At 42.5% G+C, this 72,089-nt stretch overlaps 1 protein-coding gene across 1 annotated transcript; it reads right to left on the bottom strand.

Moving 5' to 3' along the window:
• Positions 1-12,807: 12,807 nt before the first annotated feature.
• LOC124141426 lies at positions 12,808-54,373 on the bottom strand. The gene is made up of 9 exons (XM_046509434.2): positions 53,259-54,373; positions 37,084-37,167; positions 29,905-30,063; positions 26,656-26,776; positions 21,962-22,082; positions 21,585-21,767; positions 20,215-20,338; positions 15,588-16,013; positions 12,808-13,936 (listed from the first exon to the last, which is right to left on the bottom strand). The coding sequence occupies exons 1-9, from the start codon at positions 53,422-53,424 to the stop codon at positions 13,371-13,373; spliced, it is 1,950 nt and encodes a 649-aa protein (XP_046365390.2). The 5' UTR covers positions 53,425-54,373; the 3' UTR covers positions 12,808-13,370.
• Positions 54,374-72,089: the final 17,716 nt, after the last annotated feature.

Below are 72,089 nucleotides of genomic sequence, written 5' to 3'. Positions count from 1 at the left end.
TAGCCACGGGTCAGGGTAGTCCTGTGGGTACCCGGGTCTCTCAGTACCCACCCAACCCGAGTACCCGAGTTACCCGTACCAGCCCTAGATTCTACCCACAAAAGTACTAGAATGTGTACTATGAAAGTGTTATCCCACATATAACATTAGTTACATTTTACCACTTTCTAAAAGTCATTGTGAACAGTATTCACAAACATATAATAAATCATTTGGTGACATACCTTCAACCACAGGAACATGTAACTAATAATAATAACAAACAATCTCGCAGGTGGGGCCGACCTCGTCGGCGATTTTGTCTGTTTTTATATTAATTACTATTTGTTACATGGTCCTGTGTTTCAAGAAATATAGATTTAACAATTAATTGACTATATATGTCAAATATTTATTGAAAAAAAGCTGTGCATACCCACTTAAAAAAAGTACTGTGCAAAGTGACCCTAGAGCCCGTAGGCCAGCAGCATGCGACGACGAAAATATCGACGCCAACTCACTCATACACCCAAATCCCAAAGCGAAGACGAAGTATGTCAAGAGTTATGTCCCTTGGTCATCATGGCTTCCAGACTTGGCAATACAGTCTCATTTAAACGGGTGTGTAAGTTGATATTGCTGTTCAAGCAAAGGGTCCAGTATGCATTCTTAGGACATCAAGTTTAGTTTCAGTAAGTATTTGTCTCTTCTGACAAATGCCCTGGAATATTTGATAGAAAAATAATAATTCAGTTCTCATTGTCCAGTTTTCGATCATTGTATATCTCGTAGGGTGAATATGGAAAGCCATGCATTCAGAGTGTGACAGCCCCGTGCAACACGCCACCTACCGGCCTGTGTTACTAGAACGTGGAGGCAACTCTGTTATTTATAATAACTGTATAATGTTAATGAATCTGAAATCTACCGGTCGCTGATATATCTACTACTACTAGGGTTGGGCAGGGCTGGGTAACTTGGGTACTCGGGTCAAGTGGGTCCTGATTATGACCAGGGTACACACACATGATTTCCCGGACCCATGGTTAGTCATGTAAAATAATGTTTCCGGATATTATCCTAGGACCACCTCCATATTTCCGGATATTATCCTAGTACCACCTCCATATTTCCGGATATTATCCTAGGACCACCTCCATATTTCCGGATATTATCCTAGGACCACCTCCATATTTCCGGATATTATCCTAGGACCACCTCCATATTTCCGGATATTATCCTAGGGTCACCTCCGTATTTCCTGATATTATCCTAGGGTCACCTCCGTATTTCCTGATATTATCCTTGGGTCACCTCCGTATTTCCTGATATTATCCAAGGGTTAGTCATGTAAAAAAATGTTTAATGATGATAACAGTCAAAAGCCATGGTTACACAGCAAGTCGCTTTATGTTTGCATTTCTTTCTGTTCATGCACACATTCCTTCTGTTTGAGGAAAGATATAGCTTCTGTCAACTTCATTGTCTGCATGATCAGATTGTTTTGTGCGTGTATCTAAGCAGCTTTCACCAGGACTCCAGTAAAATGTCATACCTACAGCGGATACCCGGGTGGGGTAGGGTAATAGAGGGTCGCGTAGTAAATTTGGACTCGTCCCAGCCCTAATATCTACCAGTCCTGATCCTTTATACACAAACCTACACCATGTACACTGCAGTAATTGGGTTGAATAATGTTCGAGTCGGGTGCTGATTTTGCCTTGACCATCTCCGCCAGTCTTCATTAAACAATGCCATAGGCATTCTCATACACCCAAGTACACCAACTATTTCGCTTTTTAAAGTTATGAACACGTAAACACAAACAAGTAAATTTTATTCAGTACACTGCCTTGCCTGCTGTAAATATTTGTGGAACACAGAGAGATTGGAAACTCAACCCGTTTATGCCTACACAAACTAGTGAACACCTTATAGGAAATGCAGGCTCTTAGCCAAACACACTTTGATATAGTAACATGCAATGTAATCACCATGTGCTAGATATGGCCGCCTTCGTGGTCTAGAGGTAGAGCGTCCGCCTGGGGAGTGGAAGGTCCAGGGTTCAATCCCCGGCCTTGTCATACCAAAAGACATTGAAAGATGGTACTTGCTGTTACCCTGTCTGACGCTCGGCATTAAGGGGCTCAGAGGACTGGTCGGCTCGGAGTCAGTATTAATGTTAAACCCCATTTCACGTCACCTCACCATGTGCTATAGTCGCGATATCGGTCACTTATACAAAGCAATAACAAATAGATTACACCTTTATGTCATGTATAACAAGTAAAGATTTTGTATGATCACATATTTTTCAGTTTATGCTACGAACGGAGGTGCTGAAACTGTACCGTGACATCTTGAGAGCTATTCGGCAGGTGCCCGACCCAGACCACAAGCGTGAACTGAAGGAATGGGCCAGACATGACTTCAAGCAGAATAAACACCACCAAGATGAGGTTAGTTGGCACTCAGTAGTAGTGTGTGTAATACAGTTGACTGTCGATAGGGAGTACAAACCAAGCTGCTGCATGAGGTGCTGTAAGGTTTAGTCACATTACAATCTCATTCTACACACTCCCAGGGTACGGGGTGGTCGGGTAGCCTAGTGGTTAAAGCGTTCGCTCGTCACGCCGAAGACCCGGTTTCGATTCCCGACATGGGTACAATGTGTGAAGCCCATTTCTGGTGTCCCCCGCCGTGATATTGCTGGAATATTGCTAAAAGCGGCGTAAAACCAATCTCATTCACTCACTCACTCCCAGGGTACCCAATCACTGCTGGGTAAACAGAGGCATATTTCGAAGAAAGTCTCTTGCTTTAAAGGGCCAGTAGGTCGACCGCTCTGATGCTTTGTTTGTAAACATAAGCCTTAACCCTTGAGCTTGCTCGGCTCGGCTCACCTTATTCTGCATGGGTGTTTCTGCTCCAGTGACCACACTCACCACACCGGGGGTGTAGGCTTGTCATGGCTTATCACATGACCGGACTTTTCTCTTGTTTGTAAACAGACACACTTATTCTGAAAAAAGAACAGACAGACCCGGGGCAAGCCTTTTGGTGCGATTACATACTGTTTTGTATAATTATGTAGATATGCTACTACTTGTACAACTGTGACAGTGACAATATAGCTTTACACAGCAAAGTGACCATATTGCTAACTCTCCGGAGGGCAATACTTTCTTGAATGGACTATGTAAGATGTCATGATGTGGCAGATGTACTCGGCTGGCCGCAAGGAACTCTGGGTAGGTGAGTGATACCATGGCTTCACGAGGCATTTATTTTGTAATCTGATAAACACTGGCTTCTAATCCCAAAAAGCTGGCAATTGATATTTTGTTACTTTTGTAAAATCAGGAATCTCTCTCTTCAATTTGCCCCTAACGAAGACAAGACAGAAGCAAAATATGCTGCACGGCACTTGCTTGTTGGCTTCACACTGTGGAAATCTATTGTTTTGGTTTGAGAATTGAATTGTACATGAACTAAAGGTGTGACGTCACACTCGGAAGTTAGTTCCTGCATGATATAAGAACACACAGAACCATTGACATACTTCTGTTAACACCACATATCACCTGACCCGTGAAGATCCGGGGTAGAATAGGTCTTCAGCAACCCATGCTTGCCGTAAAAGGAGACTATGCTTGATGTAAAAGGCGACTAACGGGATCGGGTGGTCAGACTCGGTTGATGCATGTCATCGAACCCAATTGCGTGGATCGATGCTCATGATATTGATCACTGGGTTGTCTGGTCCAGACTCCATAATTTTATTCATTATTAATTAATATTGATGTTTCTTTTAATACGACTTATGACTATCGTTGAATCGCATCATTATTTACGCATAAAAAATTCCCTCTGTAGTGGTGGTATAGGTATATAAATCTGGCTCCAGTGGAAGTGGTCCAGAACCCCTATTACCTATACTACTCTATCCTTAAAATAAGCAGCTCCAGATACATGGACTTAGGAGGCCAGTCTTTAATGGGAACAAAATGTTCTTGCAGTCTATGTAATCTAGGAATAAGGATCAGAACTACTAACTATTGCCTTGGAGACTTGTGCAAGTCATGATTTGTCACCCATTTATCTCCTCTCTGTGACAAACGTTGCTTGTGTAAATATGATGTGAATATGTAGTATATATATATATGTGATATAGGTGTTTTATATAACTGAGCAGGTTAACTCTTTTTATGGCATTCTGTTACAAAACAACATTATTTCTTTCAATTTCATCATTGTTGATCTGAATAAACTGTACTCATGTGACCTTTTGATGACGACTTGTAGAACTCGTGTAGAAGTTTGCGTTCATCTGCTGCAGAGTTCATCAAATATGCTGCAGAATGATTCATGATCAGTCATTGATGGCTTTCTTCACTAAAGTCCCAAGAGAAGTGTTTTGCAGTGTGAATCCTATTGCTTTGTGACTGATGTAAGGGAGATAACTCTATAATTATTGTCAAGATGGGACATGTGTAGATCATACAATGTAATTAAAATCAGAGTTTTTGCTCGATATGATACCTCTCAGCATGAAGATCTGACAGTACCTCCATGGAAGGTCGCATCAGGTCAACCCTGAGTGAACTTTGATGGTACAATCTAAACGCAGGATTCATGGATTCTTTAGCCAATCAAATGTCAGCTTCCTAAAATGATTTGGCTTCATTTCTGTTCTTCCTCGATTTTGAAATTTTGAACCAAGCAAGGGAAATCTGACACAGAACACAAATATACACTCTTGGGTGTAGTTGCCATAGTGTTCAGAAATCCACAACAAAATAATAGTGCAGCCTTATTGTTTTTTGCAATCAGAACTCCCTTAATATGTTTGTTTTTCAAGATACAGGGTTTCACTGAAGTGGTAAACGTCTGAGACCTGCATCACTTCGGGCTTTCCTCCCACATTAAGCTGACACGCCGTGATATAACTGGAATACTGTTAAAAGCGGCGTTAAACCCAACTTACTCACTCACTCTGAATGCTTCACTCACTTCTGCCACCCAGCAGTGAATGGGTACCCGGTTGGATGAGATGGCAATGTGGTTGTCAACCTTCTAGCACCTCACAGGCAGCTTGGGTTGTATACTCCCCAGGAAGTTGAGCATGATTGTTGAGTGCATACTGATCCAGTGACCGGGGTAATAAAAGGGATTTGAGCATGCCCCTGAGTTGTTTGGAAATATGCGCAAGATAAATGGTCTATTATTATTACTATCCAGTGATTGATGTCATGAGCATCGATCCACACATTTGGATACGATGACATGAGATTGTATGGGATTAGTAATGTACAGGTACAGACTGTCTTTCTTCATTATCATTCCGGGGGCACGGGTGGCCCAGTCGTCTAAGGCGCCGCGATTCGCTGTGCAGAGTTGCGTCCCTTGGGCACGCCAGAAACCTATGGTTGTGGGTTCGAATCCCGGTTCGCCCCAATTATGTTTCTAGGTTTGTCAGCACCATACCCGTGCTTGTGGGTTTCACCGAAGTGGTAAACGTCTGAGACCTGCATCACTTCGGGCTTTCCTCCCACATTAAGCTGACACGCCGCGATATAACTGTAATACTGTTAAAAGCGGCGTTAAACCCAACTCACTCACTCACTCACTCACTCACTCACTCATTATCATTCCAGGAAACCATCAAGATGATGTTGACTAAAGGAAGAATGTCCCTGAAAGAACTAGAAAGTGCCATCCATTTAGCAAGGTGACAGCTAGGAGCTGCCAGTATCCATTTTGTGACCGGACAAGATGATCAATGGCTCGGGACTGGTGTCCATAGAGATCCTTGGATGAGTGGGAGACCTCTATGTTGTGAGGAAATCCTGGAGCACAAGGCTGATCAGCCTTCGGAATTCCTGCCAGTCCGCTGGCCCGATTCTTTTTTGTGTTGCTAAGGACTAGTAAACATCAAATGATGGAAATCCTCATGAAGTAGTAACATCTGAGGTCTATCATTCTGAACCAGTTCTCAGTGCTACAAAATGGAACTGAAAAAAACTGACAGAACATGTAAACACTGTGAACACAGCAGATACTTTTTTTCATTCAGGAGTAGGGTGGTGGGGTAGCATTTCCGTTAAAGTGTTCGCTTGTCATGCAGAAGACCCGTGTTTGATTCCCCACATGGGTACTATGTGTGAAGCCCATTTTCTGGTGTCTACTTCCGTGATGTTGCTGGAATATTGCTTAAAGTGGCGTTAAACCATACTCACTCACTCCTTCAGGACTAGCTAGAAACTCTTGAGGACTGGTGAAATATGGTCCAATCCTCTGGACAAATCATGAAAAAACTAGTGTGTTTGGCTGCAGGATGTGTTGGATTCCCCAGGAAGGTTCCTGAGTTTGATGTTTAAGATCGGTGGATCCATAAACCAACCTGTGAAAGACACAGCATTGTCAAAAGACCTCACGGCCCATGTGCACAAAGCGATCTTAGCACTAAGATGATTGTAACTTCCATTCTTTAACATTGGCTTACAATAATCGTATCGCTAAGATCGCTTTGTGCAAGTGGGCCATGAGGTCATTTAACGATGCTGTGTCTTTCATAGGGTGGTTTATGGATCCACCGAACTTAAACATCAAACATCGAACTACCTTCCTGGGGTATCCAACACATCCTGCCCTGATCTTAGTGTTCATCCTATTGTGTATCAACAGTGCAGGGAAGTGTATAGATTGCAATGTTATATGGTATTTGTATTTGGTCAGGCATCAACTGCAATTCACTGGCCAGGGATGACAGACAAAGACTGAGACCATGTATACTTTTTCACATGTCAATTTGCGTACACTGCCAAAGTATGTTTCTAATTATGTCTGGAGAGAAAATACTTTTATAAAGATGAGTATTTGGACTCCTGTAAGCTGGGCATGGTTATTATGTGATGTTGTGTCATCATGCCCCAACAGCGTGGATCGTGGCTCATGCTATCAACCACAGGTGTGCCTAGCCCACATCATTTCTTGTCATGACGTCACCTGTCACGACTATGCTGTCATATTATTATGATGTCACACTGTAACAGTTATTTGCTGACGAACTCCCGGAAGAAGAGAAAGTACTTTGCATATGAGTATTTTGACATCATAGTTACTTTGTTGGTGTTTTTATTTATGAGATACACGCCAAGGAATATCATATACAGTGTATATAGACAGGGAAAAACACAGTGATAGGGTGTGTGCGTGTTTAGCCCAGTGGTTAAAGTTTTCGCTCATCATGTTGAAGGCCAGGGTTTGATTCTCCACATGTGTACAATGTGTGAAGCCTGTTTCTGATGTGGCATTGCTGGAATGTAGGTAAAATCAGCCTTAAACCTTGCTCCCTCCCTCCCTCCCTCACTCACTCACTCACTCACTGATTTGAAGTTTGAAATATTTTCAAGACAGTCTACTCGTCAGTTTACAAAACGCTGTAGACTGACCCAAGGGAGTAAAACTAGTGAACACAAATAATATGATATGATATAATATATAAAACAAATAGTGAGTGAGTGAGTGAGTATGGTTTTACCCCACTTTTAGCAATATTCCAGCAATATCACGGCGGGGGACACCAGAAATGGGCTTCACACAATGTACCCGTGTCGGGAATCGAACCCTGGTCTTCGGTGTAACGAGTGAACGCTTTTACCATTAAGCTACCCGACCGCCCCTATAAAACAAATAAGAATAACAGAAACGATGATGAGAATGATAACATTATGTGTAAAAACTATTATGTGGCCCCCTATCACTAGTATGTAGGCAATGTGAGGAGGTTTGACATTTTTACATCGATTGTGCCCCAACAACCTGGAGCGTTGCTAATATTATCAATCACTGGTCTGGTCCAGACTCGATTTTTTACAGGCATCCACCATGTAGCTAGTATGTTGCTGAATGCCGCGTTGAGCAACACACAAATAAACGAATCTGAAATCTTCTTAAGACTTGGCGGTAGGGGAAATAACCGAATAATACTTGATGATCACGTTTCCTGCTTTCGAAGCGCAAGTAAAATTCAACACACACCCGTCCACAATAAGCTCCTCGGTCGCCAGCAACTTGACGTTACAAACGTTATCGCGTGCAGCGTACACATGCTGCATTTGAGCGTTGGAGGGCTGGTGACCATGTGCTGATAGCAACTGCAACTAAATTACTTCCTGTATGAAAACAATACTATAGTGTGACCTACGCGTAAGTGAATGACAAGGTAGACAAAAGGACAACGATGTAAGACCTGTACCGAAACGTCGCTATAACAGGTATAATAAAGACGTTGTTATAAATACAGTTTTTGTCTACTTTCCAATTCTAAGAAATACCTATCAAACAATTTATCCGTGAGTGAACGTTGTTATGCGCCAGTCAGAAACATTCCAGCTATATCAAGGCGGCGTGTGCATTATCGAGTTTCGGCTCGACATACCTGTGGTTGATGGCATAAACTACGCTGTCGGGGCATGAAGACACAGCATGACATTATGGCCATGTCCTACTTATAGGAGACGAACCTTTCTAATCTGCCAATGGGAATGGAAGCTTTAAATTTTCGTTACGAGTGAATCGTTTGACTCCGCATACTAACAGGGAAACATACGAAATCTACACACACTCCCTGATACTAGTATCTGCTTTCTGTTTCTCGAAGACGAACGTAAATGGGCAGTTCCGAATGAATAATAATAAAGGCCGCGATACATATGTTATGTGTATTTTCTTCACTCTGTTGTTGATATCTAGACCCAAGATGGTTTAGTATCTAAGGATGATTTGTTTTGTTTGGGTATTGTTTTGTTGAGATTGACATTTCCGAAGCGAGGTGGAAAAGAAATGAAACCGAATCATTAAAGAAAGCTAACACCTGATTGGTACAACAATCCTCTCGGTTCGCTCAGCGTTTACCTTGAGTAATCCTGTGTGAAGGGTTTGTCAGATCTTGAAGTATAGATATATCGAATCGGAGTAAGCTATCTGACCAGTATCCTGTTGGTGAGGACCGTTTCTCAGTCATGTGTTTGCCTATCTGGACAGACCGCCCCGTGGTCTAATGTTAGAGCGTCTGCCAGGCGACCGGAAGGTCGGGGGTTTGATCCCCGGCCCCGTCATACCAGAAAACGTTAAAAGATGGTACGTTTTGTTACCCTGCTTTGCGCTCAGCATTACGTGTACTGAGCAGTTCGGAGTCAGTATACTGTGTCTGAGTGGGGTATTCATGTTAAACTGGTATGGTGTGTCAGTGGGTTAGCACTGTAAAATCGGCATTAGTCCGGACTACTACAAGCAGCCGCACACAGGTGCATACCCTTCGTTATATCAGTGGAATAATCTTGTACTCGACGTTAAACCCGTTTCACCTCCCCTTAGACTAAAATCTAGTCTCTGAAATGAACATATCGTACATAAAAAAACAGTTGTTCAGTTATCATAATAAAACTATAATAAAAAGGAGCCCAGTGACTCTCTTCATTTTCAGATACTGCAGTGATCTAGATTTGCCAAACATTATAGACTTGCATGGGCTGTATTTGATATATATTTGTATCAGGGTCTGTAAGACAGACTAACCTCCCCTCAACTGACCTATTTACAGGCTGCGGTGCTACAGTTGGAATAAAGCCGAATGTGGCGCAAAACAACATTCACTCACTCACTCATAACCGGGTTAGAACTGGTCTACAGCAACCCATGTTTGTCTTTAGAGGCGACCATGCTTGTCGTAAGAGGCGACAAACAGGATCGGGTGGTCAGGCTCGCTGACTTAGTTGATGCATGTCACCGTATCCCAAGTACGTAGATCGATGCTCATGATGTCAATCACTGGATTGTCTGGCCCAGACTCAATTATTTACAGACCGCTGTCATAAAGCTGGACTATTGCTAAGTGCGGCGTTAAACAACATTCACTCTCTCATACTACTGTCACACAGACAGACACGAACACTTACATATAATGCATAATATTTATTCCAAGGACGATATTGTTAATAAACACATATTCTTCATACATCTCATAGAGATGGATGTCAATGCACAATGGGTTCCCAAAAGAGCAACTACGAAACACGATGGGACTAAAATGAGACTCAATATGATCTTTGACAATATTTGTAAAGTTACTTCGATCATGGATAGATGAAGACAAGACATGTAAATAATCAATAAAACGCCGAACGTCTGACGATATTAGTATGTATCTGTATTTCCATGATTTATGTATATGAAATGACCCGATCATTGAAGTATTTACTCGACTACATGGCAGTGTCGGGGGTCGGTCCCCGCTGGTTTGTCCCCTCCAGACTCGACCAGACACACTGAACGCCACAGTAATGTAATTCGATATTATTTACAACACTCATCCTCAATTACTGTGATCGTTACCCTATCGTTAGCCATTCGCCACCATCGCTTCGTTTTTTGAAGTGACGTCACAAACTTCGCTTGCGTGATTGAATTTAAAACCAATGAAAATGCCTCTTCTAAACTCGAGTTCGGCATAGATCTGTACCCAAAGTGTATGAACTTTCAGCTGAGTACTAGTATATAGACAGTCCTTATGCTACAAGACATCCTGCCTGTATTTGAGTTGGCACCCGTGAAGATCCGGGTTCGCATTGGTCTTAAGAGTGAGTTGGTGAGTTTAATTTTACACCGTTTTTAGCAATATTCCAGCAATATCACGGAGGGGGACACCAGAAATGGGCTTCACACATTGTGCCCATGTCGGGAAGCGAACACAGGTCTTCGGGGTGACGAGCGAACGCTTTAACCATTAGGCTTCCCGACCATCCCATGTCTTCAGAGACACATGCTTGTCGTAAGAGGCGATTTACGGGATCGGGTCGTCAGGCCCGCTGACATGGTTGATGCATGTCTTCGTATCCCAACTGCGATGGTTATGCTCATGATGTCAATCAGTGGATTGTCTGGTCCAGACTCTGTTATTTACAGACTACCGTTAACAAGTGCGGCGTTAAACAACAAGCAAACAAAATAATAATCGTTTCTTGTTTCAATCCCGATAAAACAGTGTAATTTGGTTGAACGGCATTTTATGGCGTCATGGCAATCGAACCGGACTCAACCTAAAATAACATTGTGTTTGTTTGTTTGTTGTTTAACGCACCACTCAGTAATATTCCAGCTACATGACGGCGGTATATAAATAATCGAGTATGGACTCTCATGATGTCAATCACTGGATTGTCTGGTCAAGACTCGATTATTTACAGACCGCCGTTATATAGCGGGAATATTGCTAAGTGCGGCGTTAAGTAACAAACAAACAAGCATTGGATCGAGGAAATAACAAACAAACAAGCATTGGATCGAGTAACAAACGTACACCAAACTCGTTAATATATCTGCGGTTATTTCAATGTTCGCATGATTACAGCAGTGTTGAGTCTTTGATAGACATAAAGAAGTTGGAAGAACATGAATACATGGCACTTTTTGGAGATAGCAACTTCTTTTATTCTTTGTCACGACGTTTCAGAGCTACTTCCTGATCCTTAGCACTCAACATTCACCCGACCAAGGAGCAAGAAGTAGCCCTGAACGTCGCGACAAAGTCAAGTTGCTATCCATAAAAAGTGTCATGTATTTATACGGCAGTGTTGAAATGTACATTGAATACTGGAGTAGCTGTTGCTAGGGATAATGCAGCAGAGCGTGCGCCCAGGAATGACCAGGATTCGCGGACGATGCTGGTTGAGATTATGACAGTTGTGAGTTTTAGTAATGTGTAGACTTGCACAGGTCCCTAAGGCAATAATTCTTAGTTTAAATCATAATTTCTTGATTATGAAAAAAAAGAACAAGTTGTCCCTATAAGAGACTGGAGTCCTTACTGTCCACATATCTAGACTTGCCTATAAGGAGGATAGAATTACTACACATCCATGGACTTTTCCTTCAGTACAGACTTGGAGCAAGGCTCCACGACGGAACACAGCATTCACCTATTCAGTTTGGGGAAGCTTATGTGGGTGGACGTGAAAGTCCAGTACGGGCAGAGACATGAAGTGTGAAGCCCATTCTCAATACCCCGCTCTATCCCCCGGCGACTGGGAGATCCTACACGCCCACCGCGTCAGTTTGTAAACGATAGCTGACAAGTTAAGTCAGATGTGGTGTTTTGTGTACCAAGCTTGAAATGTTAACTATTTTTTGTGTTTTTGTACAAATATTCGCGCCATAAAAAATCATCCCCATATACTAATGTCACTATCTCCATATGATTTAATATGTCCACCCACATAATGAGTCAAGAGTGCCACCTTGTAGGACCTTGTAGGAGGTGAAACAGCACCAATCAGACTTACTGTCACCCATTCTCTGCAGAATACTTCCCCTGTACCGTCACAATACACTGGCAGTTAGTATCTTTAGTAAAACATAGTTAATTCCTTAAAGAGTTTCTGGTAAGATACTTAATGCTTGTGTTTTTCATAAACTCTATATCTCCATCTTGTCTCTACCCTGTTTTCCCCACTTTTGGGGTCCACCTCCGTGGTTATTGATTAGAGCGTTTGTCCCTTAGATCGGAAGATCAGGGGATTCGATCCCCGGCCGCATGAAACCGTTAAAAGTACTTATTATTACCCTGCCTGCATAAAAGGGATCAAGCATGGACTGTTCGATTCGGAGCCAGTATATACCCCGGCCGCGTCATACCAAAATACGTTAAGAGATGGGATTTGTTGTTACCCCGTCTGGCGCTCGGCATTAAGGGGCTAAAACAAGGACTTGTAGGCTAGAGTCAGTATACTGTGTCTGATTGGAGTATTCGTGTTAAACTATGGCATGGTATCCCAGTGGGCTGGTACTATAAAGCCAGCATTAGTCCGGACACGCATAGGTACACGCACACACGCATGCTCATATAAATGCTATATAAAAATATATAGCGACGTTAAACCCCATTTCACTCCACGGGACATAACCTCACCTCCATCATTATGCCTAAGTAGGGGTTGGTGACTCTATTAATTTCACTATCGAAACAATCAGTTACGTAAATCACAAGACTCTTCTTTTAAATGTAGTACTTAGTACCCACAGACATCAGATCCGAAGATTCTTTCGACCTATTGTTGGATACTTTCCAATGAGCTGATGTAGAAGTTCTCAATAAATCCTGTACAATGAATCTCACACAACATATCACACGGTTGTTGAGCAGAATGCTTAACATCGCATCAGTCGCTCTTAACACAGTCTTCACAAACACCTTGAGATCGGTCTTAAATGCATGTGTTCCTGAGACGTTTAAAAGCACATCAGTCTCACGGAAGCACCGAAGAATGTCGACGACGTAATGCTGAAGTGTGAGGCTCAACCACATAACAGAGTTTAATTCAAGCTCGGGCTCATTTTCCCGGGCGTTGATTCCTCCTATTTGAATTCCGATCACTTTTAGGTTTGCTGTTCCGACCAGGTTTATTTGGATTAACCCCTCCCTCCCTTTTCGCTTTGGGTTGAACTCTTTGAGTAGGTCTAGACACAGTTCTCTGACTTGAACCCTGTCGTCTGCTTTCTGGGCGGCGACGCTGGTTCGTCCTTGACCTTTGCCTTGGCCTTTGAGTCGGTCGACGTCGTTGAGCAGGTTTCCTGGTAGGTTTGGGTTTATTTCTGGGATTAACTTCATTTTTCTCCTTTTTCTTTGAACATATAGTGACATCACAGTATTGCCATTGTTTCCTGGACTTCGTGGTGAAGCACCATGGCTTCTTCCGCCTCATGCCGCTAGGGTTCCGGCAGTGGTTGTGGTCTCCCAGCCCGTCACTGTCCTCCTGTCCCCCTGATGTCTTAGGCTTGAGTTTGTGGCTGTGGGGGTACTGCTCAGACCATTTCTGACACGTGATGCCGTCCAGGGTGTGGTCAAGTTTGCCTCTGTAGTCGCGACCGTCCTTGTTTCGACCCTTCACGCACTTTCCTGAAACCATAGCAACATAATTTGTAGGACGATGCTCGATGCTACTAGACATCATCATCGAGTATCACATACAAAATAAAATCCATTAACATAATACCATGACAGTGGTACAACACACGTGCGTCCTGCTATTATCGACCGCCTCCGTGGTCTAGTGGTAGAGGACCACCTCCGTGGTCTAGTGGTAGAGGGTCCGCCCGGAGAGCGGAAGGTCCGGGGTTCGATCCCCGACCGCGTCATACCAAAAGACGTTAAAAGATGGTACTTGTTGTTACCCTGTCTGGCGCTCGGCATTAAGGGGCTAAAACAAGGACTGGTCGGCTCGGAGTCAGTATACTGTGTCTGAGTGGGGTATTCATGGTAAACTGCGGCATGGTATCTCAGTGGGCTAGCACTATAAATCGGCATCAGTCCGGACTAGTACAAGCAGCCACACAGACACACACACACGTACATGCACGTCGCTATATAAGTGCAATAATCTTGGACGCGACGTTAAACCCCATTTCACCTCACCTCTAGTGGTAGAGCATCCGCCCGGAGAGCGGAAGGCCCGGGGTTCGATCCCCGACCGCGTCATACCAAAAGACGTTAAAAGATGGTACTTGTTGTTACCCTGTCTGGCGCTCGGCATTAAGGGGCTAAAACAAGGACTGGTCGGCTCGGAGTCAGTATACTGTGTCTGAGTGGGGTATTCATGGTAAACTGCGGCATGGTATCTCAGTGGGCTAGCACTATAAATCGGCATCAGTCCGGACTAGTACAAGCAGCCACACAGACACACACACACGTACATGCACGTCGCTATATAAGTGCAATAATCTTGGACGCGACGTTAAACCCCATTTCACCTCACCTCTAGTGGTAGAGCATCCGCCCGGAGAGCGGAAGGCCCGGGGTTCGAACCCCGGCCGCGTCATACCAAAAGACGTTCGAGAACGCCACTTGTGCTAATCCATGTGTTATTACCAGAGTGCTAAAGGTGAACAAACACCAGCCCCTGCCCCCATCTATAGACGACCCTCCCCAGGGTGGGAACTGACCAGATGCTGGTGACAGTGTCGGATGTAATGGCTGTCTAAATGTTGAGTTAGAGATACTCCGTTTTCTCGTGGATTTGATCGATAACGATCCATTTCCATGACGTCAATGACAGGGGTAATCCACGGGGGGTTGCAAGGGTTTAGAAGCTGGTTCAGCATTTGGTGAGTGAGTGAATATGGTTTTACGACGCTTTTAGGAATATTCCAGTAAGATCCCAGCGGTGGACACAAGAAATGGGCCTCACACATTGCACCCATGTGGGGAATCGAACCCAGGCCTATGGCGAGGCGAGCGAACGCTTTAACCACAAGACTACCTCAACGCCCCTTAAGCACCCACTATCACAGGTATGGTGCTGACAGACACTGAAAACCCTGCCCGTCCTTACGGGTAGAAACACTGATTATCATAAATTACCCTGAAAGTATTATACCACGGTAACAGACCGAGGTATGGTTCTGCAGAACAAGGGTCAGGAATTCGAACCCATAATCCCACAGCTAAAGGATGCGCCAAAGACGACTTTGTATATCAATCACGTCACATAGTACATGCTTTTTTAAAATAGTTGACATTTTTTAAGTATAAATAAATCTCTTGAACTTACTTCTGGCCCGTTTTTCGCAAATAAAGGGGTATATGTACTTGGGAAGCTGTAAAACCGAGCCGGTCCACACTCCCTGCCAGAGGAACTTCTTGGTGTTCCTGTCCTTCACTAACGCCATGGAGGTGTAGGTGCTCGGCATGCCTTTGCCCCAGTTCGTGTACGTCATCTTCTTCGGCTTCGCCTTGTCGCCCTTGTACCACACCATCGACCCGTTGACCGTCTTACCACCGGTTCTCCAGATGAAGACCCTGGGGAACTTCTTGTTGACGAGCTTCTCCAGGAACCGCTCTTCCCCTTTGGTTTCTATGCTTGTCAGATAGGCATTGTCAGTCTGGCACTCCTTATACGCGGCAGAGAACTGGTGTCTGGGCCTGTCGTGAAGCTTGTAGCAGCTTGTCTTGAACTTCGCCCAATTCTTTGGACAAACTGGAAGGAGAGGTCATGAGTGAGTGAGTGAATATGGTTTTACGCGCTATTAGCAATGTTCCAGCAATATCAAGTCGGGGAACACCAGAAATGGGCTTCACATATTGTACCCATGTGGGGAATCGAACACGGGTCTTCGGCGTGTCGAGCCGCTTTGACCACTAGGCTACCCCACCGCCCCGAGAGGTCATGAAGTATGGATGTATAGAGCCTGAAGATGAAAACTAGTTCTGACTATTGGTTAATCAGTATTTCGAGCGATATCAAGAGCTTGGGTTAAGTTTTGGTTGGTTCCAAATCAGCCAATCAGCGTCACGGCTTCTATTTCCTTAACAGGCGTGAGCAACAATTCGTTTGTTTGTTTGTAAGATTGGTAGATCTTGTGGAATGAAAGTGATTATGATTGTTTGTTTGTTTGTTGTTTAACGCCGCACTCCGCAATATTCCAGCTATATGACGGCGGTCTGTAAATAATCGTGTCTGGACCAGACAATCCAGTGATTAATATCATGAGCATCGATCCACACAATTGGGTTAAGTAGTCCAGCAAATGGTCTGTATTTGTATGTAAGGAAATGATCATTCCTAATTCTTGCGTCATACAATGACCTCAGTTTAACGGATCATGCAATAAAATGGCTTTAGGACAAAAAGGTAAAGCAGCCTTGAGTTACACCTTTCCAAATAATGAATTCGTCGAATGAAACAGGCCGCGCATGACGTGCGTGTGTGAAATATAACCTAGACGGATCATTAATATCTACAAATGTTAAAAAATACTGATAAAATCATTAATATCTACAAATGTTAAAAATATACTGATAAAAAAAATAATATCTACAAATGTTGGAAAAATACGGATAAAATAATTAATATCTACAACTGTTAAAAAAATACTGATGAAATCATTGATATCTACAAATGTTTGGAAAAATACTGATAAAAATCATTAATATCTACAAATGTTGGAAAAATACTGATAAAATAATTAATATCTACAAATGTTGGAAAAATACTGATAAAATCATTAAAATCTACAAATGTTGAAAATATCCTGATAAAATCATTAAGATCTACGATTGTTAAAAATACTGATAAAATCATTAAGATCTACAAATGTTGAAGAAATACCGATAAAAGCGTATACCTCACTTTCAAACATTTCAAAATTTATGCCAAAGACCTAAATAACGGTTCTACTTTAACTTCCATGAAACTACAACAATGCATCACGACAAGAAGGGGTCGCTCTGTAACAGGATGTTATTCCAGCTAAGTGAAATATTATTGTAGACATTAATGTTCCATATTCAGTGCAACGTTGCATACACTGATTGATATAGAAAGTTGTTTGTTTCCATTCGTTTTTCTCAGCAAAATTCCCGTGTTCCTATTAGAGTATATAACTAGATTTGTTTAGCAAAAAAGAATGATACATCCATAGAAAGATCAACAAAAAATAGTTGTCAAGGGCAGCTTAATGGATTTGGAGAAAAGAATATTATTTATATCCGTAAATTCACTTTTGTCTCAATTAAGAGTAGAACTTAAGATGTAGGTATGTTTGTTGTTTTACGCCGCATATGATGGCGGACTGTAAATTATCTAGCATGGACCAGGCAATCCAGTGGTTAATATTATGAGCAACGATCCACGTCATCACGTGTACCAAGTCACCGAGTCTGACCACCCACGACAAGCATAGGATTCACTTCTAACCCAGAATTTCCAAGAAGAGAACTTGATAATATCAAGCGTGATACACATTAGAACATATACACACGCATGCGTACTGAGTATCAATGTAGGAAACACGAATGTAACTATGGGTTGGTTGTGCCGATAAAGATTTATAGCCATGACATTTTCAATGATGCCATCTTGAATCTGTTGAAAAGGTCTGCCAGAGAGAAGTAAATAAATACCACACATTTGTATCAATACACGCTCGCATATTAACAAGTTTTCAAATACTGCCGTTTTGTACGACGACTTTAATATTGCTTACGTTGCGATATATGTGAGTACAACACAGTTCAATCTGCTGTGAGCAGGACACTGGTCTAGACGGGCTAATAAACATGTTGCCGTCATGTGGACATCATTACGTCGGCCCTGGCCCTGTATAGGTAATTAGGACAATATCCTGACATATCCCAGGCGTTCATTGTTCAACGTGGAGGAATGCACTGAGAAAATAAATCCGAACAAATATATTTGAATTATTGTTCACGCTTTTTAACACTCGACTATTCACGTGTGTTTTTTAAAAGCTCCGTGTTAGATTTGCCCAGTTTTGTGTACGCGGGAGCAACGGACTAGAAGTCGATGTTGGCTTTGTATCGTCTGCGACCTTTGTCAAAATACTCGGATCTGATTGGTCAGTCTGAGGTTTCAAATCACAGTAACCGTCTCTGATTTGAATAGCCCATTTGACGACCGCATTTCCGCGGAAACTGATATATAAAGCCAGCCGGCTCTTTTTTAGTCATTGTCTGTAGGCATATCGGAATGTTGTCATTAAAACATTTATTTATGCAGAGCTTTGTTAAAGATTCAAGTTAGGGCCTTCAACTCTGAAGGTAATAGCCAGCTCTACCTTGAAAACACTGAATGTTTATCTCCATATTGCCCACATCTCCTCCCCGGCTACAAAATACTCCCATGATAATATATACATACATATATGTAGCTTCTTCAGTAGGTGACCCGTGAAGATCCGATGTAGAACAGGTCTTCAGCAACCCATGCTTGTCGTGAAAAGCGACTATGCTTGTCGTAAGAGGCGACTAACGTAATCGGGTGGTCAGGCTCGCTGACTTGGTTGATGTATGTCATCGATCTCAATTGCGTTGATCGATGCTCATGATATCAATCACTGGATTGTCTGGTCCAGACTCGATTATTTACAGACCGCAGCCATAAAGCTGGAATATTGCTGAATGCGGCGTTAAACAACAAACCAACCAACTTCAGTAGGTCTTAATTAGTCTCTCTATGCATCAGGGGCGGTCGGGTAGCCTAGTGGTTCAAGCGTTCGCTTGTCACGCCGAAGACCCGGGTCCGATTCCCGACATGGGTTCATTGTGTGAAGCCCATTTCTGGTGTCCCCCTGCCGTGATATTGCTGGAATATTGCTAAAAGCGGCGTAAAACCATACTCACTCACTCACTCACTCTATGCATCAACACGACGGCACGGAACGTTGTTATGATATCAACCACTGGTTTGTCTGGGTCAGACTCGATTATTTACAGACCGCTGTGACACAGCTGGAATGTTGCTGATTACGGCATAAAATCTAGGGTCTTCAAATCTGAGGGTAACAGTCAGCTCTACCTTGAAAACACTGAAAGTTTATCACCTCTCCGCTCCGACTACAAAACACTCCCGTTTGTACCACGTGGTAGTAAGGCTGGTCGTACTCAGGACGTACTGCTGCATGTGGTTTCAGTTTTGAATGTTCCATTAGTTCCGGGTTAATAATTCTCCATCTGGGGGAGTTTGTTGAAGCTGGAATATGTGACCCTACTGACCACTGAGGCAGGGACCACGTGACATGTACTGTCAGTGATACAGGACACTTTCCCGAAGCATGAGGTTATGCACGCAGCAAATACCCCAGGTAGTTCCGCAGCAAATACCCCAGGTAGTCCCGCACCAAATACCCCAGGTAGTTCTGCAGCAAATACCCTAGGTAGTTCCGCAGCAAATACTCCAGGTTGTTCGCAGCAAATACCCCAGGTAGTTCCGCAGCAAATACTCCAGGTAGTTCCGCAGCAAATACCCCAGGTATTTCCGCAGCAAATACTCCAGGTTGTTCCGCACCAAATACCCCAGGTAGTTCCTGCTGAATATATACTCCAGCGGTACAAGACGGCAATCTGATGATGCATAAAGACAGGACCGCCTCCGTGGTCTAGTGGTAGAGAGTCTGCCCGGAGAGCGGAACGTCTGGAGTTCGATCCCCGGCCGCGTCATACCAAAAGAGACGTTAAAAGACGGTACTTGTTGTTACCCAGTCTGGCGCTCGGCATTAAGGGATAAAATCCTGAGGATAAAACAAGGACTGGTCAGCTCCGAGTCAGAATACTGTGTCTGAGTGGGGTATCCATGTTAAACTGATTTATGGTATCTCAGTGAGCTAGAACTATATCGCATCAATCCGGACGAGTACTTATAACATCCCAGTGATACTCACACGTGACAGCGCTGTCCTCCTTGTCGTTACAGTGGTACATGGCCCTCAGCTGTGCTATGTCGATGGTACTCAGGCCTCGTCTCTGACCAATCTTCAGGTTCATCTTCTTCCCGATACCTATCACCTGCAGCAGGAAAGATTCTTGTTGTGATGCACGCTTACAGTTATAGGTAGTTCCTGGGTGTAAGACCTCACCGTGGAACGTCTGACTCCGTGTATGGCGAATGAAGAACTTGGTTTTATTTAATTAATGATGGAATAGAACGTAACAAACTCATCTGACTTACCCCAGTGCTAGACCCATCAGGGTTTATATTTCGATAGCAGGGTTGATTACTTTCGTTGTCTTTAAAGGCCCATCATGATTGATTACTTTAGTTGCGTTTAAAGGCGCATCAGGATAGATACTTCAGTAACAGGCCCTCCAGGGTTGATTACTTTAGTAATGTTTAAACGCCCATCAGGGTTGATACTTCAGTAACAGGCCCTCCAGGATTGATTACTTTAGTTGCGTTTAAAGGACCATCAGGATAGATACTTCTGTAACAGGCCCTCCAGGGTTGATTACTTTAGTTACGTTTAAAGGACCATCAGGATAGATATTTCTGTAACAGGCCCTCCTGGGTTGATTACTTTAGTTGCGTTTAAAGGACCATCAGGATAGGTACTCTTGTAACAGGCCCTCCAGGGTTGATTACTTTAGTTACGTTTAAACGCCCATCAGGGTTGATACTTCAGTAACAGGCCCCCGAGAGCTGACTACTTTAGTTACGTTTAAAGGCGCAATAGGATTGATATTTCAGTAGCAGGCCCTCCATAGTTGATTACTTTAGTTATGTTTAAAGAAGCATCAGGATAGATATTTCAGTAACAGTTTCTTCAGGGTTGATTACTATAATTACGTCTAAAGGCCAATCAGGATAGATACTTCAGTAACAGGCCCTTAAGGGTTGATTACTTTAGCTACGTCCAAATGCCAATCAGGATAGATACTCTATTAACAGGCCCTCCAGGGTTGATTAGTTTAGTTATGTTTAAAGGCCCATCAGGATAGATACTTTATTAACAGACCTCCTAGTGTTGAGTACTTTAGTTACGTTTAAAGGTGCATCAGGATAGATATTTTAGTAACAGAACTTTCAGGGTTGATTACTTTAGTTATAGATATTTCAGAAACAGAACCTTCAGGGTTGATTACTTTAGTTACGTCTAAAGGCCAATCAGGACAGATATTTCAGTAACAGGCCCCCCAGGGTTTATTACTTTAGATACGTGTACAGGCCCACCAGGATGGATGTAGCTCCAGTAACATGCCCTTCAGTATATTCTGTTTACACATACAGTGTATCATTGTTGACTTGATGACATACCTTGATTGTGGGTTCCCCCATCCGCGTGAAGGCCCACTTGTTATAATGCATGATGCTGGAGTAGTCGTAAGGAAAGCCTCTTGACGTTGCCAGCCTCTTGCTGAGCTTTTTAAAATCAGGAAGGAACTTGGGGGAGATATTTTCCTCCACAACTTTGATGTATTCGTCTCGGTCGGGTCGTGCCTTAATCCAAGACAAACATGCAATTAAAACTACATGTATATGGTTGATTTGTAAGATAATTGTACACGCCTTGACAAATGGCTATATATTCTGTAATTCTCACTCGCTTTTCTCTTCTTAATATTAATGTAATTTGGTGTTTACCCGTAGTGATATTTGAAAGTAAGTTGGATGTAGTAACAGATTTCTAATACCTGTTCGTGCCAGACGCCCAAAGCATGACTAGTTTCGTGGATAGCAGTGCCGACATTTTCACAGCCTCTCCCAATGCTGATAAGTTGTGCTCCGCCTCTTTTCCCAACGTTTGACCAGCAACTGCGGATATGAGAGCGAGGAACATATACACGCCGAAGTACATGCTTATCAATGAAATGTGTCGTATCATTGTTACAAAGATTCTTTTTTTTGTAACATGACCGAGCGAATGAGTGGGATAGCTTAGTCTTTACGCCGCTTTGAACATAGATAGATAGATAGATAGCTAGATAGATAGATAGATTGATAGATAGATAGATGTTTCAACAATATGCCTAATGAACGTATAACAGCAGAGTTGTTGGATTTTATAAGACTGATCATTAACATCTTGTTTTTATGCCTATTGTTAAAAATCGGAATATATTTTTCTTTAAGATGTTCATACTTATCACTTACTAATTCATCCTCATTCATACTCAATTTATCCTTATTGACAGTTTTTACAGATACCCATTTCAACGTCCCTTTTTTCACATCTACGTCTAAATGTTACACTGAAATTATGAAATGACACTCATGAAATTACATAATGCCCTAACAAGCGATTTATCATCTAACATACTTATATACTTCTCTGGTTCTATAGCAGACTTGATATCCTTGTAATGGTTAAGGAAACGAGAAGAAGATATACTATCGTGCCAGTTTTGACTTTACATATCCTGTAACCTTTGTTTAAAAGAGTATAAGAACAAATTTGTATCCCTTACATCTTGGGATATCCACACAAAGGAATAGCCACATGAAAATAATAAATATCTGACATGGGACACCCAATTCGTTTTGCTTTTGTCATCAAGAGCTTTCAGTAGTTTATAACATAGGTAGGGATATCTTTGCGGCTCCATTCTCAGTAATTTTAACCAATATTTTGTCATTCGAAGTTGACTACATGAATGGGATTACGTCCTGTTTCACCTAAAATAGCTGATGTGAGAGTAAAGTGATACAGGTTATATTTGGTGAAACCCACAAGGTATGTTGCTGATAAACCCAGAGACATTATCAGTGCCACTGGGATTCGAACCAGCCATCAAAGGTTGATGTCATGGCAAAGGGACGCAACTTAGCCCACTGGGCTACCCATGCCTCCTTTAACAGCCTTACTGGACCATTGGTTTGTCTGTCTCAGTATCAGGACACACATGACTCCGTGGGATGCTGCAATACTGCTGACTAGACTTAAAACCAAGTTTACTCAAGACATGTATCAACATTCCGCAAGTCTCTTTATTCCTACGCCGTAACCACTCTCGAAATGTTTATGTAATATTATCGTATGGGACCGCCCTAAGCCTTTATTGACTGCTTGTGTGGCTTCTGTAGAAACACTCTCGACGTCAATACGTTATGCATCCAAACAAAAGCACACACCACGCTGATATGAAGTCTACAAGCTACAAGGTAAACAACATAACACGACAACGAGACAAACTTGACTATACTTATTTTCATTATTTTTTGTTTTGTTTTCGAACTGTGGCACATTTTAAAGGTTGGAACACGGAACAGTATGGTACATGAGGTGAACGTGGAATTCATTAGAAAGTTCAAAGTCTGCGTGTTTCTGTAAAAGGCAGGAGAGCAGGGCCTTTCGTCTTGGCGCTTACTGTGCTAATCGTCAGATATTTGGTGTCGAGAGCCTCTGTGTCAAACAGTGCTACGAAACGTCCTCGCGGCGAGTGACTGAGTTGGGTTTAACGCTGCTTTAAACAGTATAATATGGGAGGAAAGCCCGAAGTAATGCAGGTCTGAGACGCTTACCACTTCGATAAAACCCACAAGCCTGGGTATGGTGCTGACAAACCTGTGATTGTGGGTTCGAATCCCTGTTCGCCCCGATCATGTTCCTAGGTTTGTCAGCACCATACCCGTGGCCGTGAGTTTCACCAAAGTGGTAAACGTCTGAAACCTGCATCACTTCGGGCTTTCCTCCCACATTAAGCTGACACGCCGTGATGTAACTGTAATACTGTTAAAAGCGGCGTTAAACCCAACTCACTCACTTACTCCCTTCCGGGACGTATTCCTCAACTTGCTTCATATGCTAGGGAAGAGTGAGTGAGTATGGTTTTACGCCGCTTTTAGCAATATTCCAGCAATATCACGGCAGGCGGGGGACACCAGAAATGGGCTTCACACAATGTACCCATGTCGGGAATCGAACCCGGGTCTTCAGCGTGACGAGCGAACGCTTTAACCACTAGGCTACCCGACCGTCCCGCTGGGGAAGAGGTCCTAGGGACCACTGGGGGAGAATAGCCTCACATCGTCACATGTGTGTCAGAGGACTATAAGGCTCAGGTGGTCAGGCTCAGTAACTTGTAGATTGCTCCCTATTCACAGGTCGCCTTAAAACGGAATGAATAGAGATATTGTAGTTTTTTTGTTTTGTTTGTTGTTTAATGCACTCAGCAATATTCCAGCTGTATGACGGCGGTCTGTAATAATCGAGTATGGACCAGACAATACAGTGATTGACATAATGAGCATCGACCCACGCAAATGGGATACGATGACATGCATCAACCAAGTCAGCGAGTCTGACCACCCGATCCCGTTAGTCGCCTCTTACGACAAGCATTGTCGCTTTTTATGGCAAGCGTGGGTTGCTGATGAGCTAATCTACCCCGGATCTTCTCGGGTCTAGCTGTTGTAGTACCGATATCAGATCATTGTAAGGATTCTGCCAGGACTACAAGGTTGTACCATCGTTCACAATATGTCCACATTTATATCAGCGCACCTGGGTATGTGGGTACAGTTTTGCGCCACTTTTGGCAATATTCTGGCAATATCAGGTCGGGAACATCAGGAATTATGCCACAGTGTACATGTACCCATTGAGGGAATCGCACCCAAACTGGCTGTTGTAGTGGACCGTTTCAGAAAATATTCATCTTCCGAAAGTCCCACAAATTACTTGCTGTGAATCTCAACGACTATAGACATGCGACGGCCGATTTCACGTAGGCTGTGATTGGGCGACAATAAACATAGAATAACCTATCATAATGAATGTCGATGTCTCGTAGGCTGTGATTGGACGATAATAGATATTGAATAACCTATCATAATGAATGTCGATGTCTCGTAGGCTGTGATTGGACGACAATAGATATTGAATAACCTATCATAATGAATGCCGATTTCTCGTAGGCTTTGATTGGACGGCAATTAATATAGAATAACCTGTCATAATGAAAACTAATAATGACTGCGTGAAGGTTGTGAAGTGTAATGTATGAAGTATAGTCCTGCCACCACAATTAACATCAGCAGACCAGCTTGATAGACTTTTACAGCCCCAAACAAAATTTCATGGTGTTCTTTTTCAATTGCATTCAAGGACGGTCCGCGTGCCTCCCAATAGCCCGACACCGTACAGATGAACCACATTTTTTGGCCGTCGCTTGTTTCTGCGCGAACCCACAGTGGAACCAGTTTAACAATGACCGTCCGTTTACATACTGGCCCCCGTCTCTTCATATCACAATATTAAGTTGACGACGCGCCGGTCACCAGTTTATGTGTTTCATTCATCCTGAACAGCTCAGCTGAGAAGAGCCTTCAAAGTAACATACTTAAGATACTGATGACATACAGACTCCCATGCCATGCCTACAATTGTTATAAGCACGGCGCTAGTTTGGCAGTCTATTTCAACAGATGTGTGGCATTCTTTCGTTTCGCTCTTATTCCTGTTCCTGTTTTTCCAGGTGTAAGTTGGTTTCCAAATTGGAGCAAAGATATTTCCTTTCTATCAACATCCGTGTATTTGTATTGTCATCAAGTTTCAGCTGTTTTCAGCTTGTATCGCCTGTATAGTTATCTGCCACTCAGGGCACAGTTTAACGAGAAACATGTTGACATGCATTTGACAAAGTTTATGAATGACAAGAAAGAAAGATTTAAAATGTAAAAAGAAACAACTGACAATATTAAAAATAGAACATGCTGTACACAAAAATACAAACCGCTTGTTTGAATCTGGGTTCAATTCCTTGAATCGCTTAGAAAAAAAGTAAGCCGGCCCGGGAAATCAGGGGAAATGGAGAAATGTTTCACACTTTTTTTTAGAGAACAACGTAAATGACTTGAGGAAAGAACTGAGACGAGATTGATTTTGTAAACTTATTGAATAGTAACAGAATGAAAGCACACATATTGTGGAAAACAAATGTGCCCCAAATTACAAACGAAATTATCTGTAATAGCGAACTGCCAATAAACTGGTTGGGCCGTTACGGGTGAGGGAGTTCAGGTTTTTCGCAATATTGCGGTCTTATCACGGCGACAGGACATATGGTTCTCAGTGGGGAATCGAACCCGGGACTACCCCACCACCCTGTCCCTTATGGCCCCCAATAGTGCATTTGTTGTATAACGCCACACTCAGCAATATTCCAGCTATATAACGGCGGTCTGTAAATAATCGAGTCTAGACCAGATAGTCCAGCGATTGACATCATGAAGATCGAACCACGCAATTGGGATACGATGACATGCATCAACCAAGTCAGCAAGCCTGACCACCCGATCCCGTGAGTCGCCTCTTACGACAAGCAGAGTCGCCTTTTTCGACATTTATCGTTGAAATGAGAAGTGAGTATATCAGTCGTAGACATACCCAGGTTCACTGATGTAACGCACGTAATCCTTGTCTTTAGCTGTCTTTTTCTTAAACTTGATGCACGTGTTCAACTCAATCTGTTTGATGGCACGCTCGATCACGTTCTTGGAGGCGGCACCTGGAAGCAGAATGACCGGGAATAGCATGAATGAATGAATAGTGTTTTACGCTGCATCAGCAATTTTCTAGCTATTCGCGACATCAGGAATAGCAAGTACCGTACATACCATGAGTTAAGTATACAGGTATATACAGCTTAACATACACTTCGAAGACAATAAACACCGCAAACTATATACACTGCCGGACAAAGTATGCATTTATGTTTGATGGCAGCTCAATATGAAACAAATAAGAAATGGTTATTCGATGGTGATGTATTTGATACGTGTTTGTAAATATTGTTTTTGTCAAATCCAAAGTATATAATTTGTTTTGCCCGGCAATTAAGTTCCTTATGAAATAGCCATTTTGAAAACATCGTATTCTGTTTACAAAGTGACTTACTGATTCTCATATACAGAAACCTAAGATACTAACGACATGTTTAAACTATTCCATGACAATATCTATAGGTGAGGTGAGGTGAGGTGAGGTGAGGTGAGGTGAGGTGAGGTGAGGTGAGGTGAGGTGAAATGGGCTTTAATGCCGCTTCCAAGATTATTGCACTTGCGTGCGTGCGCGGGTGTGTGTGTGTGTACTAGTCCGGACTGATGCCGATTTAAAGTGCTAAAGTACTTTTTTAGTCCACTGAGATACCATGCTGCAGTATAACATCAATACCCCACTCAGACACAGTATACTGACCCTGAGCGACCAGACCTTGTTTTAGCCCCTTAATGCTGAGCGCCAGACAGGGTAACAACAAGTACTATTTTTAACGTACTATGACACGGTCGAGGATCGAATCCCGGACCTTCCGCTCTCCGGACGGACGCTCTACCATAAGACCACGGAGGAGGTCGGCAATATTGATAGGACTTCCCCCTCAGTTCCTTATCTCGTTCTTGCCATCAACATGAGATCAGTGTCGCATGTACATACATGTACACTGCCGAGCGACAGAAAGTATACACTTAACATTCCCACTTCACTCTGGGTATTACTGTGTTCTGTAAAATTTCGACCCCCCATGTTCCTTGAGAGGTCACTCATACTCATTGATATGACGTCATGTGCACGTCATCTGGTGTGAGATACTCATTGATATGACGTCACGTGCACGTCATCTGGTGTGAGATACTCATTGATATGACGTCACGTGCACGTCATCTGGTGTGAGATACTCATTGATATGATGTATGTAATATCTCCTATGATCCCCGTATGAAATACGTCACCATCGAATAACTAGTTTGTGTTTGTTTCATTTTTAGCCACCATCAAACATGGATGTATACTTTCGTTTGACCGATATTTTATTTCCAAAATATGTATGGGCGTTCGAAATATATGAAAATACAGAAAGGATGTTGATTAACGCTTTTTAAGGTGAAAATATAGATTTCCATTGCTAAGTGAATAATTCCGATAACTCTTGGACCCGCATCGCTCACGTCTGGATCCCTGGATGGAATGGGTCTCAGTATCCCGCACATGCCTCAAGAGTCGCGAGGGGCGGTCGGGTAGCCTAGTGGTTAAAGCGTTCGCTCGTCACGCCGAAAGCCCGGGTTCGATTCCCCACATGGGAACAATGTGTGAAGCCCATTTCTGGTGTCCCCTGCCGTGATATTGCTGGAATATTGCTAAAAGCGGCGTAAAACCATACTCAAACACTCACAAGACGTAGTTCATTATTCCTTTAAGTGGAATAACAGATCTGATTACTTTATGTTAACAGCTACTTTTCAGTTGCCTGACGGCGTGTACCACATACACATGAAGCAGCTTCTGAATTGTATCATAACAAGGTTTCCGCTTCTTCTTTCCAACTTTTCGCTCCCATATATTAGGGTACTCTCAGCGATAAATTAACACGGGTAATCTTATCCTAACAGCACGGTGGCCCAGTGACCACAAGGCGCAATTTCGTATTCACATCCCTTTCCTGTGCCAGGATCCGCTGGTCCTGAGTTCGAGTCCGAGATTTTCCTCGATAATGATCCTGTCAGCACAATACCCGTGGTGCAATATTGGTGAACGTCTGCTACCAACGTTACGTTCATGTGGTTGACACGCCGTGCTTAACTGAAATGCTGTTCAAAGCGTCGTTAAACCAAACTCACTCACTAACTTCGGAGCTTTAACATTGGACACAGTCAGGCTAGGCTATGGGACAAGGTCAGCCCTGAAGTGGGCGGTGGGATAGCCTAGTGGTTATAGCGTTCGCACGTTACGCTGAAGACCCGGGTTTGAATCCCAACATGGGTACAATGCGCCCATATCTGGTGTCCCCCGGTGTGATATTGCTAGAATATTGCTAAAAGCGGCGTAAAACCAAACTCATTCATTCAGCCCCGAAGTGTCGGCAAAGACATCGATACAGCTTGTCTCAGATTTCTCTGACACCGCCTAAACCTGTCACTGACTGACGACTCCACACAGCGAAATGTTTCTTCACACTTCCTGTCTTTTTATTCCCATCACATTTAGATCGAGTTACGCATTGATGTGTCTAAATGGAATGTTTACTTGAAGCTATGGTTTTACATTCTCTTAAATGTTGAGCAACATGGTCGGCATGGTAAGGGAAATAATAGTATCTGAAGCCAATAAACAATTCATCTGGTTGATATGAAGGCGGCCGCCAGTTGGCATAAATACACCCGGTTGAACAAACCTTGACCGATTTAATTCATAGCGCGGATCGGAATCTCAAGTAAATGTAAGTTTTTGTTTTGTTACAGACCTCATACTTGGGATAGACCCAGTGCTTTGTTTGATGAAACTTTCAGAACGTGTATACTGATACTTCAAGCATCCAAACACATTCCCAGGTTTGTTTGTTGTTCAACGCCGCACTCAGCAATATTCCAGTTATATGACTGGGGTCTGTAAATAATGCGGTCATGACCAGACAAGCATAGTCGCCTGTTAGGGCAAGCATGGGTTGCTGAAGACCTTTTCTACCCCGGATCTTTACGGGTAAGGAAAGAAAGCATGACGTTTATAGTCCTGGTGTGTCACCGTATACGTCTTTGTCTAAGACCTGCAACGTGTTGGGCTAGCCTTCTACATCAAGCTGACACGCCGTTACAAAAGTGAAATAACGGCTTTAAAACCAAACTCGCTTCTTCTCTTACTCACTTATTCCTTCATCCATTTTGTAGGGGATGATGGCATCCTTCCACAGCTTGTTCCGTAACCTCATTGTGGCGCGTTTCCTCCGTCTCCGGGAGTCGGGGTAGATGAAGTTCTCGTCATCCTTCTTCAGGACGATGTCCCCCTGGTAGAACGGAGTGCCCGCTGAGGACAGAGGACATTGGGTAACGTAAAGTGGTTGTCGTGAGAGGACAATTGAAATAGTGGACACAAGAAGGCAACTGAGATGTTTGACATAAGAGAGTATTTGAAAAACATTTGTATTGTTATCATGAAAGAAGTGAGGTAGTTGGCATAATTGGACACTTGAGAGAGTTGACAAATGAGGTCAATTGAGATGGTACAGAAATAGGACAATTCAGATGGTTTACAGTATGAGGTGGTTTACAAAACCAGATGGGGTCCTCAGAGGACAGCTGAGCTTGTTGACATCAGAGAGCAACTGAGATGGTCGTTAGACGAGGGCAGTCGAGATGGTTTCGAAGCGGGCACATGTAAAATGGTTGATATATAACAAGACAATTGTTGATATCAGAGGACAATTGAGATTGATGACATCAGATGACATCAGAGGACAATTGGGATTGATGACATCAGAGGGCAATTCATAATTGAATGACATCTGAGGACATTTGAGATTGATGACATCAGAGGACATCAGAGGACAATTGAGATTGATGACATCAGAGAGCAATTGAGATTGATGACATCAGAGGACATCAGAGGACAATTGAGATTGATGACATCAGAGGGCAATTAAGATTGATGACATCAGAGGACAATTGAGATTGATGACATCAGAGGACATCAGGAGGCAATTGAGATTGATGACATCAGAGGACAATTGAGATTGATGACATCAGATGACATCAGAGGACAATTGAGATTGGTGACATCAGTGGGCAATTGATAATTGAATGACATCTGAGGACAATTGAGATTGATGACATCAGAGGACATCAGAGGACAATTGAGATTGATGACATCACAGGACATCAGAGGGCAATTGAGATGGATGACATCACAGGACATCAGAGGGCAATTGAGATTGATGACATCACAGGACAATTGAGATTGATGACATCACATGACATCAGAGCGCAATTGAGATTGATGACATCAGAGGACAATTGAGATTGATGACATCACAGGACATTTGAGATTGATGACATCAGATGACATCAGAGCGCAATTGAGATTGATGACATCAGAGGACAATTGAGATTGATGACATCACAGGACATCAGAGGGCAATTGAGATGGATGACATCACAGGACATTTGAGATTGATGACATCAGATGACATCAGAGCGCAATTGAGATTGATGACATCAGAGGACAATTGAGATTGATGACATCAGAGGACAATTGAGATTGATGACATCATATGACATCTGAGGACAATTGAGATTGATGACATCAGAGGACATCAGAGGGCAAAAGAGATTGATGAGCTCCGAGGACATCAGAAGGCAATTGAGATTGATAACATCATATGACATCTGAGGACAATTGAGATTGATGACATCAGAGGACATCAGAGGGCAATTAAGATTGATGACATCACAGGACATCAGAGCGTAATTGAGATTGATGAGCTCCGAGGACATCAGAAGGTAATTGAGATTGATGACATCAGAGGGCAATTGAGATTGATGACAGAGGACAATTGAGATTGATGACATCAGATGACATCAGAGGGCAATTGAGATTGATGACATCAGAGGGCAATTGAGTTTGATGACATCAGAGGGCAATTGAGATTGATGACATCAGATGACAATTGAGATTGATGACATCATATGACATCTGAGGACAATTGAGATTGAGGACATCAGAGGGCAATTAAGATTGATGAGCTCCGAGGACATCAGAAGGCAATTGAGATTGATGACATCAGAGGACAATTGAATTGATGACATCAGAGGACAATTGAGATTGATGTCATCAAAGGACATCAGAGGGCAATTGAGATTGATGACATCAGATGACAATTGAGATTGATGACATCAGAGAGCAATTGAGATTGATGACATCAGACGACAATTGAGATTGGTAACATCAGAGGACAATTGAGATTGATGACATCAGATGACAATTGAGATTGATGACATCAGAGGGCAATTGAGATTGATGACATCAGAGGACAATTGAGATTGGTAACATCAGAGGACAACTGAGATTGATGACATCAGATGACATCAGAGCGCAATTGAGATTGATGACATCAGAGGACATCAGAGGACAATTGAGATTGATGACATCACAGGACATCAGAGGGCAATTGAGATGGATGACATCACAGGACATCAGAGGGCAATTGAGATTGAAGACATCACAGGACAATTGAGATTGATGACATCAGATGACATCAGAGCGCAATTGAGATTGATGACATCAGAGGACAATTGAGATTGATGACATCACAGGACATTTGAGATTGATGACATCAGATGACATCAGAGCGCAATCGAGATTGATGACATCAGAGGACAATTGAGATTGATGACATCACAGGACATTTGAGATTGATGAAATCAGATGACATCAGAGCGCAATTGAGATTGATGACATCAGAGGACAATTGAGATTGATGACATCAGATGGCATCAGAGCGCAATTGAGATTGATGACATCAGAGGGCAATTGAGATTGATGACATCACAGGACATTTGAGATTGATGACATCAGATGACATCAGAGCGCAATTGAGATTGATGACATCAGAGGACAATTGAGATTGATGACATCAGAGGACAATTGAGATTGATGACATCATATGACATCTGAGGACAATTGAGATTGATGACATCAGAGGACATCAGAGGGCAAAAGAGATTGATGAGCTCCGAGGACATCAGAAGGCAATTGAGATTGATGACATCATATGACATCTGAGGACAATTGAGATTGATGACATCACAGGACATAAGAGGACAATTCAGATTGATGACATCACAGGACATCAGAGGGCAATTAAGATTGATGACATCGCAGGACATCAGAGGGCAATTGAGATTGATGACATCAGAGGACAATTGAGATCGATGACATCACAGGACATCAGAGGGTAATTGAGATTGATGAGCTCCGAGGACATCAGAAGGTAATTGAGATTGATGACATCAGAGGGCAATTGAGATTGATGACAGAGGACAATTGAGATTGATGACATCAGATGACATTAGAGGGCAATTGAGATTGAAGACATCAGAGGGCAATTGAGTTTGATGACATCAGAGGGCAATTGAGATTGATGACATCAGATGACAATTGAGATTGATGACATCATATGACATCTGAGGACAATTGAGATTGAGGACATCAGAGGGCAATTAAGATTGATGAGCTCCGAGGACATCAAAAGGCAATTGAGATTGATGACATCAGAGGACAATTGAATTGATGACATCAGAGGACAATTGAGATTGATGTCATTAAAGGACATCAGAGGGCAATTGAGATTGATGACATCACAGGACATCAGATGGCAATTGAGATTGATGACATCAGATGACAATTGAGATTGATGACATCAGAGGGCAATTGAGATTGATGACATCAGAGGACAATTGAGATTGGTAACATCAGAGGACAATTGAGATTGATGACATCAGAGGACAATTGAGATTGATGACATCAGATGACATCAGAGGGCAATTGAGATTGATGACATCAGAGGGCAATTGAGTTTGATGACATCAGAGGGCAATTGAGATTGATGACATCAGATGACAATTGAGATTGATGACATCATATGACATCTGAGGACAATTGAGATTGAGGACATCAGAGGGCAATTAAGATTGATGAGCTCCGAGGACATCAGAAGGCAATTGAGATTGATGACATCAGAGGACAATTGAATTGATGACATCAGAGGACAATTGAGATTGATGTCATCAAAGGACATCAGAGGGCAATTAAGATTGATGAACTCCGAGGACATCAGAAGGCAATTGAGATTGATGACATCAGATGACAATTGAGATTGATGACATCAGATGACAATTGAGATTGATGACATCAGAGGGCAATTGAGATTGATGACATCAGAGGACATTTGAGATTGGTAACATCAGAGGACAATTGAGATTGATGACATCAGATGACAATTGAGATTGATGACATCAGAGGGCAATTGAGATTGATGACATCAGAGGACAATTGAGATTGGTAACATCAGAGGACAATTGAGATTGATGACATCAGAGGGCAATTGAGATTGATGACATCAGAGGACAATTGAGATTGATGACATCACAGGACATCAGAGGGCAACTGAGATTGATGACATCAGAGGGCAATTGAGATTGATGACATCAGATGACAATTGAGATTGATGACATCAGAGGGCAATTGAGATTGATGACATCAGAGGATAATTGAGATTTGTGACATCAGAGGAGAATTGAGATTAATGACATCAGACGACAATTGAGATTGATGACATCATATGACATCTGAGGACAATTGAGATTGATGACATCAGAGGCCATCAGAGGGCAATTGAGATTGATGAGCTCCGAGGACATCAGAAGGTAATTGAGATTGATGACATCAGAGGGCAATTGAGATTGATGACAGAGGACAATTGAGATTGATGACATCAGATGACATCAGAGGGCAATTGAGATTGATGACATCAGAGGGCAATTGAGTTTGATGACATCAGAGGACAATTGAGATTGATGACATCATATGACAGCAGAGGACAATTGAGATTAATGAAATCAGAGGACATCAGAGGGCAATTGAGATTGATGAGCTCCGAGGACATCAGAAGGCAATTGAGATTGATGACATCAGAGGACAATTGAGATTGATGACAGAGGACAATTGAGATTGATGACATCAGATGACATCAGAGGGCAATTGAGATTGATGACATCACAGGACATAAGAGGACAATTCAGATTGATGACATCACAGGACATCAGAGGGCAATTAAGATTGATGACATCGCAGGACATCAGAGGGCAATTGAGATTGATGACATCAGAGGACAATTGAGATCGATGACATCACAGGACATCAGAGGGCAATTGAGATTGATGACATCAGATGACATCAGAGGACAATTGAGATTGATGACATCAAAGGGCAATTAAGATTGTTGACATCAGAGGATAATCGAGATTGTTGACATCAGAAGGCAGTTGAGATGGTTGATGCAATAGGACAGTCGAGGACAAGATGATGTTAGAGGACACTTGAGATGATTGATACAAGAGGACACTTGAAAGAGTTGACTCAGGAGGAAAATTGAGATGGTTCGCATCAGAGGACAACTGAGATGGTTCAGATCAGAGGACAATTGAGATGGTTCAGATCAGAGGACAACTGAGATGGTTTACATCAGAGGACAATTGAGATGATTCAGATCAGAGGACAACTGAGATGGTTCAGATCAGAGGACAACTGAGATGGTTTACATCAGAGGACAATTGAGATGATTCAGATCAGAGGACAATTGAGATGGTTCAGATCAGAGGACAACTGAGATGGTTCAGATCAGAGGACAATTGAGATGGTTCAGATCAGAGGACAATTGAGATGGTTCACATCAGAGGACAATTGAGATGGTTCACATCAGAGGACAACTGAGACGGTTCACATCAGAGGACAATTGAGATGGTTCACATCAGGGGACAATTGAGATGGTTCACATCAGAGGACAACTGAGATGGTTCAGATCAGAGGACAACTGAGATGGTTTACATCAGAGGACAACTGAGATGGTTCAGATCAGAGGACAATTGAGGTGGTTCAGATTAGAGGACAACTGAGATGGTTCAGATCAGAGGACAACTGAGATGGTTCAGATCAGAGGACAATTGAGATGGTTCACATCAGAGGACAATTGAGATGGTTTACATCAGAGGACAACTGAGATGGTTCACATCAGAGGACAATTGAGATGGTTCAGATCAGAGGACAACTGAGATGGTTCAGATCAGTCGACAATTGAGATGGTTCACATCAGAGGACAATTGAGATGGTTTACATCAGAGGACAACTGAGACGGTTCACATCAGAGGACAATTGAGATGGTTCACATCAGGGGACAACTGAGATGGTTCACATCAGAGGACAACTGAGATGGTTCAGATCAGAGGACAACTGAGATGGTTTACATCAGAGGACAACTGAGATGGTTCAGATCAGAGGACAATTGAGATGGTTCAGATCAGAGGACAACTGAGATGGTTTACATCAGAGGACAACTGAGATGGTTTACATCAGAGGACAACTGAGATGGTTCAGACCAGAGGACAATTGAGATGGTTCAGATCAGAGGACAACTGAGATGGTTCAGATCAGAGGACAACTGAGATGGTTTACATCAGAGGACAACTGAGATGGTTCAGATCAGAGGACAACTGAGATGGTTCAGATCAGAGGACAATTGAGATGGTTCACATCAGAGGACAACTGAGATGGTTTACATCAGAGGACAACTGAGATGGTTCAGATCAGAGGACAATTGAGATGGTTCAGATCAGAGGACAATTGAGATGGTTCAGATCAGAGGACAATTGAGATGGTTCACATCAGAGGACAACTGAGATGGTTTACATCAGAGGACAACTGAGATGGTTCAGATCAGAGGACAATTGAGATGGTTCAGATCAGAGGACAACTGAGATGGTTCAGATCAGAGGACAATTGAGATGGTTTACATCAGAGGACAACTGAGATGGTTTACATCAGAGGACAACTGAGATGGTTCAGATCAGAGGACAATTGAGATGGTTCAGATCAGAGGACAACTGAGATGGTTTACATCAGAGGACAACTGAGATGGTTCAGATCAGAGGACAATTGAGATGATTCAGATCAGAGGACAATTGAGATGGTTCAGATCAGAGGACAACTGAGATGGCTTACATCAGAGGACAACTGAGATGGTTCGCATCAGAGGACAATTGAGATGGTTCACATCAGAGGACAATTGAGATAGTTCAGATTAGAGGACAATTGAGATAGTTTAAATCATAGGACAATTGAGATGCATTACATAAAGGAAATCGTAACTTACCTTGATTCAAATAATAAATATGAAAAAAACCCTGTATTAAACGTGTATGTGGCTTCTTCCTTACTCCAGTATCAATGGAAATAAGTCAGAACGTGAAGCGAAGGAAACGGAACCACGCCTACCTGTGCCCCTCGGCCTTTGGGACTGCGCCTCTCCCCCATCTGCCCGGGGGTCGGAAAACGTGCACAAAGACGGTGGACAGACCCCTGCAACAAAGACACGTCGACTGGTATTGTTTGTTTGTTGTTAATATTCCAGTTATATGACGTAGGTCTGTAAATAATCAAGTCTGGACCAGACAATCCAATGATTGACACCATGCGCATCGATCTACGCTATTGGGATACGATGACATGCATCAACCAAGAGCTTTTATGTAAAGGTGTCTGAGTTTATATAACATTCTGAAAACCTTCTTTTCTATTTGCAACGGTTTCCTGAAACGTCTATCGGATTTATGCGTAACTGAAAAATGGCTTTGTGGGTAAGCGTATAGAAGTATGCATGCCAAGTCACATTTGGTCTAGTAGTTTCGATAGTTTGTTAGTTGTTGAGTTTTAGTTATATTAAGACCCTGAAATGCATGACATTTGCCATAAAGTTTACTGCAATAACTGGAGAGAGTTGTCATGACTGAATGTGTCCTTTCATGGACAACGTTGACAGATAGTGTAGTACTACTACGCATTCTAATTATATACAAACAACAGAGTAAGACAATTTTAGCATTCAAACCCTTTGGAAATGCCCAAGTATCCTTTTCTTATCGTTATGGATGGGTTGGTCAGCTTCGGTGAATAGGTTGTTTGCGTGCCATTGTACCTCCACGACGTGGATCGATGCTTATAGTGTCAATTTCTAGTTTTCCTGGTCAAGTCTCGATTATTTACTCAAGGAAGACACGTAGCTGAATACAAATTAGATGTTGGATACAGCTTTGGATTAGTTGGTATTTTACTGAAGAAATTGTGTTGAATTAACATAGTCCCTTACATGTTAGTGAGACGGCGAGACGAGCGAACGCTTTAACCACAAGGCTACCCGACCGCCCCTAGTTTCTTACAGGTTTAATAAGCCCGAATATATGTACGTCACCCATTTTTGTTGTTTAAAACCCCTAATACGTATTACCTTAATTTTCCATTAACAATTTTTGTAAGTTTTTAATGCTGATATCTATACAACAGCGTCCATTTAGTGTACTGTATTTAAGAGTGAGAGTTCCCTTTTAGAGATTTCGAAATTAATCATTTGAATATGTTCATTAAATATTTTGGGGAAATTATTCTATTGTAAATGAAAATTTGACGAACAAAGAGTTTGCCGCCGTGTTGATGCATCGCATCAAATGTTTTCTTGTTTATATTAGTGGTGTGTGACGACTGCAGCGTATTCTTAAACCAATTTTAAAAGACACAAAGACTTGGCATAGTGTACAAACACAACGGATGTAATCTCCGCTTTAACTACTTACACGGGGCCACGGGTGTGTCTTAAGCACATCACCTGTTCTACCTGGTGTATGTAGGTCATACCTCATGTACACGTGTGTCCTCACAATTGTAATTTGACCCCACACATTTGTACAATCATGTTTCAAAGTATGCCACTGGTTGTCTAATTTGAACGAACACATTCCTCCCTGACATCGAATTACACCTAACAGAAGTACGTGAAAGGGTACACTATGCTCCAATGAGAGCAGCCCAGCTGATAGGGAAGGGACGCTTAATTGCCCATGGAAAATTGAGGCTAGGTGTGTTGATTCTGGTGAATATGTATTCATTATCCGATTTGTAACAAGTTGAGTCGCATGACTGAAATATTTAGACTTGTAAGGATGTAATTATTGTGGAATTCAAGACATGTTTTTCAAGCCTAATGGATGACCAGGCGTATCTTCACACATTGTCACGCCCATCATATAAATGGGAAAATTTCCGTTTTATAAAACGTATAATTTGAGTGTGCTGAATACGTGGTCTGTATGTTATAGAAGTAAATGGGGTTTTTTTTATAAATGTTTTCATGGAAAACAAAACTGCATGGCATAGGAGGGACCCAAATTAAGTTATCTTATCACACACCTTAATCTGTAACAAGAATTTCTTGTATTTCAAATTGGGTAATTAGCGGCACTTGAGCTAAAATATTAGTCACAGTCCCATGACACAATGTACGATAACAATCAACGGGATTAACAAGATGACGAAGATTAAAAGAGATAAACGATTTAAAAACACTGCAGTACTTAAAACATCACAGATTCATTATACCACATCCATCGTCAGCCAGTCTGCCCCCTTTAGGTAATGGAAGCTGATGGGTATTTAACGCCGTACTGCAATGTGTCGGTCTATCACAAATTGCCATCTACGTAATGGGTGAAAACTGTTATATTGCGTTGCGAGTTTCAAATTACGACTTGTTGAGACACTTGATGGCCTCCCTCCTTAATAGTCATCATGTATGGTTAATTGTGGAACACTCCTACACACAGGGCTCATAGTTTAAGGTAGACAACACTAAATGAGTTCTTAAGAACATTTCTTTTATCTTAACCAAGTAGATGGCGCATCGCAGGTTACATTTTAAACTGTTGTAATGGTTTGGAAGTTTGAAATACGTCTGTCTTGAACAGTTGTTGTCAAAGTGCGAGGCTGCCAAGGCTTATAAGCATCAGTTTTAGTGGGAGGGAGTTTAGTTTTACAGAAAATAATCCTTGCGATATAATCAAGTTTACTCTCTGCATATTTGTGTATACATGTTTTTACTTGCTCTTGTATGTACTATTGATGTCCATAACCTACTAGCCGTCGTCAATGGCGCAGTGGTTTTAGGCCCACATGTCTCTGTGCAATGGGCCAGTTGAACAAAGCGATCTTAGTGCACAATCTATCATAACTACCATACTATAACATTGACTTGTGACAGCAGTAGCGCTGAGGTCGCTTCGTGGAATGGGTTCCAGACCGGATCCCAGATCTGTTGGTCGGGGTGAAGGTCACAAACTCGCTCTGAATATTATTGCCCATCTTTGTCAGCACTGACCCCAGGCTGGTGGGTCTCCTGACACTGGTCAACGTCTAGAACCTGCGTCATTTTATGTTCCTCCTATATACATAAACTCAAATTGCTACGACCAGATAAGGATAAAATAATATGTCTTAAGAAGTACGCCTGGTTGGCCTTGTATCTGTTTGTTTGTTTGTTGTTTAATGCCGCACTCTGCAATATTCAAGCTTTCTGGCGGCGGTCTGTAAATAATCAAGTCTGGGACAGAAAATCCAGTGACTGACATCATGAGCATCGATCCACGCAATTGGGATACGATGACACGCATCAACTAAGTCAGCAAGCCTGACCACCCGGTCCCGTTAGTCGCCTCTTACGACAAGTATAATCACCTCTTACAGCAAGCATGGGTTGCTGAAGACCTATTCTATCCCGGAACTTCATGGGTCTGGCCTTGTGGGAGCTGTGTTCGTATGTTAGCACTGAGTGGAATAATTTGGTTCAACGCAGCTTTGAACCCTAATCCAGTTATTGTTCATTATGTCATCTTGACGTGGGATGAAAGCCCACATAAATATAAGACTAAGACGTTTATCACTTTTGTGAAACCCACCAGGGAAAATATGGGATTTTTATCGAACCCACAATCTCAGGATTTTGGCACGCCCAAAAGACTCAACTGTGCACATTGCAACGACTTGGCCACCCGTTCGTTCTCCCCTACCTAGACTTGCACAAGTCTCTAAGGCAATACTTATTTGTTTAAATTACAATTTCCTGATTATGTAAATAATTAGAACACATTTTCCCTATAAGAGACCGAAGTCCTCACTACTGTCACATATCTAGACTTGCCTATTAGGAGGTAAGAATTACTTCACATCCATGGACGTTTCTTTAAGTACAGCCTTGGAGCAAGGCTATCCCCTACCCTACCCAGATACCCAGACAATTACAGTATCGACTGTGTTATAATAGTTCACACACGGCTTTCCGTTCGCAATATATGCCATGTCTCGAATGTGGAACCTCACCGCAATGCTGAATAAACATAATCAAAATTCCTTTCTGAAAGAGTCTGATGTATGATGTCTCCAGTCAACAATGCAACCACCGAAAGTCAACATTGTGATAACATGCAAGGTCGCCCGTACCCGTTCATCGAATGACTATGTATACACGTGAGCACATTGATATGGAGGGCTTAACCTCGACATTACAATAACCCGCACCGGGACCTTTTCACATCTTTATCAAAATAAATTAGGTCGCACAGCCTTTACGGAGTTCAAACCACGGACAAATGACGCTGTCGTTGGTGACACCACTGACGCTGTTTCGACCCTTAATGAAGTTGGGGGTACAGGTGGCCCAGTTGTCTGATGGAACGACGTGCAGAGTTGCGTCCCTTAGGCTTGCAAGAAATATATGATCGTTTGTTCGAATCCCGGTTCGATCTGCTACGATACCTGTGCTCGAGGGCTTCACAAGAGTGATAAACATATAAGACCTGCGTTACTTCCACTCAGCTTGACGAGATATAACTGAAATACTGTTCAACGCGGCGTTAAGCCAACCTCACTCACTCTTAAAGAGGCAGTCACATTCTTACACCTCGAATTCAATCTCGCTTATCCAACCGTTCGGATTCATTGGATATCTGTTATCTGACGACCGCCTCCGTGGTCTAGTGGATAGAGCGCTTGCCTGGAGAGCCGAAGGCCAGGGTTCGATCCACGGCCGCGTCAAAAAAACGTTAGAAGAAGGTGTTTGTTGTTACCCTGCCAGGCACCCGGCATTAAGGGGATAAAACAAGGACTGGTACGCTCGCAGTCAGATTACTGTGTGTGTGTGTGTGTGTGTGTGTGTGTGTGTGTTAGGTTTCCATGCGCGCGCGCACGCACGCACACACGCACACACACACACACACACACACACACACGTCGCTATATGAGAGCAATAATCCTGAACGTGACCACATCACCATCTGTTATCTTACACATAAGCAATATGTACTGAGTTGAGCCGGGCGGTATCGACACGCTATATTGATGCCAACACCCAGCTAGTCATATTACAAAGTCCTGAACATAGCAGATATGTCGGATGCTAGAAAGCTCCTCGCAATTTAATAGTTTAACAGCCATCGTTTTTAGTTAATATTATCTTAGAGACACGCCTCTTCTTAATATGTTATGCTTCGGGATACTCAGTATTTTCAAGGTTGAACTAAGATTTGGGTCTTGTTGAGGAAGAATACTTAATTAGTTTTTCACATTTTCCTTACAGCGATGTTCCCCACTTGTTAAAGGCGGACTACGTTCGGCGTATAGTCTTCTTGTAGGACATTTCTTCCGTTGTGACGTAATTCTTTTATATCCCCAGAATAAATAAATTCCAAGTGATTCCATGGCATTTGGTTGGCAAAGTAAGCAACTTGTTTGGTGTTTATGTTTCCAAGGACCAAAAACAATTACGCCCGCCCACTAGCGAACAACAGTTTGCTGATTGGCTTGTACTAGAGCGAGCGGGGGAGTGTTGTATCATTGCGCTGAAAGATTCTTTCTCTATTAATAATTAGATAAACAATCTGAGGTTATCAATGTCGACTTCTTTATTTATGAGAACTGCTTTCAATATTGTGGACACTTTGCTCAATCCGCACACGCTTTTAGGTTTATACCTCCATAAACTCGCAACATATTGAAGCTAGTTCCTCATTGAACAGATCCTCGGATCACAACACGAGGATCCGTTAACACTCATATGTACTTGACCGCCTCCGTGGTCTAATGGTAGATCGTCCGCCCGGAGAGCGGAAGGTACGGGGTTCGATCCCCAGGCGCGTCATACCAAAAGACGTTAAAAGATGGTACTTGTTGTTACCCTGTCTGGCGCTCGACATTAAGGGGCTAAAACAAGGTCTGGTCGGCTCGGAGTCTGTATACTGTGTCTGAATGGGGTATTCATGTTAAACTGCGGCATTGTATCTCAGTGTGCTAGCACTATAAATCGGCATCAGTCCGGACTAGTACAAGCAGCCACACACACACACATACACTTGCATGCACGTCGCTATATAAGTGCAATTATCTTGGACGCGACGTTAAACCCCATTTCACCTCACCTCATACAGTGGTGAACGTTGAAGAGTTATGTACGCAAGGGTAGACGTTTACTACCCACGAACACCGTATGTTGCTGACAGCAGATCCTGGCACAAATAAGGGCCACAAACCATTAACACCGTAATGGCAAGACAGCAATATCATGAAGGTCAAGTAGGTGCACACATGTGATAACTTCTCAATTATTTTTATACAGATAAAAAAAAAAATGCGGTAAAGAGGGTTTGGGTGATCCTGGCACAGTCAGGCTGGCTAACCTCAGGGCTCATCATCAGCTCAGGGCCCTTGCTCCCTCTACACGCAGCCCAGACAGCGAATGGGACTTCTCCAAGGAAGCGCTGCCTAGTCAAACCCACAGATGACTTTTCGGAGAATGTGAAGACTCCCCAACACTGCAGCCTTCTGCATTACCCAGATTGTCAGAAGGGCTGTATTCCTGGCAACAAACCCGGATACCCTCCCAATGTCAGTCAACAGATTGGGAGGTACCAAACATATGGCACAGAGAACAACGGGGAGTCGGACAACTTGGTGCTATGGATGCAAGCGTGACATTTCGTAAGCGAGGTCAGCATATTTGCCATGTTTTTCCTGAATGTTGTCAATCACATTAGTGCCAAAAGGGACAGAGAATCCAATGATACATGATTTATCAAAACGGACAAGGTCAGGCTAGACAGGTCTGAGGCTGTATATGGGCCTATTCCAAAGAATTATCATTTTCCATGACGCCCTCTACAACTTGTGGGTCGTACAATGGATGTACCATGGATGGACCTCTGAGTCAAAACCAAAAGCATGGCGAAAACAGTAATAAAAAGATCCACCCATGACATTATGTCGCTTAGGATACTGTGTTTGTGCAACAGCCTAGCATCCACTGGCAATGTGATGGACAGTCTCATTATTTTTTTGAATAATCTACATTTCATATTTACATCTTGATGCAAAATCACACTTTGACGGTTTCTGACTGGTCCTGAGCAGCGAACGCAGCGAAAGCCTTCTGTTTCACTATTCAGGCCAGCCGACTTCATCCAAGCAAAGGACTCTGAAGGGTTGCTTTTCTTCTCAAAACACTGCACATAAACTCGATGCAATGTTTGATCAGAGAGCCTTCCCTTGAGTCAGGGCCGATTTGATATAGCACTTCGCTTGGTTGACACACATTTCTGTACCGTCCAGCAGTACAGAACCATCAACAAAATCAACATTGACATTGAGATTATGTCCCATATCCTTGGGTTGTTTAAGAAAACGTGGAGTGCCTTGTTTTCATTATGAGTCTTGACTTGCTTCACAAGAGGATCAGGCAAATAAATATGTGCAAAAGGTTACAATATAAATATTATTAGTTGTTGTGTACCCCCCAATACAGTTGGCATGCCAGAAACACAAATCTCCTCGCGCTTGTTGCTAGCAAGACAAGCCCCGCGCTGCATGACCCGTTGTCCCGGCCAGGTTATACCCGGTACCCATAGCATGTACACGCTGGTCATTGCTCAACCTGATACCTCACACAGGACATCACACTACTTCCTAGAGGCGCCAATGTTGGTACACAACACTATTGTTTACAAGCTCATATATGATAACATTCAGTACCAATTAGCTTATAAGGTAGGGTTTTCCCCGGCGGCTCTTTGTATGGAAGCGTGTTAGTGCCACAGCCTAAAAATAAATTATACTTTCATCTACGTAAATGATATTTCTCACATCTTCGTAAAAGATTCTTTCATCTACGTAGAAGAAAGTATCATCTGCTATCGAAGTATCACCCTTTGTAACAATATTTTCTCGAGTAATCTACAATAGTTCCGGGTCAGTTACATGTAACCTCTGACTTAATTAATAATGACCGAAGTGTTTGACTTTCTGCCTTGACTTGTCTTTATTGAGGTACTATCTAAACATGAATCTTCATTTCAATGTGTCCATGTTACCGAAGAATGACAGTACGCACTCTTGTACAGCCATAACAAAGAGAGGAGAGGAGAAACTGTTCTCCAAACTACAAAGAAACAAACACATATAGGTCATTATTCAAATTTTAAGGAAAATTATAAATTAACTGTAACATGGTTTAAGTCGGAGTAATCACTCGAATATGTTGAATTTCATGATTTCTCTATTACTGAAATAAGGTTTAAGAGGTAAGACGTGAATATGATGGAGTGAGAATCACTCAAACTATAAAAACTATATCAGACCAATCCTCGTCATCGTGCTTTGGAGCACTGAAGGTACGATTCTGCAGTTTGTGTTTTTAACTTTGGGCTGATAGTAAAATACGGAAACGGCCAAATGAAAATAAACAACCAACATGCTCCCAAACATTTAATTAAATTAACAGAAATTAAGTAATCACCTTTATTTAAAATATAAATGTTTGTTTAAACTAGTATCCAACTAGGATCGCAATATCACTGTCTGAGTAACGACACGTAAGATTATTAAATAACATATAGTGTATTCTACATGCATGTAGATGAAAGTATCATCTACGAAGATGTAAGTATCATCTACGAAGATGTAAGTATCATCTACGAAGATGTAAGTATCATCTACGTAGATAAAAAAAAAGTATGACTGTAGCACTAATACGCTTCCATACTTTTGTTTAGATTAAGGGATGTATGTTTTCAATAACTAGGGTGGCGGTTTGATAGTTTAGTGGGACACGCGTTTGTTCGTTTGTCTGAAGATCTCTGTTTCTTGTACCCATCAAACTGCTATATAGGACATGAAGACACAGTCATGTGCGAATTCACACCAAGACATTCCCACATGAATGTACATATAATGTCGGTGTGGCCGGTGCACGCTTCATGAACCACTCATCAATAGCGGTTCCAGAGCAGAATGGGTCCCAAAGTGACTCTTTCTTGTCAGCGCTGATTAATGAGGATCGGGGAGTTACAGTGTGGGACCTGGAGGTCATAGGTCAACAAACACTGAAGTCAATTGAGCAAAGTGTTACGCTTTAACAAGTCAAACAACTATGCAGCGGTCTGCGACCTTTGAGAAATGGACAAACTTGGGAACGTGCAGTGACCAAGAACTTGCAGAAAAGTGCTTAACACTAAAGGTCATCCATAAAGATATGAGTACAGCATTAGGAAAGGATGTTCCTTCCTATGCCACCGTAAAGGATTAGGCAGGATTGGTTATTATGGGGCCGCGGTAATATAAGCTGCAATATTACTGGCTGTGGGTTAATTAGTGTCGCTTTTAGAAACATCACAACTGTTTTGATAGTTGTTTAACGCCGCACTCAACAATATTCCAGCTATATGATGGCGGTCTGTAAATAATCAAGCCTCACATCATCACATGTGTGTCGTAGGACTATAAAGCTCAGGCGGTCAGGCTCAGTAACTTGTAGATTGCTCCCTATTAACAGGTCGCCTTAAAACGGAATGCATATTGATGACTGCCGTGTCAAACTAGATTTATCCGAGAATTATCCGAGATATTGTAGTTCTTTTGTTTTTTTGTTGTTGTTTATTGCACTCAGCAATATTCCAGCTATATGACGGCGGTCTGTAATAATCAAGTATGGACCAGACAATACAGTGATTGACATCATGAGCATCGATCAACGCAATTGGGATACGATGACATGCATCAACCAAGTCAGCGAGCCCGACCACCTGATCCCGTTATTCGCCTGTTACGACAAGGATAGTCGCCTTTTACGGCAAGCATGCGTTGCTGAAGACCTATTCTAACCCGGATCTTCACGGGTCAAACACAACAACTGGAAACAAAAGAAAAGGACAGCACACACCCAACGAACTAACAACAAGGCTATCACATCGTCCTTCGTGGCCAACCTTTCGCCGTCTTATCAACCTTACAATGTTGATTAATCATTGACTACATCCTTCACATTTCATTTAGACTTCAATATATAAAGTGAGTGAGTGAGTGAGTTGGGTTTAACGCCGCTTTTAACAGTATTCCAGTTATATCACGGCGTCTCAGCTTTATGTGGGAGGAAAGCCCGAAATGATGCAGCTGACTTCGGTGAAACCAACGAGCACGGGTATGATGCTGACAAACCTAGAAAAATAATCGGGGCGACCCGGGATTCGAACCCACAATCATAGGTTTCTGGCGTGGCCAAGGGACGCAACTCTGCACAGCGAATCGCGGCGCCTTAGACGACTGGGCCACCCGTGCCCCCTTTCAATATATAGAGCAATGCCAACAGAAGTTTCTTATCGTTTAGAAGTGTTAACACGAACACGCTCTGCTGCCAATGTAAAAGCACAAGAAGCCTTATATCAAACATATAGGATTCCAACTGCGAGAACTGATTTCCCCTGATGGTTGCACTGGCAGACCCAGGGAGACCTAACCCCTGTAGCCATGTGTTACAACAGCTGTGTGGAGTTAGCCGGTAGAGTAGGTCGTTGTGCACCCCCAGCCAATGAGGGAGGCAACTAGTTGACCTTTAATTCTCACCTCGAGTCTCTCAAGTAGTTCCTGCTGCTCGGAGGTTTGCTTCTCTCCGTATTGACAAATTCAACCAATTCGAAATGTATATTTTTGAAAAAGAAATATTCGAATTTTAGTGAGTGAGTGAGTTAGGTTTAACGCCGCTTTGAACAGTACTTCAGTATATATATAAGCCCGAAGTGGTACAGGTCATAGACGTTTACCACTTTGGTCAAACCCACCAGAACTGGTATGGTGCTGACAAATATAGGAATATAATCAGGTCGAACTGGGATTCGAATGTCCTCCAAAGGGCACCGCAAACTGTTGTAATTTCAGTGAGTGGGGAAGTGAGTGAGTTTTGTTTTGCGCCATTTTTAGCAATATCCAAGCAATAGCACGGCGGGGGACACCAGAAATGGGCTTCACATATTGTACCAATGTCGGGAATCGAACCCGTGTCTTCGGCGAACACTTTGACCTCTAGGCTAACCCACCGCACCTGACACCAGAAACATCTACCGTGACATGCTGCATGTGGTCGGTGTTCGAGCCTGGAACTGACAAACCAAGTTTGGATGGCGTGAACATCAGTACTAGTATTACTGGTACGTCGAGTATGCTATTTGTTACAATGTTTTCAGTAATATCTCGAAAGGCAACATAAAGAATAGGTTTCACAAAATAATACAAACGTTGGGAATCGAACCTGGGTTGTCGGCGTGACGAGCAAGCCCTTCAACCACCAAGCTAAAGGAAAGAAAAGGAGGAGACAACAGTTCCTTTTTACTCTACGCTACGATCGAGCCCAGGAATTCCAGCCAAGTTCGGCAAGGGTGGAAACTGGACTTTTAAAGTCAGTTAACTCTCTTGCCTCGGGAAGATGAAGAGATCTATGCATATAATATGTTGTTATGGATATTTTTAGGTACAGGGTATGTAAATATACATGATAGCAAATAATATATATTCTATTTGGCCATGAATAACGAATTCAATTCATGAATGGTTACGGTTCGATTCACCGAATACGCGAGTGAATCGTAACAGCCCTAATATTTACCATCCCCAAACACACAAGCGTGATAATCTCTTTATCATATAATGTCATCCTTTAATTCTGTGCTCGAAAATCTCTTCCCATCTCTCGCAAACATTACCTAAACATTGCTGTTTGCATGTTTTCCTGGAATGTGCGTATTAATATATATTACGTCAGAGGGTAAGTGATGTGTCAGTCGGACAGTGGCAGTAGCCAATATAGTTCCAACTGAAACCTGTTTCTTATTCAGTGGCGTAACTACATTATATGCAAAACATAGAGTAACTGCCCTTTATGAAAGAAAAGCTACTCTAACCCCAGTCCATGAGACGTCACGGCCACGGTCAGACGTTGTTGACAGTCGGTCTGTCCTGTCATATCGTCAAGAAGTGTAGTCAGATGTACACACAGCGACAAAACGAAACAAGATCACAATTCGAACATATTTCAGCCAAATCCGACTGTTTTAATTTGTGGAAAAGGTTCCAAGCCGCAGAGGTCTACAAGCACAGATATGGCTAATGATCCCGCTTGGTTAGGGACCTCGCCAGATCGTTTTTAGATCTCCTGAGTTGCAAAAACTTGTAAAATGCATTAAGCACGTAACAGTTAGAAACTGGTGTTCAATATATTAGACTATTCTTTTAATAATGATAGCAATTATCCCAGGAGTCTCTTCAGATTCCCGAGGGTTAATTCTGACTCGATCGCCGAATGATAGGGACGACGCCATGTTTGTTTATTAAAACTGAAAGTAGTCCCTACTTGACCTTTGATATTAGCATCTCTATCAGCATATGACCCAACGGATACCGTTTTTATCCGTTCGGTTTATTCTGCCGAGAAACCTATCCATTATATGACAGAACATTCTTACTGTTTGTTTGTTTTGTTTTCTAACTGTGGTGCTGCACGCCATAACGCCATGAGTCCATGTATTATTATTACATAAGTATGCGAAAGTCTTTCTTAAGATTCCACAACACTTTTTACCATATATTTTAAAGGAGTGTTTGCGTAAGCTCTCGGTGTAAAACCAGTACAAATATAATATTATGCATAACAAGAAACATGATACATGACTCATGTGGATGCACACGGAATTAAACATGGGGCCAACCACGAGACGGTAGAATGTTTCAGTACGGAAATTTGAGAATTTTTTAAAGAGAATAACGTGTAGGAGACATGCTTTGAGGGTAACTACGAAGCGAGGTCATCTGGGTGCGAAAAACACACAATAACACACTGGCCAAGTAGGGTCGTGTTTACCTTGCCAGGTGTACATATACATGCTAATCAGCTGTCCCGAATACACCAGGAACTCACGGTGACGGGCGGCAAGGGAGCTTAGTGGTTAAAGCTGTTCTCGTCATGATGGGTTCAATTCCCAACATGGTAAAATCTGTTATACGATTGGAATATTTTTGAAAGAGGCGTACAACTCATCTCATTCCCTTAAGTGAATGTTTAAATGTTTTATGACCCAATATCGTGACCATATAACGGCGGCCTTTGAATATTCGAGTCTGGACCAGGCAAACAGGTGGTTGATAGCATGAACAGCCGTCACGCCATTGGTGAGGTGAGGTGAAATGAGGGTTAACGTCGGGTCCAAGATTAGTGCACTTATATAGCGACGCCATGTCGCAGTTTAACATGAATACCCCACTCAGACACAGTATACTGACGCCGAGCCGACCAGCCATTTTAAGCCCCTTTATGCCGAGCAGGGTAATAACAAGTACCATCTTTTAACGTCTTTTGGTATGACGCGGCCGGGGATCGAACCCCGGGCCTTCCGCTCTCCGGGCGGACGCTCTACCACTAGACCACGGAGGCGGTCCACACCATTGGTACTATGACACACAATCATAATGACCTGATCCTCAAATTAGTATTTTAATTTGGCCGTGAGGTAGTCTAGTGATGAAAGTGTTCGCTCGTTACGCCCATGGCCCGAGGTCAGGGACAATCAGTGAAGACAATTGGTTGTGCTGCCCGCCGTGATATTCCTGGAATGTTGCTAATATATACTGCGGCGTATAACCCTGCCCACTCACTCAATCACTCACTCACTCACCAGTAAAAAATACTTTTGTAATAAACTAAAAAATGCTGAGTGTAGCATAAGATGCAGTTTAACCGACACGACCCACGTGAATGGGAGGTCAGACACAAAACCAGACACTCAGACCGAAAAAAAGAAGATGAGATATCTCACCCCGAGACACACACTACGCACGTGTACATACATACTTTTTTATGTTTAATTTCATGTTTAGCCAGTTCCCGTGTTATCAACACGTGTGCTTCTTGTTATGTCGTCACGGTGTACGGCGCCATAGGTTGCTCATTACCCCTAGATCTCATCGTGAAGCGTTCACCAGGTCAAGGCCATTTATTAATAATATCACTATGACTGACATCCCTCATGAATTAATGCATGTGACCTATATTTCACATTTCAGTGCCGCTATAGAAATCTACATATATTCTGACTTTCATAAATGCATTTTTCGTAATTATTATGTGCAATGACGTTAGATATTGTTTTTACGTGTAGTGACGTAAGTTACTGTGTTTACGTGGAATAACGTTAGTTACTGTATTTACGGGGAATAACATTAGTTACTGTGTTTACGTGGAATAACGTTAGTTACTGTTTACGTGTAACAACGTTAGTAACTGTTTACGTGGAATAACGTCAGTTACTGTGTTTACATAGAACAACGTTAGTTACTGTGTTTACGTGGAATAACGTTAGTTACTGTGTTTACGTGGAATAACGTCAGTTACTGTGTTTACATGGAACAACGTTAGTTACTGTGTTTACGTGGAATAACGTTAGTTATTATTTACTTGGAATAACGTTAGTTACTGTGTTTACGTGTAACAACGTTACTTACTGTTTACGTGGAATAACATTAGTTACTGTTTACATGGGATAAGGTTAGTTACTGTTTACGTGGAATAACGTTGGTTACTATGTTTACGTGTAACAACGTTAGTTACTCTTTACGTGGAATAACGTGAGTTACTGTGTTTACGTGGAATAACGTTGGTTACTGTGTTTACGTGGAACAACGTTAGTTAATATTTACGGGGAATAACGTCAGGTTACTGTGTTGACGTGTAATGACGTTAGAGCTGCGTAATATACTTAACCAGCTATGGTGCTTCATATAATGTGATCTGAAATTGTTCGAGAGACATCTCAACACGTATAAGTGCTTTGTGACAGACCCTGGCCCACTTATCAGACCATTTTTCTGAGGAAATATTGAATTGGGGATTCCGAGACTTATAGATCCTCAGTACGTCACACAAGTCGTAAGACAAGAATATAATAAGGATCGGTCGGTGCATGCGACCTGGCTGGTTGTGTGCCATCGTACTCTGGCGTACTCGTACATTTCCTGTCACTTACAAAAAATATATAGTTACCGATTTTAATATTTCGGACAGCGAATAATAATGTGCCCATTTAAACCGGCCGATGGCGAGGGTTACTGAGACAAGATCGTGTCTGTGCACCATGCAATTCATCTTCTGTTGGAGACGAGTTTCACCATCTTTTGAGGAGTGAAGCCCTTCTCAAACAACGACTTCTTAATATCCCAAAGAATTGCTTTGTTATATCTGGCCAAATATGTGTACACGACGAAAAACGTTATCACGTCAAAAAATATACTCATTTTTAAACATCTCTCCAGATTAATTGTACATTGAACACATATTAAATCACGTATGAAGGCATGATACATTCTACTCCTGTACCACCGTTGGTGATGTTTCAGAGAAAACTAGATACGCTGACGACGTGGATCGTTGTTCATGCCAGTTGACAGGAGCGCTTCCTCGTCGTCTAGAAACATTGCATCTACGTTGAGCAAGGGACGTTAACCGTTATCTCTTTGACTTGCAGGTTTACCATTTCGTTTGAGTGAGTGAGTGAGTATGGTTTTACGTCGCTTTTAGCAATATCCCAGCAATCTCACGGCGGGGGACACCAGAAATGAGCCTCACACATTGTACCAATGCCAGGAATCGAACCCGGTTCTTCGGCGTGACGAGCGAACGCTTTAACCACTAGGCTACCCGACCGCCCCCATTTCGTTTGAGATAATCGGAGTCGACTGTGTTATTCAAGTACACATGCACATTTAGAAACCCTGCCAAGCGAAGAAAATTATACAGAATATAGAGGCGTTTATAATTGTAGATTTAAAGTTTCCTTTTATGATTTAAATAAGTGCACATTTGACTCAATAGCTTTTTCAAAACACACCCCAAACATATTTTCAAACATTATATAATTGATATGTTCAAGCAGCTCGGAAAAGGTACTTCAAAGGTTTGCCACTTCAAAAACAACATTAAACCATTACTGCGTGCAACGTTATGCAATCAAACACAACGCTCTACAGGACCCCGGACCGAGGGCAACGTGCACAACACTCGCAATATACACAACACAACACTCGCAACATACACAACACAACACTCGCAACATACACAGTACTCCCAACATGCAAAACACAACACCTGCAACAGACACTGTACTCGCAACATACACAACACAATACTCGCAACAGACACTGTACTCGCAACATGTACAAGAATCTCGCAATATGCACAACAGTTCCGCAATAAGCACAACACTCACGTTTGTTCACCTCCCATGGCTCCCAGAATTCAGCTCTTCGCTTAGACACGTGAACCACGATTCGTGCAGTGGGTAGTCTGTTTGTGGTAAAGGTTGCACAACCCGTGAGAAGAATCACAACAAGGCTCACCAGCCGAACACAGCTGACATCCCTTGAAGACGCCATGTCTCTCTAGATGATGTTTCAGTGGGTGTTTGCGAGTAAAAATATCAGTATCCCACTACTCTCGCTCAGTTCCAGCATCTAACAACACATTCTGGCTACTGTTCAGGTATGATGATGCTTCCCATCACATCAATGAGGAGTTTGAATACTTGGAAAATGTGGCGTTAAATTCTACAGGGGCTAATTTCCATAGGAATGTAGCACACGTCTTTAAAAACAACGACTATGAAGCGTACCCTCCAATCTGACGTCGTTATATTCACCCCGCCTTCACGTTCAATTCCTTGACAGCATACCTCTCAAATTAAACCAACACCCTCCAATAGCTCGATTCACGGTTTCAGAACATCCACAGCATACCATCTTCTATATGTACTCCTCGCCTATGTGTAGTACTGTATTCTATCCATCACATTATTGTCTTGTAAAGCTCCCTAGTATTAACTCCAACCAGCGGAGAGCGTATCGTTGACAACATCTTGGCTAGAAAACTCTCGCCAGATTTTCCCAATGACTGGCTTTCTGGGTGCAGCAACTATCACTATGACACTCACCTGTGCTCCAGTAAACACACACCATAGCGTATTGAGATGAAACTACCTTCTACACAGGCCCAGTGTATGGATGACAGCACCCATCTGACTGACTAGATAGGTAGATCATAGATGTTGATTGTTGATGTAATGTAAATATATTATCCAGGTAAAGTTCCTTCGTTCTTAAAGAACACCCTTGATTACTTGATCTTGTTGCTGATGGTGGATGGATGAACGAGATCCGTCTCGTTTAGAGGTCTGTGTTACACTACCTTCCGTATAGGCCGCGACATGCACAGAGATCTTCCCACAACGTGTTCAATGGCTGTGTTTATATATCCCCGCGCTGTTCCATTCATAGCTTCTGAAATCCCAGTTAGTGTAGGTGGTTCCTGGCTCGTTCGATTGGAGACGCGAGTCGGGGGTTAATTAATCATGTTTAAGTTGGTGAGTTGTATTACTCGTTACTCATACTTGAAAAACGTGTAGGTATGTGTGTTAGTCGTGAGACACAATCCATATACAATGTACATCAAGGTTCAGGAACACTGTTAAGGAAATTGAATTTTATAGCTGACGTTTATTGTACAAAGGCTGTATAATTATTCACAGGGGCTTGTAACGCTAAAATTAGACTAACATTTAGTCTCTGAAATCTTTTATTACACAATATCCTTCTTGACTCTAAAAATAAGAAAAAAATCCCTATGCTGATTTGAGGAATAGAGCTAGCTTGAGCTGGCTAGACTTGCTTTTGTTTGCATTTCTAGATTATTTATTTTCATAAAATAAATATATTCCACGGTCATGGTGCAGGACTACGCGAAAATTAGCAGCAATATATATACGATTACTAACGGGGTCATAGTACTACATAAAAGGATCCCTTTTTGAAACCGTTTATATCTTGCTGGTATATTTTGCTTTACAAGCTCCTGTGTTAGTATTGAGGCTGGGTTCGAACCTAATTATAGATTCTGCTTAGTTACATGATTAATATGTTATCTTATGATAAACATGTTTTTAAAATTGTTTTAATGACACGTGGGTATATATTATTATAGAATTAGTTTAAAAATCGTTGATACGCACATGCTGTATTTCCTGCCTGTAAGTTAACCATGGTATCGTATCAACTACCCGAATAAGTTACAATGTCGACTGTCACGGCAATAACAGTAATATGACGTCACTCTCAAGTTAGTATTAGATTGACGTCACTGGCGATAATCGGTCATATTGTTTTTTTCCCGTGGACACAGGTAGGTCACAGGCCGAACATTCCTCGAAGGTAACTGACCGACAGCATCACTTGCTGGACATATTTAAATCATTCACCTAGTTCACTGGCATAGTGGTTGAACATGCTGTTGCCGTAAAGCGAACAAGACGGATCGAGTTTCAACTTTTAATGATGTAATATGGCCATGCTGAGGCGGAACGAGTTCAGGGTGTGTGGGTAGCTGTGGGTGGGGGTGGGTAGGAGTGGGTGGGGAGGTGTGAATTGGGGTGGATGGGTCCAGGGAGTCCTTTTGTATAAAGTATTATACATCTGTCAAAATAGTATATGGAATTTAAACCTTAAATTTGCTTGTTGTTTTTTTGTTTACGCCGCACTCCGCAATGTTCTAGCTATATATAACGGCGGATATATAACGGCGGTCTGTAAATAAACGAGTCACGACCAGACAGTCCGGTGACTGACACCCTGAGCATTGATTCACGCATAGTTTGGTTGGTTGGTTGGTTTGTTGTTTTACGCCGCACTCAGCAATATTCCAGCTATATGACGGCGGTCTGTAAATAATCGAGTCTGGACCAGACAATCCAGTGATTGATATCATGAGCATCGAACCACACAATTGGGATCGATGACATGCATCAACCAAGTCAGCAAGCCTGACCACCCGATCCCGTTAGTCGCCTTTAACGACAAACCGAGTCGCCTTTTACGGCCAGAATGGGTTGCTGAAGACCTATTCTACCCCGGAATCTTCACGGGTCTCCACGCATAGGATACAATGACGTGTTAAACCAGGGTACCGAGCTTGAGCACCCGGCCCATTTAATCGCCAAGGTTACTTTGGGACCTACATTAACCCGAAGAATGTATATTTTACGCAGTCAGCAATATTCCAGCTATTATTTTAACAAGACCTGGGCCCCGCCTAACAAAGCGATCGTAGCGCTTCGACAGTCGTAAGTATGTTACAGCATGGGAGTTACGATAGTCTTAGCGCTACGATCGCTTTGAGGAACAGGGCCCTGGCCAGCTGGACAAAAGGCTGATAGCATGAACAAATATCCACGACATCGGGAACTGCAATCAACCATGTCACCATATTCTCATTAGTCGGGTCTTTCGCGAAGCTGAACTTATTGTGGACTGATTCTGGCCCGAAATCCACAAAGGAAACATACATCAATACAGGAGAGCAGATAGACTGATAGATTGAAAGATGTCGATAGATAGACAGTTAAAGGGAGGAGGCAAGGAGGACTACCAATTGAATAGTGTGTGCGGGCAATATGTATTACCAGATTGTATATGTCGTAACACAGTTAAAGAATCCCACCTGTTTGTCTTCCAATTTCAAATATATCAAGACTAGTTGACAAAAGGCTCGCAGAGGATATATTTACTTTTATGGACGAGCTTCATATATTTGAGCTTGAGCGCCACTTTCCCGAGGCAAGGGAGTTAAATGACTATAAAAGTCCAGCTTTTGCCCTTGCCGAACAAGGCTGGATGGAAATCTAGAGTCGATTTTGGCTGGACTATCGAGTCTATTTATAGTCCAATCCAATATAAACAGCAGGCCGAATGCCGTGGAGATTTCGTTCGATTGCAGGATTTGCATAGCATGGGTAGCGTCAACTGGGCTTCGACAGATAAATTCCATTATTTTTATGTTTTAATCAAGGAGAGGTAGGACCCGTTATATTTCACTATAGATCTTGATTATCGATGAGATCGTCTTGACTGGGCGCCGCCATTTAGTTTGAAGCAAATGCAAACGATATGAAGGGTGGAATCTGATTGGTCAGAAGCAGGGACATAGAAGGGACATAACTCGTTATAGCCTTTGGGGTGCTACGATCGAGTTACGAAATTCCAGCCAAGTTCAGGAAGGGTTGAAACTGGACTTTTAAAGCCAGTTAACTCCCTTGCCTTGGGAGTGAATGAGTATGGTTTTACGCCGTGTTTAGCAATATTCCAGCAATATCACGGCAGGGGCACGGCAGTCGAACCTGGTTCTTCGGCGTGACGAGCGAACGCTTTAACAACTAGGCTACCCGACCGCCCCATTGCCTTGGAAAGATGCCAGAGTAAGCGTCTATATATTACCCAAAATGATTCTTCCGCCTTTTTCAGTTTTTTAATAGTAATTACGAATGTTTTGAGTGTAAATAGTACAGATAACCAGATTCAGTGGCAGAAACATTAGTGATGTCATGTGATCGTGACGTCATAACCCATGACGTCACAATGGTCTCAAAGCATAGACATAGACATGTTTCGTGGAAGCCAGTTTGGAACGATACAGACACATGAAACCTTTAAACGCTGCAAACCTCCGTCTAGGAACGCAAACATTGACCCTCCCTGACCCCGTGTCAACAGTTGCGTGAACTCCCGGCATTCCCGCAATTATAGCTGCCACCTGTTCTAAATGTTAACAGTCTGGGAGTGGACGGGGACGCTGCTTCAGAGTGGGGTCATAGGTGCAGCTGGTCGCCCCTGGAATGTAAAGTGACGTTTTATTGCTGCTTGGAATGACGAAGTACTGTATGGCAGGCTGATAAGTGTTTCAAAATTACATTGAATGGTAAATAATTACATAATCGTTAAAATCAAAATATGATATGATCGCAAATTTGGTAAACCATCGTATTATGGTAATTATTAATTAAAGAGTGGAATTTGTGTTTCACGATGGACATGTTAGAAGAGCCACTTCTCACGATGGTATGGTGTGAACATGTTTTAAAGGGCCTTGGGTAGCTTGATGGTTAAGTGTTGATTCGTCACACGAAGACCTAGGTTCGAATCCTCATTGGTACAATGTGTGAAGCCACTTCTTGGTGTCTCCCGCTATGGTATGGCTAGAACATTACTAAAACCAGAAAGCCGTTTAAACCGATACTGACTCCCACTGCTAACATGCTGATAAGTCTGTGAACAAGTCATCACGATTTGTTAAAAGCCCCGTCATCTAGGTTTATGTTGACGACGTCAGCACTGAAGTCCAGTCATAATTAATGAATCCGGACAACCCAATTATTATTTCACAAAATCAATCTTCAGTGTGTCCTGGTTGTCTAAAAAAAACAAGCTTTGGGAAATCAGTTTTTGAGGGTCTCAAAAAAGGTCCCTAAGCTTTGTTTTCAGCAAACTATACGAAAGCAGTTGTGGGAAGATAGTACCGTTGCCAAGTAAACAAACAGCCGTCAACTGTTAAATTCAAGATGGCCGACCTTGACTATACGATATGATTAATAAAAATATTTTGTATCTTATCAAAGTAGGATTCCTAAGAAATGAAAATACAGACTAGAATGAAGACTCCAAACAATATTTTTACATGATCTATGTAGCCATGACAAATGCATTCCTGCTGAAATTTGTCTGAAAAAACAACAACAGACCCTACCCCCAGAACCATCCAAATAAAACATATTTCCCCGACCTTTATTTTCTTTGGGTTTTTATGGCGACCAAGAACACCCTTCTGGTGAGTGTAAACACAAATGTGTCCTGTTATCAGAAATGTCCGGGTCTACAGCAATTTCTACTGGACTACAGGGTCAATCCAGCGTTACTAATGTAGTTTTAGTGTACAACTCTGGGATGAATTATACATAGCGTTTTCACTGAACACTCCCAGGGCCAGAGGAGTGTAGCAGGGCTAGGGGAGAGTAGCAGGGCCAGGGGTGTGGAGATACAGCGCCCCACACGGAGAATGCCCACGTCACCTCACCAGGCCACGCGTCACAGCCAACATAATTACTCGTACTCCTAAACTCTTTGTCAAATCCAACGTTAATGCGAGTCAAGAGGATACTTGTCGTGTTGCTAGATCAGCATTGTAGTATAGAGACAGAGACATTTTACGATGACAAACAATCGAGAATTTGATGGATATATCGAATGAGGGAGTGAGTGAGGTTAATACGCCGCTTAGCTAATCTTGTAATATCTCGACACCAAGGATGGCCTACACACGTTGTGGGGGTGTGACGAGATGGTGTTTTAAAGATAGTCATCGAATCATGCTTAACGACTGGAAGACATACGTAACACGTGGCCTAAATACGTCACAATGGAAATTCCTTTCGGTAGACGTCATTGGTACAATATCGGGATTAAACTTATTTCGTGAATACAATACAAACAAATTATTAAAATAAAGACTTTTTGTTACTTGAAACCTACCCCCCAATTAAGTAGGTTAATGAAATGACCGCTCAGGCACTACCTTTAACCACTAGGCTAGTGCAACCGCAGTTTGAAAACGTACAAATTCGTATCTCTCACGAAACATCGAGTCTGAGGTAAGGACAAATGCCATCTGATATCACACAAAGGTAAATTTATGTTGTTCTTGACTGGAGTTCGGGGTCACGGTTGGTAGTTCTGAATGACTGTTAATGTAATAAAATGGGACGTTTTATCTACTTTCACGCGGGTATGTGACGATACATTGCATTCAAAAGAAGATGGCCGAATTATAACGTTCAGCTGACATTGTTCTGCATCGCAAGACCTAACATTTCAAACACTCGTGTTAACAAGGATATATCTCGGTTCACACAGAATGCCGCATCTGTATTCAAATGGTTTCAGATACACTGGTGGCCATATACTTACACGAACACATTGTTATCATCGGATTATTCTACAGGTCTTTCACTAACCTGTTTGACCTTTATTGGCGTCAGTACCAAATGACATTAGGTTTTTGTTCTGGGTTATTAGAGGTTTTCTTGCATAAAGGGGGGCTGGGGTAGGCTGGTCGTTGGAGCGTTCGCTCGTCTCGCCGAAGACAGGGGTTCGATTCTATGCAAATGGCGAAATCCATTCTTGGCGTCCCCGAAGTGAAATTGCTGGAATATTACTGAGAGCGAAGTCAAACCGTACTCACTCCATGCACATAACCGATCACATACATGAATGTAATGGGTTTCTCTGCAGGATAGACCCAACGGATTTGAGGAAGAAACATGGCGTCTATCGCCGATCGAGTCACATCGGCACATTACTGGGACAACTGTTATGGTTATCAAAGTGTTTAAGTGTATAAGTGGTTAAGATAACGAACAACAGTGTCTAACTAGAGCTGAGACCTTTTGCAAGTGTAGGCAACTTTGGAAAAATAGAATGCGAAGCAATGTTAATTAGCAAGGACGCTAACGGGATCCGTGACCAGTTTCTGTATCTGTGATTGTAGACCTCAGCGACTTGGGGTCTTTTCCAGTATTTAGCTGATATACTTGACATTGTTTCAGTTTGTCTCGGTGTGGGACATCTGGCTGCCTTTCGTAACGTTATGACAGGCCAGGAAGACTCCATCTTCCCGACTCCAGGGAGTGAAGCCACTGTAATAGTCTCCACCCTTGCCGAACTTGGCTGGAATTTCTGGGCTCGGTCGTAGCGCCACCACTATTACGGGTTATGTCCCTTCTGTGTCCCTCCTACTGACCAATCAGGTTCCACCTCTCATATCTTTTTTATTTGCTTTAAACAAAATGTCGTCGCCCAGTCCAGACGATCAGATGATAATCAAGATATATATTGTAAAAAACGGGACTCACTTCGCGAAGTGCATCAAATCAGGATTTGAAACACATGCTTTACAAATCCGGCAATCGACAGAAATCTGCACGACAGTTTACGAACCGGATGTCGATTTTTTTGATTGGACTCGTTAGTTCAGCCAAAATATAACTCCATAATTCCTGCCAAGTTCGGCAAGGGTGGTACTGGACTTTTTTTAGACAGTGAACTCTCTTGCCTCGGGAAGATGGGTAGACAAAACATACGTGACGTCTCAGACTAGAGTAGCTTTCCTTTGGCAAAGGACAATTATTCTAGCAGGCGGTATAGCCGCGAAAGGCGATCACTGACATTGAAACATTAGATGTTTAAGCAGTTGTCTCTTTGCGAATATGGTTGTTTCGCCACTGTCTAAAAACTTTGTTTTAGTTTGAACTATACTCAACAACATAAGTTCCTGTGACACCAATATTTAAGTGTATTTTTCAAACAAGTAAAGTTTGGTTTACTGCTACAGAAAAGCTTGCATTCCATGCAAAAGTTTTATGCAAGCCCCATGCATTTCACTACGAGATCATCGGTCCTGTTGTTCTACCGTTTTTGCGTCGTCATGGCCCAGGCATTACCTTTTAACATGACAACGCCCGGCCTCATATTGCTCGACTTGTTCAGGATTCTCTTCACCAAAACAACGTGAATGTCATCCCCTGGCCGGCTCGCTCCCCTGATCTCTCACCAATCAAGCACATGTGGGATGAGATGGATCGACGTCAGCCACGTGTTCCACAGACACTACAGGAACTTCGAAACATGCTCCAGCAGATATGGACAGATATCCCACAGGCCTTTGTGCGACGCCTGGTCCATTCCATGAGAGGAAGATGTGTTGCTTGCATCGCAACCAGAGGTGGACAAACACGCTATTGATATGTAAGTTGACATTTTGGCATGTTCATGGGTTTTTTTAAATGAAATTATGCATTTTCTGAAGTCAGTATGGCAAATTAAACCATTTGAACACTTACAGGAGTCTTTTATCTGTTGCAAACCGAAATTGTTTCATATTTGGAAAAAAACCATAACTTTGCATTAAATCTTATTCAATATCACAGGAACTTTTGTTGTTCAGTATATATTAACTGACTAACTGACCAATCACTGACCTTGTGACGTAACATATTAATACACACACTCCAGGAAAACTTGCAATGTTTAGGTGTCGTTGGTAAGAAACGAGAATACCTTTTTGTCGACGATAGAATTTAAAAATGACATTATATGAGGCTATGACGCTTATGTGTTTTGGGTTGGTAAACACTTTATATACAATGTGTATTCCCTATACAGGACATTTACCATCCCCAAACACACTCGCGTGATAACCTCTCCATACGTGGTGATAAATTAGTGAAGAAATCTTAACTTCAAGAGAAAATCTAAGTAGGACCAATTCCGTGATACAAGATGTTTTACCATGTGTTGATACTGTATTTAGCTTTATTTTTAGCTCATGTCAGAAGATCGCACACTTTAGCCTCAACTATACATGTATATACATTAGTGGTGTTGAAATAAACAAAGCATGATTCTCATTATAAACACATAGATATATTTTTTTTAATTATGCAGATCAAAAGGGCCCTTTTCATGCCTTGCCATTTATATTTTGAATACGTCCTGATCGATGAATGTGATAAAATACGTTTTTATACACTGCTATCTTAAAACTATTTATCTTTTAAATTCCCACTGAAAGCCTGAAAGATATGACACAAAGCTGACCGAGAGGTTCAGCCTGAAATAGACATGGTATGTGTATGGTGTTCACTTCAGTGCCGTCCAACACTGACCAGACCCTCCTTCGGACAGATACTGCCCAGTGGTCATTGTAGGATGTGTGTCAAGTGGGTATGAATGGTGCGGCTCAATAAGCAAGTTCTGAGCAGGGCCTAAATGTTATTAATGGGACATTAAACGTAAATAAAGCTTGTATTTACTCACAGTCTCTGCACGTTGAATCTTTTCATCCAAGGTACACGGGATCCTCACCGGGTTCAGCGTTCGGACATTGACAGAGACTCGAGATATTCGTGGGACCTCAACTCCATAGATATCGAAACAAGATAGTGTTGACGTTATTTAAGGTTTAGTGTATAACTACGCTTGCCATTAACGACATAAAGAAGTTGGATAAATATTTTAATAGTAGGAAAATAACAGCGTGCTTTGTCATTTTTTAAAACCTCCATTTGCTATGAAGATATACTATATATACATGTAAAATATAGGTATTTAGAAGTTGAACATTAAAACTTTTATGGATAAAATATTTTTTATTTTTTGTGACCTGGTTTCAGGGCGACTTATTGACCTGTCACCCGGTCAAGACATGGACCTGAACGTTGATGCCATTTAAAACAATACAGAAGATATTGTCCATAAGGGGTGGTGGCGTAGCCTAGTGGTTAAAGCGTTCCCTCGTCACGCCGAAGGCCTGGGTTCGATTCCCCACATATGAAGAATGTGTGAAATCTATTTTTGGTGTCCGTGGTATTGATATAAGCGGCGTAAAACCATACTCACTCAATCACTATTGTCCTTGACAAATCATATATCATGAAACAGCAACGTCCCTCATTATTTACATTCGACCTGCATCACTTCGGGCTTTCTTCCCACATTAAGCTGACACGCCATGATATAACTGGAATAATGTTAAAAGCGGCGTTAAACCCAACTCACTCACTCACTCACTCATTATTTACATCCAGGCGTTTAGAACTGTGCCTCTTTTAGTATCGTCTTTAGACGTTGCTGATTGAAATATGAACTAATTACTAATATGGATACATTTGATAACCTGACATTCATCAATAAGCAGTAGATATTCAGTTTATATTGTTCACCGATATTTGACTACGTGATCGTGACATTAGGAGGAAGAAGGGATAGGGGGTCGTCTCACATCCATGTGTCATTCCCTTCACTGACATAGTGATGAGAGTCCTTGGTCATGCTTACGCACGCTTCATGTTGTTGACATCGACCAGGGTTTTACCTTCTGTGTGGGGAGATCGGTCGTCTCAGTACTGCCGGAAAGTCCTGCGGTTGATCCTTTACTCATCCTTGATAATTGCATGTCATTAGATTTACTGGGTCACTTCTGATACATTGTAGGGTGGGAAGTTGGTCAGGTGTCTGTAGATGTGGCAGGTGAGAGTGGGCGGTTGGTGGGTGGGTGTTTGCTGGTGGATGGGTGGTTAGTGTGTGGTGAGATGGATAGGTGGGTGGGTGGGAGGATGGTGGATGGGTGAGTAGGAGGTGGATGGGTGAGTAGGAGGTGGATGGGTGAGTATGTGGTGGATGGGTGAGTATGAGGTGGATGGGTGAGTATGTGGTGGTTGGGTGAGTATGTGGTAGATGGGTGAGTATGTGGTGGTTGGGTGAGTATGAGGTGGATGGGTATGTGGTGGATGGGTGAGTATGAGGTGGATGGGTGGGTGGGAGGATGGTGGATGGGTAAGAAGGAGGTGGATGGGTGAGTATGTGGTGGATGGGTGAGTATGAGGTGGATGGGTGAGTATGTGGTGGATGGGTGAGTATGAGGTGGATGGGTGAGTATGAGATTGATGGGTGAGTATGAGGTGGACGGTTTGGTGAGAGGTGGATGGGTGAGTATGAGGTGGATGGGTGAGTATGTGGTGGATGGGTGAGTATGTGGTGAATGGGTGAGTATGTGGTGGATGGGTGAGTATGTGGTGGATGGGTGAGTACGAGGTGGATGGGTGAGTATGTGGTGGATGGGTGAGTATGTGGTGAATGGGTGAGTATGAGGTGGATGGGTGAGTACGTGGTGGATGGGTGAGTATGTGGTAGATGGGTGAGTATGTGATGGATTGGTGAGAGGTTGATGGGTGAGTATGTAGTGGATGGGTAAATATGAGATTGATGGGTGAGCATGAGGTGGATGGGTTGGTGATAGGAGGATGGGTGAGTACGTTGTGGATGGGTGAGTATGTGGTGGATGGGTGAGTATGAAGTGGGTGGGTGAGAGGTGGAGGGGTTGGTGAGAGGTGGATTGGTTGGTGAGAGGTGGATGGGTGAGTATGAGGTGGATGGGTGAGTATGAGGTGGATGGGTTGGTGAGAGGTGGAGGGGTTGGTAAGAGGTGGATTGGTGAGTATGTGATGGATTGGTGAGTATGAGGTGGATGGGTGAGTACAGGAGTACACTGTTATCCATAGGCTTCTTTGCCACCGCACCCCTGTAGTAGTAGAAGTAGCAGTAGTAGTAGTAGTAGCAGCAGCAGCAGTAGTAGTAGTAGCAGCAGCAGCAGAAGTAGTAGTAGTAGTAGCAGCAGCAGTAGTAGTAGCAGTAGTAGTAGTAGTAGCAGCAGCAGCAGCAGCAACAGCAGCAGTAGTAGTAGTAGTAGTAGTAGTAGTAGTAGTAGTAGTAGTAGTAGTAGTAGTAGTTGGATAAAGCGCAAACTTGGTGACAAAGAGTCCCAAGAGTTGCCTCCCTTTCATTTCTCCGTTCTCAATACGAGGCTTGCTTGAGGCTCACATAGAAGGAAGTGCGTAATAGTGAAATCATAGTGATGTCATAGAGGTATATCCACAAAAAAAGTTGAGTAAATTGAGCATATTGTTTCGCTGTGACAAGTCAATAAAATGAGCAGGGGTCAGTGACCTTTGCGATATGGGCACACTTGAGGACGTACAGTGATCAAATACTTGTAGATTGTTGTTTGGCCTTAGGTTGGAAGTGGTGAGCCCAGGTTTCATCCAAAGTCACAAATAGAGAAAGAACATTTCTGGATTAGCTTCAAACAGAGCTAGATTATCAAATGATGTGCCATACGTACTGCATCTCAAGTGTCAGAGTAGTGCTGCAGAAGGTTCTGAGTAATGGGTAAAGATGACAAATGTTTAAGATCGTATCGGCAATCTGTGAGCACTTTATAGAGACATCATCCCTGGGATCATGTACACACAACGCAGCTTCAGACATGTGTTCACCTCGCAATCTCAGAAGAGATGTCGAAAATATCACCAGTAACTAACACTGATAGAACAGGGTTACGTGAAGGTCTAACTCGAAGAGAGAGAGAGAGAGAGAGAGAGAGAGAGAGAGAGCGAGAGAGAGAGAGAGAGAGAGAGAGAGAGAGAGAGAGAGAGAGAGAGAGAGAGAAGGGTTCTATACACACACACACACACACACACACACACACACACACACACACACACACATGGCTGAATAAAGGATAAAGCGACATTTACAATAGCGGAATCTATATTAAAGTTCAAACATATGTGAGGTGTACAATGAGATTTGTTTTCAACGTTTGAATTCGCACCACAAAGCACAAGTGTGTCGTATTTCTACACTACATGAGACATTCCTCAGAGTCCCGGGGAGTTCCGTGTCACCACGGGGTTGGGGGAGGTCACGACGTCACGGGTCATTCTTCCCCGCCCTTAAGGCGGGGAAGTATACGGGAGAGGTTAATTTTGGAGCATGTAAGTCGACATGTTGGTTTCTTTGAAATTTCAAGCCACACAGTTACCGAAACGAAACATACAAATCATGTGAAATGTGCGTGAAATGTTGATGTTTATCTTTCCCAGCAATAAGAGATACTTCAAAATCGTCAAGCAATCACATCACAAACCAAGTTAACCAAACGGAACCGTACACAAGAGTGAGTGAGGTAGTTGGGTTTAACGCCGTCTTGAATAGTATTCCGTGTCAGCTTGAAGTGGGATGAAAGTCTGAAGTGATGCAGCTCTTAGACGTTCACCACTTTGGTGAAACCAACGAGCAAGGGTTTTGTGCGGACCAACAAAATCGGGGCGAACCGAGATTCAAACACACTGTCATAGGTTTCTGGCGTGCCCAAGGGACACAACTCTGCATAGCGAATTGCAGCGCCTTCGGCGACTGGGCCAACCATGCCCCCGTAAACAAGTGTAAGAAACTATTATACAACAAAGATGTTTTAGATGAGATATGTATTGCGGAACATTCCATGAAGAAACAGTGGCAATATTACACAATCACAAACTACAAAATACATGCACAATAAACGACAATTAAGAAACACAGGAACATTCAACATTCAAAGGAGGTACATTATAACAATTTTATTTCAAAAACAAGTGTTTTATAATGATATGGAAACAATATGAGAATTGAGCAAAACTATGGTAATGTAGTACATACATGTACAAGGAATTTGTTTGTAATTGTTGATATGTTAACAGATCTTGGAAGTTGTTTCTGGATAACTGTTGGTAAACTTATTAAGAATCTGCTCCTTTTGACAGAGTGTACCAAATTCTTCATCATGATTGGGGATTATTTTTGATTCTCTTTCTTGGTTGTATTATGTAAGACAGTGCGTAATGTTGTTCATCTTCTGAGACATCACATGTTTCACAGAGACGTTGTTCAAATGGGGTTGGTGTTTTTGTATATCTACAATTTTTTCAATTTTTAGTTTGTGATTACTTAAACGAAGTTTTGAGAAAAGTGACCTATGGCCTTTGTTTTCACAATATGTAAGATAATTCTCAATATTTATAGATAACGTGACCAAACTGTATGTTCCTAATTTGCTGCTAGATAAATGGGAATCCATTAATGAATGCGTGAATTTTTACATTTGAACTGAAGTATATTTAGAGTGTATTCATTACATTTTTTGTGTTTACTATTTACTTTATTTAAACCAACCAACATTTTGACCAGAAATATTGATATTTGCTGCAAAAGCATGCTTTAGAGTGACATTTGTTGTGTTATCTATATAGGATTTTTTTTATTGGTACTAATAGTGGTTATACATCAAGTTTTGCCTGACAGGCCCAGTTTTCTTGCTTGGGTTTAATTAAAGACACCGTTTCTTTTATTGTGCTTTCCAAAGATAAGTACATTACTAACAACCAATTTGTACTTAACACAATTTCTCTCCTCCCATAGCTTACACTTCCGTCCTCTGCACATAACATTATATGGCGGGGAGCTATTGATGCTCTGCAGCAATCTGTAGTTGTCGATTCTAGGGTGGCATTAACAACGTCGTTGCAGCACAATGATCCCTATATTCACTTCACTCTCCTTCCTAAGGGGGCAGTGGGAAGTGGAGTGGTAAAAGCGTTCGCTCGTCGTGCCGAAGTACCGAGTTTGATTCCTAACATGGGTACAATGTGTGAAGCTCATTTCTGATATAGGCCACCATTAACAATGGTTTGCTGACCAAGAATAAACATGTGCATAAAACAACATTCACTCAGTTACAGTATATGATCCGACTCTCCTCCAACAACAAGTGTTTGAAGCTTCTTGTGTCTATTGTCAATATTGTAACCTTATCACGATAGGGAACTCACATAGAATAATCGTATAATTTATCCATGTCGGACAATGACCGCAATCTTAAACTGCATGTATCAGCAGGTCAGTTTGCCGTGGCATTGCCTGTGATCTGCGTTCTTCGTGTCTATTGAAATATTTTACAGGCGCTTCACTAACTGCCTGGAATACCGACAGCAAAAGAATGATTATTCTACCGAGCGCCAGTGGGTATTCCGTGTAGAATAGGACCGTAATATCCCATCCTTGTCGTTAACACCGACTGTGCTTCACACACCATCCCTGGCCTATTTGCAGCCTGTCGTGATGTAACGTCAGTATTGCTGACTGTAACGTAAAACATGTACTCACTCATTATAGGTCTTCAGCAACCCAAGCCGTAAAAGGTGAGGTGAGGTGAGGTGAGGTGAGGTGAGGTGAGGTGAGGTGAGGTGAAATGGGGTTTAACGTCGCGTCCAAGATTATTGCACTTATATAGCGACGTGCATGCACGTGTATGTGTGTCTGTGGCTGCTTGTACTAGTCCGGACTGATGCCGAGTTATACTGCTAGCACACTGAGATACCATGCCGCAGTTTAACATGAATACCCCACTCAGACACAGTATACTGACTCCGAGCCGACCAGTCCTTGTTTTAGCCCATTAATGCCGACAGGCTAACAACAAGTACCATCTTTTAACGTCTTTTGGTATGACGCGGCTGGGGATCGAACCCCGGACCTTCCGCTTTCCGGGCGGACGCTCTACCTTTAGACCACGGAGGCGGTCCAAGCCGTAAAAGGCGACTATGCTTGTCGTAAGAGGCGACTATGGGGATCGGGTGGTCAGGTTCGCTGACTTGGTTGATGCATGTCATCGTACCCCAATTGCGTGAATCGATGCTCTTGATAACAGTCACTGGATTGTCTGGTCCAGACTCCATTATTTACAGACCGCCATTATATAGCTGGAATATTGCTGAGTGCGGCATTAAACAACAAACAAATAAAAAACATTCGCAGAAGAAACTGGGGATAAGCCGAGATAAGATATTTAATTTAGAAGGTATCTGAAATACGCTGGTGCAGACATCAACTTGGTATTGTTTAAATCAACTGTCGTTGAATTGTTATAAGGACATGAAGGTCACGTGGTGCTAAAACAATTGACAACCAATCAGTGTTTTCTGACAATGAGATTGAAATGAGATTGACTTTGAAAGAATGAGACCAAGACCGTTTGTCTAGTTCATCACCTGATTGTCTGGTCAAGACTCAATTGGATACAGTCCACAAGAAACAAACACTTTCTTAATGCAAACTGTCTGAGTGGCGGGTGCTAGCGGTAGAGCAGGACATGCTTACACTTTTCGCGAACACCTTGTGTCATCACTAATTTTCAGTGATCCATCATATAATTTCCCCCACTATTATGCTTTTTATACCAAATTAGAGTCTGTTTCGGCAGTCAAACGAGACTGATTATTCTCTGGCGTTGATGTAATTTAGTGACATCCAACAACGAACCTAACAACACACGGGTCTCCGACGCCAGTCGTGTGCTGTACAAATATGTCACTGACATTTCAAAACAACATCAATAACCTGGGATAAGCTGGCTGTGACTGGTTCTGACTGGTTTCATGACCTACCTGTGATTATTATTATCATGCACATTTAGGTGAGATATTTCAAAAGCAGTTCCCCATGTCAAGTGCAGTACGATATGGAAGACAGACTTAGGATTTCGAGGATGCATCTCTTCTTGTGCGGGGGCACGGGTGGCCCAGTCGTCTAAGGCGCCGCGATTCGCTGTGCTGAGTTGCGTCTCTTGGGCACGCCAGAAACCTATGGTTGTGGGTTCGCCCCGATTATGTTTGTAGGTTTGTCAGCACCATACCCGTGCTCGTGGGTTTCACGGAAGTGGTAAACGTCTGAGACCTGCATCACTTCGGGCTTTCCTCCCACATTAAGCTGACACGCCGCGATATAACTGTAATACTGTTAAAAGCGGCATTAAACTCACTCACTCTTTTTTTGCACGGCTGAAGTCACTAGGGAAGGCGGACGTAAAATCTGTTCCATTTTCCGATCCCTGATGAACAGAATGTTTTCTACCGGTGTGTATCAGTTCCTTCTTTCTTTTCAATTCCCACCTTCAACCGGGGTTATGGACACCTTCTATTTTACACACGTTCAATCTTGACCATGGACACGCTTTATTACAAACACATTCAACCGTGACTTTGGCCACCTTTTATTATTCACACGTTCAATCTTGCCCCACTGTGGACGCTTTTTACTTTACCGACGTTTAATCTTAGCCAAGGACAGCTTATATTGTACCCACATTCAACCCTGGCAATGGATACCTTCCACTGCACACATTCAACCTTGGCAATGGATACCTTTCACTGTACACATTCAACCTTGCCAATGGATACCTTCCACTGCACACATTCAAATTTGGCAATGGATACCTTCCACTGCACGCATTCAACCTTGACAATGGATACCTTCCACTGCACACATTCAGCCTTGGCAATGGATACCTTCCACTGCACACAATCAATCTTTGCCATGGATACCTTTCACTGTACACATTCAACCTTGGCAATGGATACCTTCCACTGTACACATTCAACCTTGGCAATGGATACCTTCCACTGCACACATTCAGCCTTGGCAATGGATACCTTCCACTGTACACATTCAACCTTGGCAATGGATACCTTCCACTGCACACATTCAACCTTGACAATGGATACCTTCCACTGCACACATTCAACCTTGGCAATGGATACCTTCCACTGCACACATTCAACATTGGCAATGGATACCTTCCACTGCACACATTCAACCTTGACAATGGATACCTTCCACTGTACACATTCAACCTTGACAATGGATACCTTCCACTGTACACATTCAACCTTGGCAATGGATACCTTCCACTGCACACAATCAATCTTTGCCATGGACATCTTTTATTTCACACATGTTCAATCTAACACCATTTTGGATTACCTTCTTAAAACATCCGGTCGATTGTGGACGACTTTCTCAAAACACTCGCTCCGCCGTGTCCGACTGTGGACACCGGTCAGTCTCAAAGACACCTCTGCTGAACACCGCCTTGGGACGTCGTTTACTCCAAGACCATCACAATGAGTGAGTGAGTGAGTTGGGTTTAACGCCGCTTTTAACAGTATTACAGATATATCGCAGGGTTTCAGCTTAATGTGGGAGGAAAGCCCGAAGTGATGCAGGTCTCAGACGTTTACCACTTCGGTGAAAAACACGAGCATGGGTATGGTGCTGACAAACCTAGAAACCGGGATTCGAACCCACAATCATAGACGACTGGGCCACCCGTGGACCCCTACACCCACACCCACCCCCATCACATTAAGGATACGTTTTTACTGAAACAGTTTGGAGAAGATGTACTACGTGTAACAGCTTTTAAACGCCGCAGAAATACAAGAGTTCAGATGTGGGCGTTTATAGCCAGTATGATACGGGGGGAAAAACCCTAAACGCCTGGTAATCGTCGTGCCTACTGTGTAAGGAGGGCGGATAGATGTTTGATGTTCTCGCCAGACAACGTGTGTTCAGCGGGCGCATGTCTTCACGCTTGCAGGAATGCGGGGCAAACGGTATACGGGTAAGACAAAGCATTCTCGCCCTCGTCACACACAAGCTCCAGGTTCGACTCCATTCTAGGAACAATAAAGTGATAGAATTTATTTATTTATTTATTTATTTATTTATTTATTTATTTATTTATTTATTTATTTATTTATTTATTTATTTATTTATTTATTTATTTATTTATTTATTTATTTATTTATTTATTTATTTATTTATTTATTTATTGACTTATTTATTTATTTATTTATTTATTGACTTATTTATTGACTTATTTTACACCTTAGCACAGCTGCTCAGTTTCATTTAGAGTTAGCAAATGTCACAGCGGACTGAGGAAGAGAGTG

Source organism: Haliotis rufescens, unplaced genomic scaffold (genome assembly GCF_023055435.1).
Source record: "Haliotis rufescens isolate VD_foot unplaced genomic scaffold, xgHalRufe1.0.p SCAF_26, whole genome shotgun sequence".
In the NCBI taxonomy this organism is placed as follows: Eukaryota; Metazoa; Mollusca; class Gastropoda; order Lepetellida; family Haliotidae; genus Haliotis; species Haliotis rufescens.
Note: the sequence above shows the minus strand (reverse complement) of the source record. Positions and strands in the feature narration are given on the sequence as shown.

Bases quoted from the DNA above. Each gene is read 5' to 3' on its own strand.
- LOC124141426 (XM_046509434.2), bottom strand. From the start codon at position 53,424: ATGGCGTCTTCAAGGGATGTCAGCTGTGTTCGGCTGGTGAGCCTTGTT. The intron at 37,168-53,258 runs GTGAGTGTTGTG...TCTTTGTTGCAG, and splicing joins GCCATGGGAGGTGAACAAAC to GGGTCTGTCCACCGTCTTTG. The intron at 13,937-15,587 runs GTAAGTTCAAGA...CTATGGTTTCAG, and splicing joins TTGCGAAAAACGGGCCAGAA to GAAAGTGCGTGAAGGGTCGA.